Source organism: Barbatula barbatula (genome assembly GCF_947034865.1).
Source record: "Barbatula barbatula genome assembly, chromosome: 11".
NCBI classification, from domain to species: Eukaryota; Metazoa; Chordata; class Actinopteri; order Cypriniformes; family Nemacheilidae; genus Barbatula; species Barbatula barbatula.
In genome coordinates, this window is record NC_136774.1 from 21134042 (window position 1) to 21206130 (window position 72089).

Below are 72089 nucleotides of genomic sequence, written 5' to 3' on the forward strand. Positions count from 1 at the left end.
TACAATACGAACTCTTCCAAGGCGGTCTCGAGGAACTTAAAGGACAAAAAGCATTCAAATAGGCAAATAAATTGACATTTCAGGAACATGTTGTGGAATTGAAATGGTGAGTGAGGCCTTTAAATATTGTTTTGAAGTCAAAAAGGTTGAGATGTAAGATTGAATTGTATTACAAAACCATTTTCGTGATTACAAGCAGAGCACAATAGAAAAGGAGGCGAATAAACGTTTCATTTCACACAGACCCCTAACAAGACTACAGAAAGTACTCTGAATTTTATTTATGCCAGAGCAATCAGAGTTACGACCGGTCACCAAGAAAACGGACAACAATTCTCAGAGGCATAAACCGTCACCCGGTCGTTCGCGATGCCACGGAGGCATGCGACGACATCGGCCTGTTTGTTTAACCGACAGGCACAAACACAAAGCACACACACGATCTTCCATAACAGCGGCGATAATGCTGTTTACACCATCTCTCACCGAACGGACGGAGACAATCGCAATTATCTGGATATATCTGAAGTGTGCGCGGTGACAGCCCTATGCGTTATAAATAGCCCTGTTGTAGCTGGGAAGGAGAGAGCGAGCGCGACTGAACGCATGCCATAACAACGCTATGATGTCTTCTTGCGGAGACCTGCACCCCTGGCCCCGCCCCCCACCTTCTTTAGCTGGGTAATGAAATATGTCTGCTGTGATGTATGGCTGCTGGAGAGCTCCAAATCGAAAATTGAATCACACTAACTTAATTTGCGGTCGGGGCAATCAAATTACTTGTTTTGGCCAGAGTATTTCAACCCGTGCCGGCTATGAATTCATCTTGGTGAGAGGCCTGTCAGAGAGAGGCATGTTTTGCGGGTACCACCACTGTAGGGAGAGCTGTGGGGTCCAGGGGGCAGGAGGGATGCTGGCTACCACCGTGCACAGGTTATCATCCGACACGCAGCGGAGCGTTCGTGGGAGTTTCGCTGCTTGTGTTGCAAAACTCTACTGGGAACAATAGACCAGAAATTGCTGTTAGTTACTGTAATTCTATAGGTTGTGTTTATCTTACAGAGCCCTTGAAAGGGGTTTGGGCACTTGAGCACTTGAAACTGTATGAATGGCAATTCATTAGATAGGAGCTTTTCACATTTAGAGAAACTTCAGTTTAGATAATACAAGGTAAGTGTCTCGTTGTGTCAAGGTAACTTGAACTGACTTAAATAAAGTCATACGAGTTTGTCAGTTTTACATTTTCAACACATTTTAAAGAATATTCTGGTCATTCCTTCAGCGGTACAGAATAAGGATTGGGGCTGTCAAACTCCAAAATAACAAGAAACACCATAAAAGTTTTAGCAGTCCATTTCATAAAGAGATCGGGTGGGACGTGTCGGTTTTTCAAACAAAGCTTTTGTGTGCTTTCAGAAAACTTGTAATGTAGCACAGTCATAAATATTGACTACTTTTATGTTTTCTTTGTGATTTTTCAACCCTTGACAGTCCTGTCCTCATTCGCTTTCATTATATAGGCTAGAAACAAGCAGACTGAAAATTCACCCGTTGTGTTCTCTAGAACAAATAAAGTCCTACGAGTTGGTAACAACACAAGTCTGAGTAAACGTATAGGTTTATTTTGGGGTGAACAGTTCCTTTAAAGCACAACCATCACCTCCACAAACTTTCAAAATGGTTCTTCAAAGAATTGTTGCTGAACGGCATCTTCAGAGCGCAGATGGCAAGAACGACACGGCCACTTGTTTGCGCTCCCCGCTGACGCCTGCGCTGTTCGAAGAAAGAAAATCAATCACCGTGACAGACTCATCCACCTCACAAACACTCCAACACTCTCTCACCTGTCACATCATTTATCCCAACACAACTGACACAGCCGAATGCGCTGCATTCCAGTTTCATCGTCTCAGTTCTTCTCCCTTCAAACCATTTATCAGCAGTTTAAGGGTTTCTGAAGGAAAAAAAGAGAATATTTGAAACGCGCCGCGTTTGAAATTCAAGCGAGTCAGACTGGGCTTATAAGAAGAGAGAGAAAGAAATTATAGGCAAATGCAAATATATTCTCTCCCCATTCAATAGCTTGTTTAAATATGCATTACCTACATCATAAAGCATGTTAAGCGCCTTTCACACACCATAGGATCAAAATGTAGATTTACCTTGGTTAGATATGATAAAACTACAATATATTAGCTGTTTATGAATGGAAATGTTTGACGCCATCATGTTAAAATGATCAGTCTATCCAAAAATGAAAACTTTCATTATTCGCTGACTTTGATGTTTTTCTTTACTGATATTACTCTGCTTGGTCTGTGCAGTTCTGGGTTTGAGCCTTTGAAACATGGGTAGCTTGAAGTTGTAAATAGTAAAGCTGTTACAATATACAAACAAAAAGTAGTAAAAACTGTAAAGACTGGTCGAGAAGAATTTTCTTAAATCTTAAAGATACTGGTTCCAGATTTTAAATCCGTTATAAATATAATTTCGGTGTTTTTTTGTTCAAACGTTTGTGTCGTGTTAAACAAAGTACAAAACATTCTTGTTTGTTTACTTGCATTGTTTACGTCATCCTAAGTGGTCTATATGCCTAATCTTGGTGCACTAACCAAACTAGTTACTTACTGAAAACAATTATTTTTGATATATCTCATGCACAACATGTCAAACCTGCGACGCACTTTGGATGCCCCATACCAACTGTAACTCAAATTGTATTTACACATTTATACCATAGTGTGTTTAAGTACTTGATTCTGATTGGCTGGAATATGTGCATTAAAACTGTTTAAGCCCCGATTCACATTTTGCATTGTTTCCAATGCGGTTTTAGAAGAAAAATGTGAATCGGGTCTAATGAAGTAAGTTTTATCATTATTTGAAATGAACTGACAAAAATCACTGTCATTTCTCCTGTCTGATTACAAATAACACAGTAAACATCAATAACCGCTTTAACTTGGCAAATGGTTATGGTATAAGAAGTATAATCCACGGCTAGCCGTGCATTTAGGGATTTGAATGCACTACACAGACGCAACCCAAAGTTCCTGGCCTACACGTTGTGCATTAAAATCCTTTAATGCACGGTTAGCCGTAAATTATCCCTTAATTGTTACTAAATGCTTTTATCCCAGGCGTCTTGCATTTGGTATACATTTCTAACCAGTGTTTGTATTCTCTGGAAACTGAACCCATGATCTCTGTGTCTCAGATGCTAAAGTCGTGTTATTTATACGCAGATTGTTGAGAACGGGTTGGTTCTACCAAGGAGGCCAACTTGCTCATTATTACACTGTCTAGGTCTCCCAAGTTTGGCATTATCAGACTTGGTTGTTGTTGTTTTTTATAAAGTTGCTTGGCTATTATGTGCAAACTATCACATCTTTGGAGGTGTCTGCAACATATGCTGATTACAAACTATGAGAAGTGTGTGGGAGGGTAAGGGTAGGAGATAAGTGTGAAAAATCACAGTCCATCTGTGAGAAAACAAAGGGAAAAAAAGCGTGAAAACGTGGATGAGAATCCATATAACGCATGCCGAATAATTCTGGAAGATTTACGTTCGTGCATTTGCCGGGCATGTTAAAGTACATTTAATCAATTGGTTTCTGCATCGTTTAAGATCGAACCCATGAACATGCAAAGTGATATCTACAGTTATTTTTCTGTGATGTATTGGGCATGTTTAACACAAACACACACCATAGCAAAATATTCAGGTGCATAAATTATTATAATTATTAGAATACTGTACATTTAACTGCATATCCTTACAGACATTCAACATTAACTTTCAACCAGGTAAGACAATTGACATTGACTTTTAGACCCTATGTACAGGCAATGTAAAGAACACAGGACATTATTCTCTAATGTCTCTTAATGTCCTTGCACCGTCAGCCATGTTCAGCGACTATTCAAAGGCAACAACCAGACCATTATCCATCCATCTGCAGATAAGAGAGAAACAGGGCAGGAGACACAGGTGGAGGGAAAGAGAGGCAGAAAGCGAGACAGGGAGAGCGTGGGCTGAACTGTCACTCACTGATTAGCTACTAGATGGGAACAGCAAGGAAATGAGGATGTAGAGAGAGTGTAGAGAACTATCAATGACCTTTCAGTTTTAGCTTTTACTCTTACCCACAGAGAAAGAGAGAGAGAGAGAGAGAGAGAGAGAGAGAGAGAGCACTCCATCCATTATTGAATTCCTGAATAATGGCACTCCGGAGGAGGTACAAAGTAACAGATCTGAAAGTAGCCGTAGACACACACTCTCTCTCTCTTTCTCATGCCCCTGGCGCACTTCTTTTCCCAGCCTTTCAGCACACTTGAGACAGAGACGCTGGCAACACCTAATCTCACAAAATCAGTCACTTCGTTCATTACCGCAATGACCCGAATGCTGTTGCAGGTTTTTGGGTGGCGGTTCTTGAGCACTTTCCGTGTCCCACTATGATCGATATTTCAGTTGCAGATGGGTCCATGAAGTGCCCTCCCGCTGATAAATATGTGCATGGAAGAGTCATTACATCGTCTCCAGCTCCTCCATCACAGCTGATGGATGAGAGCTCCAGTGCAGGTTGAGGGACCGTGGAGCGTGTGGATGCAGGAGAGGTAATATTTAGACAGATCACAACGGTCCACCTGCAAATTGGAGTGTGGATGAGAGCAAACCAGCTGGAAAGACAGAAATGGAGAATGACAGTGGAAAGAAAGCTTGAGGCTAGAATTAGCAAAGTTAGCAAAGCGGGCGGAAGAATTTAGTTGCTGTTTGCATTAAGTGGACAAACTCGATATCTGAAGTAGAGCAGCAGGGAAGTCCACACTGAATCTGTGCCTGCATGTTTCTGCAGTATTCAGGCGCCAGTTATTTACAGAACTATATATTACTCTTCTTTCTGTTTTTCTCAATTAAAAAGTGCTTTCGGCTATCAGTATAACATGAGCATTGATATAGTTTATCCAAAATCGGTGCAGAAAATGTGAAGAAAGTCTGATCATATTCCCTGACACCTACGTGACAAAAAATGTTGGGTCAATTGTTGGGTTTTTAACCCATAAACCATAAAATTAGTGGAAAAAGAATGGTGGGTTATAGAGTATGGACAAGCCCATTTAAACCAAACAAATTGCTTTAAATTTAATTTGAAAAAATTCCATATTTGACCCACACATTGGTCGAACGACCAAACATAGGTAGCCAACAACCCATCGTTCTTTTTAAAGTGCAATAATGTAGAGCAAAAAATGATTTCCATTTTGTCTTGTTTTCTATATTATAAATATATATTTTGTCTTTTGTTTACATAATGTTATTACACTCTAAAATATGTTGGGTTATTTTGACCCAACAATGGGTTAAATAAACCCATAGAAAATGTTTATATTTAATCAAACAATGGGTTTATAGAACCCAGCATATTTGGTAGAAACAACCCAACTGTTGTGTTTGTCCATTTTTACCCAATGCTGGGTTGAAATAACTCATCAATTTTGGAGTGGATATAATAGCCATTTTATGGAATAACCAATAAGACACTGTGTCTTTATGTTTTAAGTTCACACTGAAAAACATTAATTTCTCATTTAGTATTATTGTCTTGTTTCCAGCACAAATATAAAAAAATTCTGAAATCAAGACTCTTGACAGGCAAAATGACTTAAGTGTTGTTTCGTGGGAAAAATGTAGTTTATGCTTAAAACAAGAGGGGCTAATGGGGCAAGAAACAAAAAATAAATACATTTCTTAAACAGTTATTTTTGTGACCCACTGGCAGATATATTTCTAGTTTTTTTCATTTCACATCAGACTATAAATAATACTATCAAGAGTCTGGCTATGTTGCTTCTTAATGAAATGCTTGATTTAATGAAACAAATATAACAAGACAAAAACACTAAATAAAATGTCTAATACCTGTAAACATCTAAGACACAAATTACATTTAAAAACAAATGTATGTTTTTCCGGTGGCTATCATATTCACTCACTGCTATGTAAACTAAGGGTAATAGTTGGTCTCTGTGGGATCTATGCAGTGGTATAAACAGTAACTGGGTGAACAGGAGTTTTACATTTGCATAGCGGTCACCAAGGAGTTTGAAGATACCTTGAGAGAGCTCTCCATTAGCTTTAGCACTCATCTTAATGGCAGGCACGAGCAGTCCCGGATGAAAGCAACCTGAATATGTGCACCTGTGACCAGCTGATCCGTTATTGTTAGACTGTAAACACCAACTTTTAGAATAATGAATAACATTACCTGTTGGAAAAATTGTGGTTATTATTAATCAATACTTTATTGAGATAATTGATTGAACACCCATGGTCAAATATAGCCGGTTCCGCCATTAAATAAAAGCAACAAGCCATTTACAGCTGTGTTACGATGATTTTACCATGGTTAAGGGGGTTAAGCGTTTCCCGTCACGCCTAACAATGGCCCTTCACCGTGGCTTATTGCGTTATTCTGCCATTCGGTTGTGTGTGGTTATGTTCTTGCCCTGCTAGCGATGACATCCAAAGGCCAACCATTCCTCCAAATCAAAATGACTCTTTTAAAAATCTTCCCTCATCATTTCTCACGTCAACAGCGGACCCCCAAAACTCTTTTCCTGTCAGACGTCAGATCCCTAACCTCTACTGTACTCCCTCTCTCTCAGTAGACCTTGTTGCCTCTGCTGACTACTTGTCACCTAATATCAGGATGTCGACGAAATCACCCTTTTGTCCTTTTTTTCCAGTTTTTACTCCACAGAGGACAGGACGGATAAATATAACGCGGCACTAAATCCTAATTCCACAATTAGCGATTATGACATCCCGAACTCTCCAAAATTCGCAGGATCCAGGCCCGTCAACACCGCGGTCAAATTGAATAATAAATGTTAAACGGCGGTTTGGTCGCAGTCACTCAACAGTCAACAGACTGTGGCTGTGGGCAGCGAGACGATGAGGTCATTAACCCTGCCATTTGCTTAACAAGCGCTAATTACAGCTGACATTTCCACAGGGCGCTTCCCAACGTCAGCTGCCCGAATTAACCGAGAGGACACGGTCATCCTTCACACGCACAAACATTTGTGTTTCTATCACAGTGCGGACTTTCTATTGTTTTATACTTCGCTAATGATCTATCTTCTAACCTCAAATCTAACCCTAACACCATCCTTTTTGCATTTCTAGGCTTTTAATTAAGACGTTTATTAATGTGTTTTTCTGGTTGGAGCTCCAACAATTTACATGATTTTAGGTTTTAGTGACCTTGAGAGGACGTTATAGGTCCCCACACACAGAACAATTCAAGTAAAAGTACCAGTAACAGTAACAGTACCAACTGTTTAATAGAATCCAAAATCAAATATACAGCAAAGAGCTAATATTTACTTTTTTTGATAAGGCTAAAAGCAGTGTGGACTACAAAAGCACTCATTAAGCAGAATCCACCGTAATGACAAGAGGATTTTGGCATTTTTTTGCAGAGAGAAAAATAACACAAGCGTCGGGGCGCACCGTGAAGCTGTTACAGAGGCTTATTTGCATTGCGAACAGTGAACACAATCAGAACGCTATGAGCTGAATAAAGCACAGCACTGTTCCTTCACACAACACGTCTACATTACCATAAAACAGCACACGCCCAAAAATATCATTCCGATGAAACACGCCACGTAGAATGACTAATACAGAGAGAAGCACCATTTCTATTTGCAGACCAAAGGCAAATATTTGATCCTAGAATTACGAGTACACTTTGAAAAAGAAATCGAAAAAGAAAGGAAGTCTATCTTCTAAACACAGTCCTGATGGACGAAACGGATAAACGAAACAAGTAATAACGCCAAGCGGGAAGCCAGAAATGGAGAAACAGAAAATCCCAGGACAAAGACAAATAACTTAAGACACAGAGGACACGTCTATAAATAGACATGCCGCTGTACCGGCAGGCCACATACTTCTCCTTTTTCTTTCTTAAAAAAAGGCAACACAATAAACAAATTAAAAGAAAAGTACAGTATCCAGTCCATCAACCACACAGGTCTTGTTCTCTGTATTAAAACCAAATAAGCAGAATCAAAGCAAAAACTAAACAAATGTAACAATTCATGAATAGCAAATACGATTTTGGCTTCTTGTCGAGAAGCCAAAAGCTTCCTTAGTGTAACACTAAATGTTTTGATCCATAAGCACATAAAAGTGGTTTAATGTGCTTAAACAAAAAAAGGTATAAATGCACATCCATGAAAAAAGGCAACATGTATAATACAATCAAGATGTGTTCGAGAAATCCAGAGTTTTCTTTTACGGTACTATTGGGATTCATGATTAAAGACGTCAACATAAAATAGCGTTTGCAATAATATTAAATTGTCGTAACTAAAAATATGAAAAGACGGCGCAAATGGGCATGATTTCATCCATTAGGACTGAACTGTAAAAAGGAGCTTTTACATACCACAATGAAGCCAGGCCGAATGAGAATTTACTGAGGGTAACAAAACTACATCGCTTTTAAACAGCCACATCCAAGTTCAGGAGGCTTTTTAACCTGGACGTGAGGCTACAGAGATCGACCGGATTGTTTAACATCATTGCTCGAAATTTTGTGACTTAAATTAAAACTGCAATTAAATGGCATCAGTAATTGGATGAATGATTGACAACTGCCCAATTCTTTTTTGAAAATGTTAAAGCTACACTCCGTAACTCTTTTTGATAATTGGGCAAGTACCTACCTTACCACGATTCACAGTGGTAAGCTTATTATAATCATTTGAGATACCGGTTGTTCTTTAACACATGTAAAGTATCTAAAGAAAACTGTAATTTTATGTTTCAAACAGAGATGGTGATAAAGAGGTAAAGTTACAGAATTCAGCTTTAACATTTTTTTTGTTGTTCATTATTTTCACATGTGACACCTGGCTGACACCATCTAAAAAGTAAGTCCGTTTCAAACTTTGAAGAAAAGTTTGTTGAATTTAACACGTGAGCAGAATTGGGCAACAGATCTGCCCTCTTCAAAACATTCAACATATTAAAGGTGACCAAAATTATGAATATGCCTTTAATATGGACTCCATAATAAACCTACTCAGAGTCGTATCTTAACCCGCACCTTCATTCAACACGTACCACATTGCAGGGTGGTAAACTACGACCCTTTCATGAATAATGACTGCCCCATCTCTTCGGCGGAGTCAGCGTTTTTGACCTTCTAAAATAAGTCGCTCCTTCATTAGCGCACTTTAAAAGGGGTGACGAGAAAACTAATTATCATCTCTGGAGTGAATTTCAGCTCATTAAAGTCTGCAAAGACATATTCTATAAGACAAACTGAAAGAGGAAAAAAACTAGCGCAGCACTGTAAATGCTTCATCAAAAATAGATTGTAACAGCGAGACTGTATAGTGCAGGTGGTCTCAAATATCACTGACAGAGCGAGCTGACAAATGTACATTATTCAAGCGTTTCACATCAGCATGTTCACAAAACCCACCCCGGCACTGAGCATTCGGCATCACTTCTGAAACCTCTCTCGAATCAATACAATTCATTCGCTTCGATAATAAGAGCAGAAAGACACACATTTCATTTATTATTCAGATTATCCATGCAGGCTTTTGGTCCTCGATGATTGCCACGTTTTTCGACACGATCACAGATTTTTTATGAAACGGTTTTCATTTAAAAAAGTCAGAGCAGAAACCGCAGCAATTTATAAAGATCCAACTTCCACGGTCTGAAAAGGAATGATGCCGTAATTGAAGATTCAGATTAACTTTAACAATTAATCGCCAATCAAAATGTATCAGCCGGAGTTAATAAATGTACCAGGAGGTGAAACGAGGGTTCAAAGATAATCAAATCATCTGCATCTGATTAGCATAAACATCTGCATAAATATGTTGCCCTGGGAGACCGAACGGATGGGTTGCTTTTCACAGTGATCTTAGACTAGATTTACTGTTTCCATAACAGTACTTAAGATTATGATTTGGGTTTGGGCCAAGACTAGCTGCTCAGAGTGTGGAATGAAGATACCTGACAAACACGGTGCAGTACCAGACCGCTCAGTGCCTATAGCTAAAAACAAAACCCAGTTTAGATTGACAGTTCACCCTAAAATAAAAACGATTTTTCCATTTACTCATGTCATTCCAAACCTCTATGACTTTCTTTTGATGTTTTGATGAACGTTAATAACCAAACAACATTGGCCTCCATTGACTTCCATTGTATGGATACAAAAGAACTACCCTAGTAGGACAAATTTCTTCGTTCTGTTATACACAAAATCAAACAGTTCTGGGGCACTTTTGACTGCCATTCCTACAATAGTAGTCAATGGTGGCCAAGAACTGTTTGGTTACAATGTATACAGATATTACAGTATTACAGTATACAGTATTTGGAACAACTCGAGGGTGAGTAAATGATGACAGAACTTGTATTCTTGGGTGAACTGTTTCTTTAAGTCAGTAGGTCGCACTGTCCAGTCTATTATAAGCACAATAATTAATTCTTTATAAACCATATTTCACCACAGTTTGATTCAGCAGTCTGTGCTGAAACATTGTACCTCAGTAGTCATCCAGCTAATGGTAAAACACTAAAAAGCACCACTTTCTATGAAAGAATTGTGCAAGAGGTTCATATGCATACAATGCCACTTCAGAAAGAACTGGGCTCTTAGATTGTTCGAATTCACAGTCTTCAGAGTCTGATAAACATAAAAACACATCGCTCAGTCAGTTGTCTATCGATTCTTCAAATTGTTCTAAACGTCACGACCGACTGCGTCTTCAAAAAAATGGCTCTTGGAGGCTGCCATAGTTTCTTGTATTGCAGATCTTCAATAATAGCGTCTGCGAGTGATTACAGGCGGGAATCGACCCATGTACCTGCCCGTGGTACAATCAATGTCGCAATGAGCAAAGAGGCCAAGAGGATCACATTATGGTGTAATAACGCAAAACATGAGAACATTGGCTGAGATTCATAAAGGCGGGCTGGTTTCTGCACATCGGAGGGAAGAACTGGAGGAGGATGAGGAGAACCCCTTTGAAAAACCAACTAATGGTGCTTCGGAAGAATGGCACGTCTTTCTGTTTTAATGTTACGCATTCGTACGTCCGTTGTTTTAGAGCTTGGCATCATTTTGTCAGTTATCTTCTGAAATAATCTGCAGGCAAATGAAATTGTCAACCACGGAGATGGCTTGCTGGGAGTTTATCCAAAATATCTGGTTTGCGGTTATTTACTTTGTCTCATCCTTGATCATGAACTGTGACAGACGACGACACAAATTTGATGTCATGGGACAAAATTGGTGAGCTCTATCTTCACCGTGTCAAATTAAACGGAGCACAGAAAAAGCGTTTGGACAGATGCCATTGTTAAGTCGTGTCATTGTCTGGGTTTCCGGGGTCATGATGTTCAGCGTTGGGTTCTCATCTCTTGTAGTGCCTCGGAGCGTCGGCAAACATGTATTTGAGTCTGTAGGCCTCAGCCAGGAGCAAACCCACCTCCTCGTTGCCCCAGTGTATTGTGGGAAGGTTCTGCAGGAGCATTAGCAAGTTCTGTAAAGACAGAAGAAACACATTTCTCAAAATGATGTATTACTGGACAATCATGGCTCGTGGCTTTTACTTGGTCGATTTCTGTAGTTTCAGGTAGCTGTCGACCGCCTCAGAAATACTGTGTTTCTTGGCTATTATCTGTTCTTTGAAACACATTTTAGTGTTCGAAACTGTTCATGTAATCATGGCATGATTACAACGTTAGGATAATGTGATTCATGATTGGCACTACTCTGAGGTCGCTGCTGCTTTTAGTGTGTGGCATGCATGTGTATGCGTGTGTGTCCGCCGCTCACAGCTGCGGAAAGTGCACAGTACAAAAAGTATTGTAATCAGCTTCACTCTGAATCTCGGGTTCTTTGGTCATCAAATTTAGCTCAGTACCAACGTCCGAAAATCTGTATTTTGTGAGGGAATAAATGTGGAATCTAGGAGTCTTTTTGAATCGGCAGCCGGTAACATGCACACGCACACTCTAACGTGACGCAACGAAGCTTTGAAATTGCAACTCGCAATGATCTGACCAACAGCATTATTCAAATTTAGAATCGACAAACTTTGTTGCCGTTTGTCATTGTGATGTAAGATGTAAACACTGGTCCAGAAGAACTTACAGTGTCCTTTTTTATTATTTTGAAATCTAGCACATATAGGCGGAATTTTGATCAAACGTTTGCGTATTAAGATCTTCTGGACCAGCATCGTGTTGTCTACAGCCTTCATAGATCGACCACATATTCTTTCATGACTTCACAGCATGTCAACATTTTAGGATAACAGTTTCGAATATATAGATATATATATATATATATATATAAATTTAATCCAATGAACAAAGAGAAAGATATTTGGAACAATGTTAGCAATTTTTGTTTTTGTTCTGTTTCACAGATCATGGGTAAATGATGACAGAAGAAAAATTGTTGAAGAACCCTGACATAAATGTTAAGATATGATGAAATACGATGATGTTTTAATAAGATGTATTTATAAAAAACAACAGTGAAAACCAGGCAAAATATCAAATCAAAACATCAAATGTCAAAATATCTGTGTATATAAGTGATGCTTACTGTAAAAATAGTAATTGCAATGGTGTTATTCATTTTTTTTTATATTTGATATGTATATCTTAATTTGGTCTCAATTTATCTCAATATATTCAGATACACATGCATTTATTAGTATAAAGGCATCTTGGGAAATAAACCAATAACCTTCAGAAAGATCACGCTGTGCTCGATCAGTCGAGCTCTGGAAAGCCTTGAGATTAATCACAATTAATTACGTATATAGACAGCCCCAGTATAAACACTGGTGCTCCAACAATTGTCCATCAAACCCTTCCCCGCACAACGAGGCGAATTATAAATGAATGTCGAGAGGCGGAGCGGAGCCGCTGAGAGCGAGAACGGGCTGTATAACAGTACGTTCTCATTTCATGGCCGCTGAGGTGTGGTGTATGCGCTGGCCTGTGAAATTTAGTTACAGCAGAGGCTGCTCCACTGGAGGGGCAATTACTCCGATCGTCTTTGAGTAAGTGACGGCCGGGCTACTTTCCAGTGATGCGTGCATGTGTGGGAAGCGTCCAACACACGGTCACACGGAGCGCGCACACATTTATTTGCACGGAGGGCAGCCATGCGCAAAATGCGTGAGATTGTATGTGTACCTGAAAGTCACCCGTGGAGAGGATCTCCTTGCGCCATTTGATGAGGAAGGCGGCGCAGACGTACAGGTGGAAATGGGAAAAGCCCTCTGACTCCGCCTACAAATGAAGAATACACAGAACATTTTGTGAACGATTTTATTCAAAGTACAGAAGCAACCTGGGGTAAAGTGCTTCGCTGAGGGGCAAAAAAGCTGATCGCTTGCCCCTCACAACAAGCAAGCTTCCAATGAAGAGCCCTGAGCTCAAAGAGACAGTTCACCCTCCAGATAAATACATATATAGTATGTACAATATACAGCAGGTATTTTAAGCAATAAAACTGCTTAGTATCACTGCTACCTCCACATAAAACAACTGCAAACTCCTTTAGCCGGAAATAAACAACACTGTTTACTTCCATCATGAGTAATAAGGGTTTTAAGGCGGCACATTTTATTCCTTAAATTATTCAGCTAGCTCAGACTTGAACGCCTACACGGGGAGGTCCTAATGTAGTTTTCCCATCTCCGTAATTTATAGGATTGGGAAATAGGTCACGTTAGTAATTCCCAACGTGTCTTAATAAGACACCACCCATTCTGTCTCTGCGCTCTCTTACCTCTACTCTTCTCCTGAAAATCTCTTACTTGTGTTGTGTACAGTGTGGTACATCTAGTCACTTGAGAGGCAGCGAGTGGTTATAAATAGCATTGTTTACTTTGTTTCTGTGGTCCCTCTTAAAGCAGAAAGAGAAGGGGAAAAGAAAGGAGGAAAAGAGGAGAAAAAAGGGGAAAGCGAGGGGCCAAAAAAAAAAGTTAGATTGCGTCAAGATTAAGAACCAGGGGCCACTTCAGTCTTGGGGTCTCAAATTATGATACAGGTGTATGTTTCTTGCCTGTGCGGCAGATATTGTGTCTGAGCAACAGAAAATGTACGCGAGCATCTGACAGCCGCATTCAGACATTGCCCACCGTGCATCCGAGCAAATGGATCGTATGGCAGGTGAAGAATAACTCTCAATGTAATAAACTCGAAAGTTCTGTTATGACTGATTAGGGATGGATTAAGGGTAAAATAATAACCTTAGATAGTTCACTACGGCCCCGTTTTAGGCAAACATCACAGACAGCCGCGAGTTAATCGCAGAGTTTCAGGTGGGCTGAGAGGAAAGAGGGGGCTAGAATCGCCTACGGCTAAAGGAGTGGGAAAGTGTGAAAATAAAAAGAAAGAGAGAGGGGGTTTTTGGACATGGTGGCATGATAATAATACGGTTGTGAAAAACGACAGATTTTTAAAGTCGACTGGTCTGTGGGTTACGTGAACAACCTTGAGGAACCCGTGTATTAGGTTAGTGTAGGGTCATGGACGCCAGATTCCATATAGAACATACAGTTAACCCAAAAAGAAAATCATTATATTTTATCATATCTTAACCTTTATGTCAGGGTTCTTCAACATTTTTTCTTTAAAGGAATCGTTTTGTCATCATTTACTCATCCTCGTGTAATTTCACACCTCGTATAAATGACTTTGTTCCAATGAAAGCAGAGAAAGATATTTGGAAGAATGTTTGCAGTTTTCAGTTCCGGGACATACCATAGTATCCAAGGTGCCCGAGAACTCTATGTTTTCTTAAATTCTTCAAAATATCCCCTGATGTGTGGAACAGAACCAAAAAGAAATCGACTACAGTAGTGGATGATGTCCCAGAAATGAAAATTGCTAACATTCTTCCAAATATCTTTCTCTTTGTTCATTGGAAGGACATGAGGGTGAGTAAACGATGACAGATTTAAAAAATTTGGATGAACCAACCCTCTAAGGGCCAGAATCTAAAAGTATAACTAAGATGTGAGCCAGTTATTATAACCATATCATTACTCCTTCTATTATTTTGTATTTCTGTTACTTACAGCATCTTATTATTTTTATGCTGTTTTTCTGTTGCCATTTCATGATTTCTATTTAAAAGGGGTATTGTCTTTTAGTTGTTTTTTATATTCCTTATGCGTTTGTTTCCCCAAAATGAAATTGCTGTTAATTTACTCTCCCCCAGTAAATCCAATATGTGGGTGGCATTGCTTTTTCAATAAGATATTTATGAAGATATTTTGTTGAATTAATGATAGTCAACACAAAAGTAATCCCTGCCCCTTGTGACGTTAAATTAACGTCTTATAAAACTAATACATTTATCTGTGCAAGAAACGGAATGCTGTTACATTTACATTTAGCAGACGGTTTTATCCAAAGGGAAACAGTGGAAGCAACTGGAACAACATAAGGAACACAAAAAGCAGAAGTGCGATAAAACTGGTCTCATATAGCCTACCACAGTATACAGTGCTAAGTGTTTTTCTTCATTACATTTTTTTAAAGAAAGAGTAGAAAAGAGAAAGAAGTCAGAACTAATCTGTCAGGTGCTGACGGAAGAGATGCGTTTTCAGCCGATTTATTAAAGATGGCTACAGAATCTGCTGATCTTGTAGCAGCAGGCAGATCATTCCAGAAATGTGGAACCGATCGAGAGAAGGTACCTGAGAGCGATCTTTTTCCTTTTGGGGACGGTACCACAAGACGTTGTTGGTTTTTAGAGCGCAGGAATCTGGCGGGTACATACAGTACTTCTGCATTAGCACATGAAGATAAGGGCGTGCCGAACCAGTAGTGGTCTTGTAGGCCAGGAGCAGAGTTTTGAATTTGATGCGAGTGATTATAGGGCGTCAGTGTAACTTAATGAAGTTAACATTCAGGTCCAATCGAAAGAAAAAAAGAAGGGCATATCCTTTGCAGTGCGAGTTCTGGAGAGAGCTGGACTGTTTCTTGTAAATAAGGCCGTATTTTCATTTGAATGCAGTAATAAGGACAACGCAGTTGTTCTCCGAGACAACCATTCACGTGGTGTACCCTTCCTGCAGGTACTTTCAAGGGCATTTGGAACGCGACCTATCGTGTGCGCAAACCGATTGGCTGTGGCGTGCCAGCTGTAATGTTGTAAATAAGTCCTTGGACAGAATGATCAAATCACTTTATAAGACATCATATCGCCATGAGTCGCAGGAATTACCTTTGTATTGAATGAAACAGTGTTTTGGACTTTCAAAAATGCGGCGTCTTAGGATGTGCATTTCTTAAAGCACACCGTTCTTAAAGTCTCTGCACTTATTTGAAATGTTAAGGCGAGCCAGGTAATGAGTTCCACAAAAGACAAGTCATAAACAAATTTTGACCACACCACCTCATAACCTCACATTGTAAATATTATAATACCAATAATATTCTATTATTTGCCATGATAATTTATATAACTTTAACAAAAACAATCAATATGGTCATTACTGTAAGTACCATGTTTTTTTTTACAATACCATCACTGCACCCTATTTGTAGGAAATAAGTTAAGGAGTTAAAGAGAGACTGAACAAGACAGAAAGAAGGGGATTAAGAGGAGTGAATCCTAAACAACAAAAGCATCAGAAGAAAGAAGTGTCAATGATTAAGTCCGTCATGTCATGAAGTTATTCACAGCCAAGATTTTCTCCCATCACCTCTCGCTGGAGCCCATCTCACTAATGGAGAGGACGTGAGATGCAGATGCTTATGAACATCAGCCAGACATTAACATGACTTTCCTTTTTGTTTTCCCGGCTCTTGCTCGCTCTCTTTCTTCATTTCATTCACCCTCGCCGCTCTCTCTCTGGCCCCAGCTCTTTGTGTGCCTCTAATTGATCTTGAGGGCTGAGTCTTTGTGCCAAACGTGCAATTACAGCGGGGACCAGATAAAAGCACTACATCACAAATCGAGGTTCTTTTCTTTGGCTTTAGCCTCATATGAGTGGACAAACTGATCATCTCTTTGTGTTTTTTGGTCGATGCACGCCGCCTCGCACCGGACCTGCAACTTGTGCGGTCGCTGGATAACTCTAATGACTGTGTTCGTTAACAATCGTTCTCAAAGATATTATTCATAAAACCCAAGTGTCAGCGTAACTATGATGGCTTAATGCAAAAATATATATTATTGGTCTGCGGGATTGTTCAAGGCATGCTATTTTCCTAATGTAATCGTTTTTTCTGCTTCAGAAACGACTTTCCTTTTCTGCAAACGTCATCATCTGAGCGGGTGCGAGGTGGGTTAGAAATCAGGGCGGGTTAGATGTTAAAATACATAGTTTAACCTTCAGAACGCACGTGTCAGGCCATAGTTTCTGCCTCAGAGCTAGACTGGCCTCATTCACACCCTGCCCTTCTCTACCTCAGCAAAGTGGACAAACGCAGCAGTTACTGTCCGACCCAACCCTGACCCCGCTGTGAAGAGGCCTTGGGAAATAAACGCACAAAAAAGAATTGTGACCAAGGAAGAGATCTCCGTTTTGATCGGATAACTTCTCTATACCAGCGTAGCTGTCAGGGTGAGCCAAGATGTTGACACATACAGTCTCAGACAGTACTGAAGTAGTTTACTCTTAAGAGAAGATTTTACTCCACTACATTTCAAAAAATATGTGTCAGGTTTTTTTTAAAACATCCATACTTAAAGGAAAAGTTCACCTCAAAATCTAAATTGTGTTGTTTTACTCACTCTCATGACGTTCAACATGTTTTAAGACCTCCCGGCGTCTTCGAAAAACAAATGAAGATATTTTAGGTGACATCCGAGAGATTTCCAGGCAACAAGGTTAAAGTTGTTGTCAAGGTCCAGAAAAGTACAAAAGACATCGTTATATTGGTCCATCAACTCATAGTGGCTCCATTGAGGTTTTTGATGCGACGAGAATACTTTGTGCGGAAAACAAATGGTGCGCGTTCATGAGAGCACTTCGACGCATCTGCATCTACTTCCTTTGGCGGGGACGTTAGATGTCATCGTGCATTTAAATCTTACAAATAATGCAGCATGGGCACACATCTCTTAAAACGTAGATGCGGATTCATTCACGGAGTAATTACTTAGCAGCTAACACATTTTTAATAACGTTTGGTGGTGACGAGAAATATCGAGCGACCAGTCTGTTCATAGCATCATGTTAGCTTTTTTTACTTCTGCCGATTGTATTTCGGCTTCAAAAGAAACAAATGTTGTGTTCATTTGTAAAGATTATGTGGATAGACAAAACGTGTTAACATCATAATGCTTGTTAATCACAGAGCTTATTTTTTTGCGATATTCCAAAAGTCTTTCGGACAAAATATGAAGCGCTTAAAATTCTACACTATTTTTAGTTCGCTAAAGAAAAACATCTCTTGTCAATCCATGTCAACTCTTGTGTGCAAAAGGTCAGATTAACTTGCATCCAGTGAAGCACACAAGATGTTCTCTGAAACATTCTCAAATCACGCCCGATAACATGGATCATCAGGTTTTGCAGTCCACGCCAGCTTGACTGAATGATGTCATTAAAGCCAAAGGCGAACATTCAAGTATACACTGAGATTACTATGAATACCAAATACTAAACAATTCTGAAATCAATAATCATTTGACAGTTTTGCGATCTGATAATTTCTCAAATAAAAAACATGATTTAAACCTTTGTACATGGGAAAATACAAAATCATATTTGGACTCTATTATCATATAATATTATTCTGAATCACGAGTCATTTTTGCAGCATAGATTCAGTAAATGGTCTGGCAACCTGAATATTATAGTATGTCTACACAGTACATCCGACTCGGCAAGAAAACATTGTTTTCCATAATGTGTCCCCTTTAAGGTTGCTTAAGGGAAAATGTCCACCGCCAGCGTCCGAGAGGAACAGCTCGCTGACTCATAACAAACAGAGGACAATTAAGTGCGTGTAAATGTTCCCCTCTCAACGTTTCCTCTCTCATCACCTGACAACCAAACCCCTTTATCTAATAAAACCTAACTTGTGGGAACAGATGCATGTCAAAACGGCGAGCGAGAGAGATGGAGCGACAGATAGAGAGAGGCAGATATAAAGGACAAAGAAATGAGCAAGGAGAGATATCAAAGGACGCTTCAGACATCGAGAGGACACGCGCACAGAACATCAGATGAGAAGATTCACACCTCAAAAGAATATTAATGAATGACAGAATACGACCAGTTCAGATCATATTCTGCAATTTTAACACAAAAAAAGATTTGCATACAGTCTACAAGGACGTGTTACCCATGACTTCTGAAGTGAAGTTTAAAAAAACAACATTGAGAGCAGATTGTATGGTTTTCTTTAGAGCCTTTAACTAAAGTGACATGGAGGTGAAAACAGAGATTAAAGGTTAAGGGTTTAGAATCAAGGATCACTGATAAATCAATAACGTTTCTTAATAATCAATTACTGTACACTTATAATATATAATAATAATATAATAATTACACCCAGTGCATTACACATTTATTTTAGCCTTTAACTTCATCTCTGCTGGTGACAAGATTTTTCATCTTTTGACACAGCGCTTCTCGCCATCCCAAATTTTTCTGGTTTTCCATGTTGTAGTGAGGTAGGCGGGATGAGAGCCGGGGTTCGAGGCCGATGCGTGTGTGATAACAGGCGTCAGCTGTACGCGCACCGGTCTCATATCACAGAGGAGATCGGGAGCATAAGAGAACGAGCGACCGGACCGTCAGTGAGAGAGGACCAGGCCTGGCTTTTAGTTACAGTTTGTGTGTGTCGCCGGCAGACGTCCGTGAGGGGGCCGCCGGCTGTCTATTTACGTTTTATATTTATTATTGATTAAAATTTGTTTTATGTTCTCCTGTTCCCGCCTCCTTCCTTCCTTTATCTGTGTTACACATGTGTTCACTGTTATATGGTAGAGGGCGCTGTTGTGCGTCATCTGACATACGGAAGCTACGAATGCAAAAACAAATACTTTGTTTTGACCTTCATTCTAGCAAAATCTGGAATAAAAACTTATTTTCAGCCTTTTGTTCAAAAAACATTGAAGCGTTGATTAAAAAATTAAAAAACCTAGAAAAAATGTTTTGGCTTCATTCTTTCTTTTAAATTAATTTTGAATATTCATAAAACTAATTATTCTGGGGACAAGAAAGTTTTGTGAATATAATAAAAGATGCTGGCCCTAATAAATCAAAATGTCCAAATTCCAATTGTTTAAAAGTGGGGGAAAAATGAAATGCCTGAATGAAATGTGAAACTTAGAAATGTATAAATGTATTTTTACATGTTATATCACGCATGAAACTGACACATCTGAACAAGATTATTTCATTCCAACTTTCATGCCAATAAATTAAACATAAATAAATTTTGTATTAAAATATTGTTCATCCATCAAGTTGTGTTCTGTTGAACACAAAAGAAGACAGCACAGTTCTAGGGCACTTTTGAATTCCATTGTAATTTTTGCAACTATGGTAGTCAAAGTTGGCCAAGATCTGTGAGGTTACAAGCATTCTTCCAGATATCTTTCTCTGCGTTCATCAAAACAAAGACATTTATACAAATTTGGAGCCACTCGAGAGTGAGTAAATAAAGACAGAATATTAATTTTGGGCTGAACGGTCCCTTTTAGTAAAAATCTGAATTACTGCAAAAATACACCGAGAGGGAATGGGTTAACAAAAATATTACAATCCTGACAGCAGCAGTGACGGTATTCCAACTGACACTCTTAACATTCCTCAATGACATAACTACGATTCAAATTTAAGATATCTAAATGTATTTTCAAATGTTACATCAAATATTTATACCCAAAGTAATTATAACAGGAGAAACTGATGCAGATGACCTTCATAAGACCCATCACAACTGCATCCTTGATCAAAGCACTTAACCCAAGTTGCTTTGAATAAAATCATCAGATTAATGACAATTTTGACATAGAAGTACATGCGAAGGCATTTCTCAAAGTGTGACCATGTTTTCTGACACAACAGTACCTGGTAGGTGTCCCAAAGTCTAATGGTACATCGCAAGGGCAGTTCTCTCATCAGTAGATTATTCATCCAGCGGAAAGCAAACTGCAGGTACTCCACCTCACACTTCTGAAAGTGCACATGGACATCCTCTGTGGACACGGAGAAAAAAGAAACAGGTGGGATTATAGCCATCGGGTGGTCGTTTCTACAAAGCGCAGTACTGGGAAAAGTCTATTGTAACCCGCCGATGAACCTCATTGTTCAGAGAAGCACTCCGGCCCGGAACTAAAACCCTTCAGCTTTTTGTTGAGCTCTCTCCACACCTGTTTCACTGAATTAACATTATAGACCCCCAACATGTGTGTAATTATATTCGATTGAATTGGGAGAGAAAGAGAGTTGGAGTTCATTGAGAGAGGGATTTCTGATAAGCTCTCGTTCGGCCTTTGAACAGAATAAGAATGGCTTTCCAAAGCCGGTGCCTTGACTAGACTACAGATAGACATTGTGGGACAAAATGTGACAGCTCTCCAAAAGCACAGAGAAATAAAGTTGGGCGTGACGATTATTTTAAAATAAGGAATTATTATTATCTGAATGGGGTGCAGATTTAACATAAGCATTGTTTATTTTTGTTCACAAATTTTATATTTGATAACATTAGTAAATCCGTAAGCTAACATGAACAAAGAATAAGCAATATCTTTGATAATGCCAATACAACTGATTCTGTTTAAAATGATGTAAAAACTTATAAATCAAAAAATAATGTTTTCAATAAATGCAGAAATTACAATGAACTAAGATGATAGATGCTGTAGAAGTATTGCAGTATAGCTAATGCATTAACCAGTGTTAACATAATTTCAATATAATGAATAAAAAGCCCAGGTTATACAGAATCTCATGTCATTAAATTCATTTAAATTAAGGAAAATGTCAATTTAAATGTAAAAATAAATATAGATTTAAAAGGTATAACCAACTTGTCAACTAGTTGTCCCCCTTGAACAATCCATGAAAACACTTTAAGCATCCAGCATCCAGACAAACAAAAATCATTATAACTGATACTAACTAAGATACCGATGATGAATCTTCAGAATTAATGCATTAATGGTGCACTCGTAAAAAAGTAAACCAACGCTAAACAAATTATTTTATACTTTATACTGTTAAATTGAATGCATGAATCTATTTAAATACACAGCTTGACATGCTGTCAAGCACATTCAAGGCGAGCACATTAAGAGTTGCTAAATATACATACTAATGTGTGATAAATGACATGTTGGAGACCATGGGCATACGTGAAAACGGTTAATATTGGAACTGTTATATTAATTATAGTCATATCTGAACAACAACAGACTTCATTTATCAAGATGAATTTAATAAATGTCCCGTTTCTAAAAGAAAATGAAAGTGTCCAGAAACAAAAACACATTTGGAAGAGCTTGTTTTGGTGCTCTCCCTCGCCAGTGTACATCTATCACTCTCTTGCCCTCTGAAACCGCAATTTGTTTCCCCTGGGCTCCAGCCACTTCATTCCTCTTTCCTCTCCACTCGCTTCCATTCGCCTTCACACCCTAATCGCAGGGGCTTATGGGGAATTGATTTCTCTCCTGTGCTGCCCGGTGAGACTGTGGGGTCTGATATTGCTCACGGTGTTAGCGGATACTGATGGATGGAAAAGAGGCACTCTGTGGCTTTTACCGAGAGCTTCGGTGTGGGCTGTTCAGCTTATCACACCAAACACTCAGAACGGGGAGGAGACGTACAGATGGCACTATAACACTCACGGAAAAACAGGAGGACTGTGGCATAACGCAAATGTGTGATTGCAAGAAGAGAAATTGCCAAAATAAGGCATTTTTTCCCCAAAGTGATAAGATGTTCGCTTGAAAACAATTCCTTTGTGTTTTAAGCTACAATTAACAGTTTGGAACAGCTAGTTCACCCGTTAAATTTTTTCACGGCTAAGCGTTAAACAAATGGGAATATTGAACTGAATACTCATTTTGATGTTTTGCTCTGTCAGTCTTGACATGTTTGTAATGAAGCATCTGAGGATGTGAACAAAGCGGACCTGTTGCAAAACGTAGAAAAGTAGCACACGGTCGGCCCCGGTGTACTTGATGTCTGCTTTTGAGCTATTTATAGAAACATGTCAAAAGTTATGTGCTGCTCAGTATAACAGTGATGACAACAACAGACAAAAACAACAACAAAAACCTACCATTAAAAAAATAAACTGCTAAGTTGGCTATTATGGCTTTGTTCAAATGCCAAAAAAGCTAATTAAACCAGGCCTCCTAAACATTTCCAGAAACTTCCAGTTCACCCAAAACTTAAACTACCATCATTTATCCCTCTTTCTGATAAACTGAATGATTTATTCATACGGACGTTCTTTCTGATCTAGGTCCGCAAAAGAATCATTCTAAATATTCATGCTGTGACGTGAGCTATATGATAACGGTTTTTATTTTGGGTTGAACGGCTCCTTTAACTCCCCCGTGTGAGCAAACGAAACTGATGAATGATGGTGTTTGCGAACATGATCTTCCTCACCATCTATTCTGCTGACAAGCTCCTCCAGCGCCTTCACTTTAATCTGAATCCCGGGCTGGGCGAACGTGTAGTTGTCCTGATTGAAAAAAAACAAAGGTGATATTCAGAACACAGAACAATTCTTCTGTCACTCTTTAATGCCCCGACACGTTTCATGACTTTAACGCTTCGCTCAACATGAGCATTTTAACACGCCGCTTTGACCTCCACGTGAAAAAGTGTTGCAGTTAGAGTCACGCTACAGTGATTTTATGAGGCTGCTAGGTTGCAAGAATACATAAAGCGTACAGAATGCAAAAATACACATTATGTGTGCGTATTATACATACAGATAAACATACAAACCAAATGCATATGTATAGAGAGAGGTAAAGACATAAAAGGAGATCTAGAAATTGAGTTTAAAGACAGTATATGAAGAGTTTATCTGCAAAATAAAACGAAAACATGCTTTTTATTATGTTATCATGTTTTTAGCAGAGTTTTCTGGGTTACTTTTATAACCCAACTGCATTTTAATTGATATTTTTTAAAACCTATTTTTGGAAGCTAATACCCTCTGAATTACCAGGGGCGCTGCATTTATGGCTATTTCATAATAACATATAATTCTGTCCCGCTTCCGCTGTGCGGCATCAAGGGCCACTGGCCGTGTGCTGTGCTGCGATTTGTGTTTTTGCCCCGGGGGACGAACGCGAGCGAAGACACATTCTGTGTTCTGATCCGCACGTGCGTTCTGCCCTTCAGCCGGTTCCGCTCAGCCAATAGGAACGACACAGCACGGCCCATGGGACAACCTGATGCCGGCCTGTATCTGACCTTTGCTCCCGCCTGCAGATGAATGCCTCGACACGCTTGTCTCAATCTAACTGGGGGCCGTCCTCGAGGGAACGCCAGCTGAAGATCTGCATCCCCTAGCATAAACGTCCCATCTCTCTCGTCGGAGCAGGCAATTGTATTCTCAAGGGTTTAGGTGCATAAAAGCCAACCTGTGTTGATATTTCTTTTGCATTGTACTTAACTCTGTAACTGTGCAAAGGACAAAAGGACATAATGACCATTAGAGTGTTGTACATGGACTCAAAGAGAGATACTGACTCTGTTTTTGTCGTAACCATATTTTTGCATGAGGGTACCTCCCTCCGAGATAACTGGTTTTAGATCAAGGCCACAATGATTATAATGTCATGTCCAATGATTTAGGACCAATTCATGATGGCTTTGGAGATGACCAAGCGAATATTGAATAACTGCACCGTTTATTTCACGGTGGAAATGAAACCTTAGGTGGCACAATTAATAATGAATTAATTTCATTCTGTCAACCGCTCCACTAGATGCATTTTTTATTTTATTCTTTCCACCAAGCAAACACACAAGAATTATAGGCTGGATAAATGATACATTTATTTTACGCAAAAAATGTTTTAGGCATCTTGGCGTGCATGAGACGAGCTTTTCAAACAGTATTGAAGGAATTTACATCTATGCTGGACTCTTTCTGGCTGCTTTTTATTCATTGTTTGGTCCAGTTAATGCATTTCAAACATATTTTGCTTTTAAATAAAACTAGTTTTCTAATGAAAGATAACAATGTGTTGGCACAACTGTATTTTTTCTACAAAGGTAATTTCGAACATCGAAACTTACACCTTTAGATGAAAAGATTTTGTCAAGCGATCCTAAGCTTGTGACCAGTAGTATATTTACTGCTAAGTCCCCTTGGATAAAGGGGTAAATACAAAAAAGGAAGAGACCATTGCAAATGTTCATTTAAACAGCATTTCTAGATGTATTGTGTCTAGTGTCAGTTTCATTTCAACAAAATCAAACCTCGGGAGTGAGAAAGGCATCCAAAAGACTGAAAGACTGACAGTATGACAAGACACATAAAACTGATAAATATCTAGGTTATCAAATAATTATTTGTTTAACTTTTACACGTACACATATTACTGTATTGCTTAAAAGTGAATATGACTTTGTTTTCTTCGTAGTATTTGAGGTCTGAAAAAATAACGAGCATCTTTTCTGTTATTTTGACCTGTTTCTGCAGTTTTCATTTTCTGCACATAAAGGCAAATAGAAACAATATTTTCATATGAAATTTGGGAGAAATATTGTTATTTGATGGGATTCGACTGTTATTCCCTTTGACAGTCTCAATTACTTTACATTATGTGTTACACTTTAAGAACTAATGACATCTGCTTGTTCTGTTCAGTTTAGCCTAAGGGGGGTTATCGCTGCGCTCCCTGCTCTTATTCTGCATGGATGGGCAGGACGTTTTTTCCCAGAACCAAACCATACGGCCAATCTAAAATGTGTGTTGATTGTCGATCATTTTTGATGGTAGTGAACCTGACAGAACAGTGTTTAATGAAAGCGTGGTGAAAGACAAACACACACCTGAATCCCGTCCAGCAATTTGCTCATGCACCAAAAGCTGTCTGCTTCGATGTTTCGTTGCGTATCCAGGGGTAAGCTCGCCATTTCAAAATTTTCAACATCCTCCTCTAAGAAAAAGAACACACACAAAAACACAAAACATTACGTGGTTAGTCAATTCATGTTAACACCAACACGAAGCAAAACCTGACTCGCTGAACCGCAAATTATTAGTTTTGTCATGTTACGGTTCCCACTTCTACACACATGCCGCTTGTGCACTCAGGGCGCTGCTGTTGTGACTTGCATCGTTTGCGCGGACGCCACCAAGCCATTAGATCATTAGCCAGCAAACTGCGTTCTTTATTCAACACATTCATCAACTCCGTCCCCCGATTCTGTCTTCCTCCGCAGGCTTTCCCCTCGCAGCTATGACCTTTCGCCACTCTTTAAGCAGTATGTGCTAAATGATGCTGATACACATATTATGCCCCAGAGAGCCGGACCTGGCAGCAAAAGACTTCCGTGTGCCACTCATCACATGACTAATGCACTGCTCACTCTCTAAATCTCTCTACCTCTTTTCATAATAAGGAGGGAGGGAGGTTTGAAGGGGAGACAAGGAGCAATTTTGAAGAAGCATTGAAGAAAACGAAAGGGAGAGAGAGGCGTGTTTGCATTCAGCTTGCGCACTGCCGAAGCAATTCAGTCAATCACGCAACTGTTATTGCAGAACACGAGAGCTTGAACTGGAGATAAGAAGAAGGTCACGTGCAAGGTTGAAGATGCAATGAAGAAAACATGCTCGAGATCAACCGTAGATGCTCAACTGAAATCTGCCAATCCCCCATGTTTAAAAAGGTCATCTGATTTTAAATCAGATTCCCGCTGCATTACGAAGGTAAGACTTTAACAACAAAATAAAAGTCACTCCTGTGTTTAACTGGCAAATCTTGATGTTAGAATTTAGATAAACCTTTCACCTTAAAAATGTCACTTTAACCATAGAAAAAAACATAATGGCATATGCATCATTTCGTGAACTAAACAGTTCCCCCAAAAATCTAAGTTCTTTCATCATGTATTCATCCTCATGTCCTTTTTGGGTGAACTGTCCCGTCAATGTGGAAATATAAAAACGATTATTGTGTCAATTTTGAGATATGGTAGAGTTTGATATTTCACCAGAGGCCAGCGGACTCAGAGGGCAGAGGAACGACTGAGCACCTTTCTGCTCAAATTCTCTGAGAGCAAACTGTCAGCAAACCTCTGCATTGCAGCAGGAGGAACAGCTGAAGTGGGCCGGGTGAGAGCCAGGGTGGGATTCAATGGAAAAAAAAGGGATTGAGAACGACAGGAAAGGGCTGGCAGAAAGAAAAACTGGAAAAGGGAAGTAAATAGACTTCTTTGACCACAAATGAAGCGTGCGGTGCCCTGCCGGTCATGGGCCGGGCCATATGTCACTGGCCACAGCGCTGGAGACTTTCCTGATCCATTTAGCTCTCCACATTTCCACATCACTCTAAAGCTTTAGACACACACAGACACACACACACGGCTGCTGTGTAAAGCTGCATTAGAGTATGCAGGGAAAATCCTGTTTGTGCCACCAAAAGAGGCTTTGGTGCCCTGTTTTCTCACCCGTTAGGTAAAGGTGTTATTGTGGCATGGCGACGAGAGCCTTGTACTTGATTTCTGAATGGTCTCTCAGGTCACTTCTCGGTCACCATCTATTGAGCATTTAATGAACCGTATTATACAGCTTTCTATTCAGACTGGACCAGACACTTGTGAACCCGAACATTTTACAGTTTGCCATTTAAATCCGAACCTTGTGAAACACAAAATTAGAAACTCTGAAGGATGCACTGGCTGATATTTCCTGACATAAAAGTCCTTCGATGTGGCTTGAACTGTCAAAAAATCCTTTCAAGTGTGATTTTTTTATGAATCTGATTAATATAATCTGATATAATGATATGTACAGTGCTTAACAAATGTTTTACGGCGCCTACTTGTCATAATAAAGAGAAAACACAAATGATTTAGGAATCTGTCAAAAACGTTTTGTCATTTATTAGGAAAATAACAAACAGAATAGTAACTAAATATTCTATTGACGTTTTTCTACCCGAATTTGAGGCAGCACATTCAGATTCTCTCAGAAGTCAGAAATTAACCAAGCGTGACTTTCAACCATTAACACTTATTTTTCTATTAAGAACTGCAAGTAAATAACTGCAAATTTCTGCCTTGTAAAAGAGAACATTCCTATAACAAACATTTTTGGATTTTAAATACTACCTAATCAATTTGCTTAACACTGTATATATTCAAAAATATATCATTTAAATATTCTGTATTTACAGTCTAGTCTAGTCAATGAAAAACAGAAAACGGCAGAGTAAAAATTGGCAAAAAACGCTCCGATCACACAGGGCATCAGTGTTAACGCTTGACGGATGCCGTGTCTGAAGCGTGGCTGACAAGATCCTCCTAGTGACAACAGCCAGTTAAATTGTTCTCCGGTCTGGCATGAACGCAATTGGCTAGTGCCTGCACTAGGTTATTTGCAGAAAAGTGATCTGATTGGCTGACACCTACTTGGCGCTTGAAAAGTTGAGAAATGTTTAACTTCTTGCCGCAAGCAACACAAGTGAAGCGACGCTGACGGACCCACAATTCAGTTCGGCAACGTCAAGTCAATGAGAAGCGTTGGCGCTAGAGCAACTCAGGCAGCTATCTATTATATTCTATTCTATTCACAAAACCAGTCTGGATTATTTTCTAATGTATCAATCTAATCCAGTTACCCAATTTAAAACTCAATCTGGTCGCAATGTCTTCGCTTAAAGCACACAAGTCCTATGGATCACTTTGATTGAACTTTTATGGTGCTTTTTCCGCTTGACTATTGCAAAGGAAAAACGACCAGCGCAGTGGGTCGTTGACCAAAGGAATATCACTTTTGGGTGACCTATTCTTTCAATATGCCAAGTTTCTTGGCAACAGTAAACAGCCTACAGTTACTTGGTGGAAAATATATTACGATTATTGTTAATAAATTCGATCATCAACTGAACATTGTTGTTTTTTACAGGAATATGATAAAACGCATCAAACAACAAGCCACCATGCATTACTGACTTTACCCCTAACGGTTATAAAAAACAACGGTTGATATGTGGCCCACTGCTCAAATTGAACGACACTATCCACCAACAAACTTGTCCCAGAAAAACAATCAATCTAACACTAAAACCCAGACCTAACTGCGCAAATAACGGCCCATAACCGAGGGAGGCAATACATAAAAAGGTGAGAATATCGCACATCCTCTACAGCCATAAAAATGGATGTATGTGTGTGTGACAGAGAGAGAGTGAGAAAGACTGAGAGAGAGAGCGGGCATTGATGCTTTACAGAGCAGATTTCCCCGCTGTCCTCTTTGCTGTCAGGGTAAATGTGATGATTTACCCTTTGAGAATATCCTCTCTCTCTCGCCCAGTCTCTCTCTCCACTTCAAATCCTTCGGTGCATCAATACCAACACTTTAAACCGAAGGGCGCTGTGACTCTCCTACCTGCTGGCTACTCTTTAAAACACTACTCGCTGATATTGAGCTAAGTGTGAAGCGCCAATACTCTTGTCCACGCTCCCTCTCCCTCTCTCTCGATCTATCTGAGGACGTCTCTGCAGAAAGCTAAAAAATGCTCAGAGGAGCCCTAGAAAACCACTGAGGCGTGCCGTCCACGAAAAAAAGCGAAGGGCGGAGTGGACGTTGGCGACTTTTAAGATCAACCGAGGCAGCTGACGCCTGACGTTTCCGACGGCGGGCGTGAAATGCGCGGCTGGGAGGGTGCCACGCGGGTGTCGACCTCCCTCTTTTATCTCCTGTTGACAGCATGTTGGGATCATGGGGTTCGTTCAGACGCATCGATTGGCGGGTCGAGCCCCCCACCGTGAGCTCAGCACCCTCGCTGGCTTCGGTAAACACTCAAATCCAGAAGATCAATGCGGCTCATTCAACCTGCGGCATTGATAAGCAAACGCACGCCGAATCCCGAACGGGCGCTCATTCACAAATAAATTAGAAACAGAAAGGGCCGACCGAACGAGCCGAGAGCTCGGGTATGAAAAATCAGCTTTTCGGTAAATGAGCTTTGTGAAGAAAAGAGGGATGAGGGGAGAGAGAGAACTGTGGGCGAGCGAGCGGCGGCAAAAGAGAAATCGATTGGTGATCCAGGTAATCTGTGGGTATGTCCTGGTGTCATTGCGGTAGCAGCACAGCGGCGAGATCAATGAGCCTGCTGTTGTTCTTCTGTAATCCTTAACTATCCATAAGTAATTAACCTTCAGATGAGACGACAGGAAATAAATACGGAAGGGAGGGGCAGAGTGCTGCTGGAGAGAGAATAACAATGAGAAGCACACAGTCTATTTTCTCCCTGACTATCTGTCTGTCTACTTGTCTGCCTCTCTTTCTCTCCCTCTATATTGCTCTCCCTTTCTGTCCATCTCTCTCCCTGTCTATCTTTCTTTCCCTAACTGTCTTACTCTTCGTGGTCATCCCTCTCGTTCTGTCTCTCTCTCCTTCTACGCATTTGTCTGTCATCACTCTCGGTCTCTCTATAACTCTCTTTCTCTTCCTGTGTACGCCTCTGTTTGTCTTTCTCCAACTGTCTTTTTCATGTCCATCTTTTCTTCTGTATGCATCTGTCTGTCTGTCATCTCCTTCTGTCTGTCTCTCCCACAGTTGCCCGTCTCATCCAGTGTTGGGTAAGTTACTCTGAAACGGTAATTATTTACTAGTTACTAATTACATATTCAATAGTGTAATTGGATTACTGTACAAATTACTCCATTAATTACTTATTACTTTGTAAATCCTACTGTATATGAACCTTTATTAGTTAAGGGATTCCAAGGATAGACATGAAATGGCTCTTTTAATTTAACCAAATAAATAATATAAAACTACATGAAGTAGTATTATGAACTGACCAAAGTATTAAAAAATGTGAGAATTATACATTAATATGATGAATTTTGATGTCAATTCCACTTTTCCACACAGATATATTACACACAGCATTAAGTTGAATTACTTCAGAAGTAACTGATTAAATTACAGAAAAAACAAGAGTAATCCACAATGGTCTCTCTTCCTGTCTATCTTTCCTTCTTTCTCCCTCCGTCAGTCTGTCTGCCATCCCTCTCTGTCCCTTTCTCACCCCGCCCTTTCCTCCGGTCTCTCTTTTTCTGTCCATCTTTCTTTCTGGATGCATATGTCTGTCTGTCTCTTTCCCTCCTCATCTGTCTTTCTCTCCGTCTGCCTTCCCTAACCGTCTTTCTCTTCAAGTCCATCATCTCTTTCTGTCTCTCTCACTCCCCCAATTATCTATTATTCTGTCCGTCTCTGCCCGCCATCCCTCTCAAAAAAAGGTGCTAAGTTGAGGATAAAATATAGAGTAAAGTATAAAAATATATACATAATTGGTTCATATATCTGCATTTGCTCAGTTTCTGAAAACATTTTGTAAAAGTGTTTCTCTCTCGCCTCTTTAAATTGATCACAATGAAGGAGAAAGTGTCACATTGGGCACAGACTCGTTCTTCCTTTGGAAGCCATGTTTGTCTGTGTTTGCCAGACTTTGATCACAGAGTCTGTATTTGGTCAGGAACCGTCTCTGTTTTACATCTCGAACAGCATAGAGATAATCTGCCACATTGTATTTTCTGTTTAGGGTCCGATAACATTCTAGTTCACCAAAGCAATAAATTTAACTAAGCCCCTGCGAAGCAATGGGTTACAGTGCATTTTATAACCTAACCTATTGCCTAAAACCCCCCGAGCTGTTATAAAATGCACTGTAACCCACTGCTTCGCAGGGCTCATTGTATTTTTCAAATGGGTATTCGATATGCACAGCAAGGTTTCATTAAATAAAGTAAATAGAGTGATATTAAGGCTATGTAATGCGGTCAGCCGTTATAAATATCATATGATTTACTTTATTTTATGAAACCTTGCTACGCATATGGAAAGCAATAAGCCCCGCAAGCAGTGGGATACTGCTTTACTTTACTTTCTTTGGTAATTTGGTTTATTCTGATTTGGGTTTGTGCAGTAGTGCTGGTCTGAAGTTTTAGCGCCAGCTGGCAGATGGGACCGGCTTTGGGTCTCAGCTCTTGGGTTTTAAGTGCTTCATATTGAAGTGTGTTAGGAGGACTTGAATTAAGGTGTGTCGAGAATTTGGGAAATTTCTTTTGGATGTGTATTATCAGGGGGTATCGACCTAATTACTAACATACCTACTGTAAAATATTTTCATAACTATATAATATTTGATCAATATTGTATTCTGTAGTTATTCTAACTGTATATCCTGCACTTGCTAATTGCACTTCTGGTTAGACCTAGACTACATTTCGTTACACTGTACTTGTATATGTGTAATGACAATAAAGTTGAATCTAATCTAATCTAATTCAGGAAGATGTTCACCATTGAGGGATTCTATGGGGTGTTTTTCCCATTTGGAGTAATCTGACAGACACTGTGGACCCCAGACCTCACAGCCATATAGAGCTATGGGCATCATAACACTATCAAAGATTTAACACAGACAGTAAAATATTTGGGTAAATTTGGGTAATATCTGTTTGGGTAAATTTGCCCAATATAGTGCCCAATTTTGACAGTCTTCCTGTAGCAGGTGTAGGTGTTATTGTAGACCTACTGCGGTATTAGACAGCAGCACCAGATCATCAGCATACAGAAGACATTTCACCTCGGGGTTGTTTGATTCGAGACTGGCTGTTGCAGATTTCTAACTCATTAATATATAAGTAAACAGGTTTAGACTCAAGTTGCATTCTTGTAGTTATTGCGGTCCAATTTATCTCCACTTTTGTACAGTGGCCCCCTGCATTGCTGTAAGACTGTGCTTCAACATTTCTATTCTGATGTTGTCTAAAGAGAGTTGTCTCTCTACAACTGTCTTTCTCTTCCTGTCTAAGCCTCTGTCTGTCTTTGCCCAAAGTCTTTTTCATGTCCATTTTTTCTTTTGTAAGCATCTGTCTGTCGGTCATCTCCCTCTGTCTGTCTCTGCCCCCCATCCCTCTTATTCTCTCTCTCTCTCTATCTATATTGCTCTCCTGTACCTGTCACTCATCTGTCTGTCTCTCTCCCCGATAATCTTTCCCTCTATATTTTCTTCTATCTTTCCCCCTCCCTCTGTCTGTCTGTCTGTCTATCTGCCATACCTCTCTCTCTGTTTCTCACCCAACTCGTCCCTTCCCTGTCTACATCTGTCTATATTTCCCCAACTGTCTCTTTCTGCATGAATCTGTCTGTCTCCCTGCCCTTCTGTCTTTCTCTCCCCGTCACTCTTTCTCTTCATGTCTATCATCTCTTTCTGTCTGCATCTGAGGGTCTTAATGCACACCCTCCAGCCAATCAGAATCCAGTATTCAAACAGACCATGGTATAAGCATTCCTACTGTCTGTCTTTCCCTAACAGTCTTTCTCTTTATGGCCATCTTTTGTCTGCCATCTCTTTCTGTCTGTCTGTCTGTCCCTCCCCTGATTATCTTTTATTTTGTCTGTCTATGCCTGTCATCCCTCTGATTCACTCTCTCTGTCTTTTTATATTGCTCTACCTGTCTGCTCTTCGGTCTTTCTCTCCATGCCTACCTCTCATACTGACTCTCTTCTACATGTATATTGCTTTCTTCCCTCCTGTCTGCCTTTCCCTAACTGTCTTTCAATTCATGTCCATCTTTTTATCTGTATGTATCTGTCTCTCTTTCTATATTGCTCTACCTGTCTCCCCTTCTGTCTGTCTCTCTCACCAACTGTTTTTCTCTCCCTGTCTATCTTTCCTCCTCCCTGTCTTTTGCCAACTTTTTCTTTCATTGACTACTTTTCCATCTGTCTGCCATCCCTCCAATTCTGTCTCTTTCTTCTCCTATATTACGTTTGCTTTCTCTTGCTTTTTTTCTGTCTTTCTCTCCCTGTTTTTCTTTTCTTCTACGTACATCTGTCGGTCTCTCCCATTCCACAACTGTCTTTCTCTCTCTGTATATCTTTCCTCTTGTCTGTCTCTGTAGATCTGTCCTTCCTCTCTGACTGCCCAATTGTCTTCCTCTCTTATCTATATAATCCTTCTATCTGACTGTCATGCCTCTCTGTCTTTCTCTTCCCCAACTGTCTTTCTCTCCGGCCTATCTATATGTCTGTCCATCTCACTTGCTGTTTTTCTGCCTATTGTCTCTCTCTGGCTGGTCTCTTTTTCATTTTATCTGTCACTCTCCCTGTCAGCGTTCCACCTTACCTTCCATTTGCCATAACATTTTCTTTTTTTAGATCGCTTTCATCACGCCAGTCTCTCTTTGTCCATCTGGTCTTCGCAGTTTCATGTTAAACATAATTAATATTCTCACATGTGTGCATCTGGCATTTTTGTCTAAAGGTTCATTTCACCTGACAGAATATTGTCAAGTTTGTTTACATTCATCCAACCATTTTCACTCCCGTCTGTCAGTCAAACGCCTGTCTGTCTACACATCTCAGACTTTGACAAATCACAGGCATCAAAGCAATATTAACAGAGCAAACGTTCAGCATCAAGTGGGCAGACAGAGTCACGTCTGCGGCACAGACGGCAGCCGGGACACTTACTTACCGACAAATTCAGAAAGGAAAACCACGAAAAAGGGTGTAACCAGGTCATTAATGCCCTGCACGTATCCGCTAGCCGGGTGACGGATGGCCCAGATGAACAGAATCCTTTCAAACACCTGAAAAACAAAGAACAATCCTACTTAACAACACGAAATGATTAATCCGTGGTAAGAACGGTAATTACTGTCAAGACTTGTAGAAGTTCATTGTTGCATAATTTACACTCTTGACAAAGCAACAGGTCCACTCAATCAGATATCTGCATCTTCAAACCCAGCTGCATCTCAAGTGCTCCGCTCTTCCCAGGGTCGTGCGTCATTCTCAACTGAATAGAGAATGACTCGTAAATTCCCAGTTCAATTCCTGAATTTTAGTTGAATTTGAATTGAAGATCATAATGCAAATTTGAATTTAAGGAATTAGAACTAAAATTACATTTACATTTCATTTGCATTTATACATTTGGCAGATGCGCTTATCCAAAGCGACTTACATTGCATTATACTATACATTTGTTTCGAAGTATGTGCGATCCATGGGATCGAACCCATTACCTTGGCGTTGATAGCGCCATGCTCTAACCACTGAGCCACAGGATAGCCTGTAGGTCAATAAATTTCCTTACAAAAAAAACGAGGCAAAGCTGATGCAAGTAATAACCATTCATAACTAGGGATGCACCGATATGTCAATTTTGCATATAACCGATAATTATTTTTACATTGAAAGCCGAAAATCGATATATTGGCCGATATACAGTATCAGTAAGACTGAACCATATGCAAAAAGTGGACAACTGCTTTTATTGAAAAACATTCACTGCAAAAAACAAAGTTTCCCCCTGAAAATCACATACCAAGCCTACTTTACACTAGTTAACGATTCTCTAACCTTCAAACTTTTCTGTTATATTTTTTATTTAATAAACAAATGATAGATTATAGAAACAATATGCTTTGTTTCTATAATTTACACATTCATAAATAATGTATCTACATACTGTACCTACATCAACAGCATTTGGCTAACAGCATTCAGTGAATGATCACGGCAGAAAGACTGTTCTGTATTTGAACTGTGAGCAATGTACAGCTGAACAAGTTTAACCGGAGGAAATGATGAATGATTATATATCGGCCTAAATTGTATTAACGGCCTATACCGTAAACATTAAAAATGACCATTTATCGGCCGATATCGATATGGACAATCATTTATCGTGAATCCCCATTCATAACCAGTCTGACGGTCATGCGTACCCAGCTTAAGAGAAAAGTTAGTTGTGAAATCAGTTCAGAAAAAAGATTCTTCATTTCAAAAACAAAAAGGCATTAGTCAAACTGATGTAATGTATATTTTACGTTTTGTCACCAAACTAATTTAATTTCTCTATTGCGTGACTGGGTTTTCTTCTAAATTAAATAAATTCCTCTTTCTGTCATTCAGATTCAAATCCATTAAGACAAACAACTCTAGCTCAATGTTTAAACAAAGTCTGGTTCTTTGCTTTCTACCCTGGTTACAAGCATCTGCTTCTTAAAAACACCACAGCACCCCCTGCTGGTTTGCCTGCCGCGACACAAAGCTCAATACCACCGACACAAATGAAAAATCTATCAACAATAGCAAAGTCAGCTTTGTGAGCGCATGAGGCGTGCGTTGCTTGTTGCCTGAGATCAGCCCTTTTGTGTGCCGCTTTTTGTAGGCGTCTGATACAGACTCGGGTGTTGATGCAGGAAAAGATTATCACCCACCTCCTGCACCAGAGGCTGCTGGAACAAAGGAACCAAAGGGTTAGTCCTCGGGATATCGATGTGAATCTGCAAAAAACACACACAGGTAAACTCCAACACACACCAAAACAAACCAGTTACCGAGTCAGTGTGTCAGAAACACAAGTGACCCGGCTGAAAATAAGAAAGTAAAATCAATATCCCCAAAAGCACTAAAATGAATTACACATGCCATTTTCCTACAAGTAAATGGAAGAAAACCATCAGGGTAGAAACAGCACACGGCATCGATCTGCTTCGTAACGAGCTGCACGTGAAACCTGATTGAACTCTTTATGAAAATGCAAAATGCCACGTTCGGCTGGCGACCATCTGGCTCTTCGCATTTCCTCTCCGGCTACTCGCAGCATATCCGTTTAAAATGGCTCGGCAGTAATGCAGGTCACCGGACGGCCACCCGAGTGTACTTCACTTGTATTCACTGCTGTTCTCTGGCCTCTCCTGACTGTGACGCACTAAAAGGTCATTTAATGTTTCTCTCCAGACAGCCAGGGGCCAGTCTAACAGCTCCGTACGACCATATAAATCCTTTTAAAGGTCTGTGTCCGATTTGGTACCGCAGTAGATGAAACCAGAGTCTTGGAGCCAGCGGGCCCTGAGATGAGAGGAATCTGGGAATAGCAATCGACTACCAGTCCTGCACCATTAAGCTGAGTTTTACAGCCTATAAGCATATTGATCTCAACTCACAACATCTGGATGCGTTTCCACAGCTGTCTGTAGCTTTCTGGCAGGTGTAACTCAAAGATGGTGGATTGTGGAATGGAGTGGGGTGTTTCCTAGTCCTGTGGTTCTCAAACAGCCAGCCCCAAGGTGGATATAGGAGGCCACGGATTTTTAGAAATTGATAATTTTATGCAGTCAAACATCAGAGAAATAAGAGCACCAACCAAAAGAACTGATGCTTCAGCAATGTATATCTGAATAATAATTGAAATAAAATTCAAAGTTTAAGATTATAAGTCTTTATTTAGGGGGGCCGCAAAGCGATGCACTCTACACAAAGGGGCCTTGCAACGAAAAAGTTTGAGAACATCCGGCCTTTGGGATTGATGGACAAAAGTGTTGGAACCACCCCTTCGAATGAACGGATTTGACTACTTCAGTACAAATTATAAAGGGATAGTTCACCCAAAAAAATCAAATTCTGTCACCATTTACTCATCCTCTTGTCATTTCAAACCTGCTTGAGTGTCTTTCTTCTGCAGAACTTCAAAGAAGATATTTTGAAGAATATTGTTAAGTGGCACCCATTCACTTGCATTGGTTTTGTGTCCATACAATAGAAGATTCAGTTACCAACTTTCTTAAAATATCTTCTTTTGTAAATGATGACAGAATTTTCATTTTTTGGCCGAACCATCCCTTTAAAGCTACAGCACATAATGATATTCTAGAGAATCGTGTGCTTTTTAATTGAATAGCTACAGTTTTGGAAGAGCCCTTTCCTATTCCAACATGACAATTCCTCCTGTGCAGGAAGCAAGATTAAAATAGGAATGCAAATCTAAAAGTGAAGAATCAAATACTGGATTTGAAAACCCTTCAAATGAAAAGCTTTCCGATTAAACTGATAACCTTGAGAATAATAAAGAGCCATTGCCATGTATGGAAGCAGGCACTTGCATAACTGTCATCAAGGCTCAATAACTTATCAAAATACTCATTTTATTATAAGGCATTAAAACAGAAGCTAGAAAAAGAAAGATTGGTAATGGATGCTGCGCTTTTGGAAGACTCATCTCATCGCGTTAGACGGGGAAGTGTGTTTTTAATCACAGCGAGGTTTTCTCTACTCATGATCATTTCAGCTCCCTGAGGCCATCGGTTTGTAAAACTATTAGAAATGCAGGAATCATTCTGAGAAAATATAAACACACTCTTAGTCAAAATAAAGATCACTAAATGCACTTCATTCTGACAAATATATGATGGCCGGGTAGGATAAATGACAGGCCCTGACGGACATGTTCTGTTGTAAAGTGGGCCACTGGGTGGTAGAAATATCCTGTCAGCTGTCAGAATAGGTCAGATGATTAAGTACTGCATCGCACCATGCAGATGGATATGCATTTATATTCCTTGCATGGTTCATTGTTACTGCTAAAGCAAATGCACAGATTCAAAACAGGACTTTTATGATCTTACAGGCACAGGTGACATTTACAATTTTTTAAGTGTCTAGTCCCGTTAACCCCCGCAAGTGTTTACTCATGAGTGACCATCATTGTGTCTTTGAGTAAGACACATTACCTCAGTTTGATCCAGAGAGAATATTCCAGTAATGAAGAAAACAGTCTGCAAAATGATAGCAGGGATATACTAAAGCTCCCGAAACTCTCAGTTGAGTAAAACGTTGTGTGTATTTGGTTGAGACATTGAGACAGTGTTTCTGTTGGTGCAAACCAGGGCTAAAATTTTTTTTTCATTTTGGTCCGGACCAAAACAACCAAGAGAACCGAACTACAAATGTAAACACACCCTTACATAATAAACGCAACACCAAAGCAATGGCACAAGTTAATATTCATCATACCAAACCTGTATTGTTTACAATAAATATTTATTTAATTCAGACTCAAGTACAAAGCTGCATTACCAGTCAAAGCGATCATTATCAATAATGCATTAAGGTAACCAGTTTAAATGCACAGAGTTTAGGTATAGCGGTGTATTAGCAGCTTGTTTGTCCACTAAATTTCCCATCTAGGATCAATAGTGCGTATCTAGCTATCTATCTACAAGACAGCAGGATATCCAGTGTTTGCTTTATCCTTCATGAATTAGACTAATTTAATTAAAAGCGGGTGATAAATATGACTTTTAAATGTAACAAAGTAAGATTCAACCAACACAAATCTATAGTCTGCCCAGTATTTATTAATGTGGTAACTCAGGGTTGCCTGGGGCCGTGTCTTACTGCGGTTACTCAGGAACAAGTCTTAAATAGATGGCTTAGCTATTGCCATTAAATCTGGTCCGCTTTGCTGCTTATTCTGGTCTAAGAACCACCAATTAATACAGAACAAGGTCATCCGACTAGCTATAGTTTTGTTAAACAACATGCATCAGACAGCCTTGGTTCAGCCTTTACCTGTCGATACGTGTCTTTGTGGTTCTCGTCTGTTCTAGAGTTGTAATACTGCTCGATAAAGCCAAAATACTCCTCCCTCTTCCTCTGGAGAACCAGATCCCTGCGTTCCTTGTTGGCCGGAAGGTATCCCTGAGAAAAAGAACAGAGAGGGAGGAAATAAGATGGGAGATTTTTTTATGCCCACTTTCACCATGTTTTCCATTCTTGCCCTGTAACCAAAACATTGCTTATAAATAATGCAAACCGAAAGATATTAAAGCATTATGTAAATTCTGTCCAATCGTGAAATATTCACCCTTGGATACATGAAAAGCAATAGGTTGGCTAATTTCAATACAATGACCATCTGGATGGCGTACTTACCTACATTTTGAAAGTGCATTTATCAGAACATGACCTCACGTGAGGATATTGCTTTGTTGTGATGCTTATACAATGAAAAATGTAAAAAGCCTCTAACAAGAGATGTTAAAAATACAATTACATATCTGCAATTTTGTTAGAAGATGCTCTCGCATGATGAATTGCAAACTACATTACCGGCAACTCGATTTTTACGTATCTAGAGATTTGTGAAGCGCAAACACAGTTCGATACTTTTGTTTTGGGGTTTGTTCAAATCCCAAACTCAACATTATTAATGATGATTTCCTCAGGACTGATTCACTAGTAAACGCACAATAAGCTAAACTTCATAAATCCACGACAGAAATATTAAACCTCTAATCATGTGGCTAGTAAACTAACACAGATGACATTGTCTAAATGCATAGTTAATATCTACAGAATAGTCTCTTAAGAGAAGGCATCAAGCGTTTTTGTCGAGCAGACGTGGGGGAAGCTGTCCGTTAGACACTTGTCAGGCCTCTCCATCATGTTTCCAAATAAAGTGTTTTTAAAGCGTCTGCCCCCTGTTGTCTTTCAACTGGTTTTAACGAGCACACACACACAGAGTCGCCAACTGCTGGAAATACATAAATAATACGTATATTCAGAATCCGACTCTCAAGCACGTCTGTTGCTTCAGGGGAGAAATAAATGCGTATGCGCTCAGTCCATCCGCTCTTCCGGATCTGTCGCATCAGCAGCCCTCCTAACTATTATAACGCAATTAAATGTAACACTGGAATTTAAATGATCTTCATATGAGTTTCAAGAGTTCGCATTCATTACCACAATATATTTTTGCATTGCATTTGCATCTACGGCCAGCTCATATTAGGTTCCTGTATGCAACAATGCGTCATATGCAAACACAAATGTGCGGTTCCACACACGTGACAATAAAAAAACACAAGCCTTCCAGAACTCTACGCCCCCCCAAAACTACAAAATAAAACACATGCACGCTCAGAAACGCTTCACATTAGGATTCTTTCAGCGTGCATCTAACTCGGTAACCTTATAAATAAAACAATGATTCTGTATAAACCTACGCAAACATCGCATGAAGCAGGAAATGCTTGAAGGAGTCGGGTTGAGGTGGGGATCTGCTTGTACAGCTTAGGCTGGAGGTGTGTGTTATTGACTGTGTAAGCATGTGCCAGAAAGTCAAATGAGTCTTCTAAAGCGCTCTCCGAGCATCCTCGTGCAAGCAGTCATAAGGCAGCGACCCACTCGAGCCCTTCTATGATGGTGTTGGCAATTCCGCTGACATATATTGCTTGCCAAGGGAAATAATGCGATACAAATCAATACCGCACATTAAACTGAGAATGCCAAAGAAGTTTTATACTCTCTGATAGTCTATGCAGAATGAAAACGAACGGTTATAGCAGACGTCTTGTGCTCCATGTAAACAGTAAATGTGCAATAAAAATGTGTTTTTGTAAATAGAATAGTTGGTTATCAAATAATAACAGCTACTGTAAATCACTACTATGAACAGACATTTAGTTTGTTGAATATCTAAATAATTATTTTGAGCATTTGAGAACACCAACACAAAAGGTGCTAGCATTTAGCTCATACGTTAATGAGAAACTTCACCCCATAATAAAAATGATGTCATCATTTATTCACCCATGTCGTTCAAAACCTGTCTATGAATCTTTCTTCTCTAGAGCACAGAATAAGATATTTTAAGAATTGTCACAGTGGTTTTGTGTCAATACGATGTACATCAACGGGGACAAATGTTGGTTAAGAATTGAGCTGGTAAATAATGAATACGTTATCATTTTTGGGTGAACTATTCTTTTAATTCTCCATTCATCTCACTTTCCTTTTCTGTATTTTCATTTCTGTCTTTGGTTCAAAGTGGCAATTGAAAAACGAAAAGTACAGGTATCTACTCACTGATAACAGTCTCCAGGTGACCGGCCGAACTTCACGTGGGATACCTGACCAACTATGCTTTCGTAACTCTTCTGTACAAATAAATAAAAAGAACAGACATACACATTACTAAAGCATTAACAATACACATAACGCACACATTTAATTTACATTTGGTTAAAATTACATTAACACTTAAGAGCATTAACAATTAATCTGTATGCCGTGATAGATCATCATGTGAGATGCACATCGAATAAACAGTCAATCTTTCAACGCAGGACAGGCAACACTCTAATTTACAGCTCCACCCATATAGTCAATAAACAATTATTTTTAATTAACAACAACGCAATCACACACGTTCACAGCTATGCCACCGTGATCTCCAGTAACTCCAGTACGACGGTCTGGTACATGACCCGGGCATCGATTAAAAAAAGTATTGCTAAACAAGACAAGTGATCGAACAATGCAATGGGACGTCAGAAAAAATATGTAAGAAAAAGTTTTACAATATGTTGAATAACTACTGAATTTACGACAAATTCTCTGGCTTACTTTTATAGATTTTATTAAGGGATAGTTCAACCAAAACTGAAAATTCTGTCTCAACCTCAAACCTATATATATTTCTTTGTTCTGTTCAACACGAAGATAGATTTGAGAAAAATGTTAGCAACTGAGATATCTGAGGCACGATTGACTACCCTAGTAGGAAAAATGTACATGGTTGTCAAAGGTGCCATAGAACTGTTTTTCTAAATTCATCAAAATATCTTCTTATGTGTTCAGTAAAAATATACAAAAAGTTTTCGACCGTGGAAGTCAATGGTGCCCCAGAAATCTCAGTTGCTAGCATTCTTCCAAATATCTTTCTCTGTGTTCAACCAAACAAAGAAATGTACAAAATGTACACAGATTTGGAACAAACATTTTCATTTTTGGGTGAACTATCCCTATAACTGGTTGTTTTTACCTTGTTGTTGTTGTGCTGAAATTTACAGTCCCATTGGGGTCATCGCGATTATTGAGCGTTAAATCCAGATCTACGAAAACTCAAAGGCTCGCTAATAAACATCTGGCGAGATTGCTCCTGGGTCATTTTGAGTTACAGCAAACACGAATGCGATATGAAAACGCTCCTGAAATACTAATGGTTTTGGACACCTGCCAAGCGTAATACGATAGCGAAATGATGAAAGATCTGAGAAGCCATTATGAACCCTGGATTCTGCGTGAGCAACCCCCTCCAACTATATAACGAGAACATTTTTCATAAGGCGCTGAGAAAGAAGTGCATAAGCATGATTTTTCTCCAATGACTGATGATCTTCATTCCCCTGTGATTTGGGCCTGTCAATCAGGATGCTCGGGGCGTACGGAGGCTGAAACTTTGTTAAAAAGCACGGAAGACTGAGTTTCTTTTATGCCATCATTATGGTATCTGCGGCACAAATGAGCAAAGGCACTTGTTTTTTCGCTCCGTCGGCTTGCAGGTGCGCTTGAAGATACGATCGGTTGGAGAGCGTGAAGCGAACAGAAGGGCCTCTCAGCGTGAATTCAGGAAGACTGGGATAACACCACGGACGAGACTCATCTATCCTACCATCCGACACAATTCTACCTGGCAAAGAGTTTCGGCTGGAGGCGGGGAAACAGGCGGGAAAGCGATGGTACGACAAATGAAGGACTTTTATATTTTACGAACAACCAGGGGATTAGAAACGCCCTGAAAAGTGGGGAAAGAGAAAGTCTAATCAGTTTAACAATTTCTATTTCTACATTTCGGTGTCCAAAAAGGAGTCACGATGGCCAATCTAAAAACGAGAAATTTCCAAGTGTCTAGTTTAAAAGACACACCATTGCATTTTATTTTTAATGCTTAAACAAATTCAGCAGAGGTTATAGATTTTATGAACCTACCCAGGTCTGTGTTGGGGCTGCCAAGCAGCTGTCTAAATTTATCCAATCGAGTTTTCTCCCTCACTGTCATGGGCGGAGCTCCAGAGGCATTTTGGTCTGAAATGCGGGCAACCAGCGGTATAATGGGCCGTAGGGGAAGTGACTGCTGTTTCTGAAGGGTACAACGTGCTGTGTGGGATGAAGAACAAAACAAAAAGACACAAATACTGAGCGTTATATATTTTTATTGATTCCCCTCTGAACACATTTGTCCTTATGATTATGCATGCATGATAGAATGATTGTTTTAGAAAAAGCAGCTACCTGCATTAACATTCAGCTGAGCATCACTACAGGACTTCACCACCCTGCCATTGACCGTACCGCTCTCAACATCCAGCTGATCTTCGTCAGGTTTTGTACTGATTGGCTCCTGCCTGTCCAGTGGGCGGGGCTGTGTATCTGTGTCCTCCAGGGCTTTGGAGAGTTTGAGGCTGGGAGTTTGAGGCGTGGATCGTGATTGGACAGGGGAGGATGAGGTCTGTTTGAGGTCAAATATACCATCATCCTCTTCATCATCAATGTCCCACGCGTCATTGGTACTGCGTGCAAATTCATGGAACGATGAGGCCTTTTTGGATTTGGTGTTGACGGTGCTGACTTTTGGAGTGTCTTTTAATCTGAAAAAACAATTTTGCAAGACAAATAATTTGAAAACAGATGTACTGCACAGAAAGACACAAGCTGTGTCTCGATTTGAAGGGTGCATCCTCCGGAGGCGTATTATTTCTGGTTTTATTTCAGAAAAGCAACAGCTACAATTAAAGAAAAGAATGAAACTACAATGATTTGTTTATTAGTATATTACATCATAAGAGAAAAAAAAGTATCATATTTTTCAGTGGAAATGAGACAACCATGATGACGTCTGGGGTCAACAAATACGACCTCCGAAAGCCTTAAAATTGAGACGCAGCTATACAGTTCATGAAAATAACAAAGAGAACACAAATATATTTGATAAAATATATGATAAAAAGATGATGCACATCTTGCACACAAACATGTTTGTTTATAGATCCGTGAAAGGAAAAATGAAGAAAATAACCGGATGAAAAACTAAAGGGGGGATGCTTGACGTTACGGTTAGCAGGACTTACTGACGGTGTCTCCGTGGATCCAAAGGGGGGTGCTGTGCTCCATATACTGGCTGTAGGCTAAGAGAAATAAAATCTTTCATGGACTATAAACAGAGTGAATAAAACAGAGCTGGGTGACAGACACGGTGTATTTAATTGGATTTTATTCTAATTATTTATCTATTACTATTGTTCTTTTTTTAATTAAAATGTATCTGACGCTGCTTTACAACAATGAAATTGTGAAAAGCACTATATGAATAAAATTGACTTGACTTGACCCCTGTAGCTTTTATTATGAGTGTATTATGACTAGCGTCATCAAAATTAATACGTAGCACAATTGCAATACCTACAAATATCAACAAAGCATTTATTTTATACATTTTAGCTTCTTTTAACTAATCTAGATTTAAAGTTCTGCAATACTCTTCTAAATCAACAAACCCAAATTCCCATGTTTCCCGGTCACTTGTTGTCTGATTTTCTATTGGTTTGATTCTATTTTGGACTTGGGCCAACAAATCAATAAATAATTAATGCAAATCCGTAAAGTTATTTAAAATGAAAAGCATAAATATTTTTTGATAAAGCAATCTGGGGACATTCAAAGCACAACAATGAGTTTAAAACGGCGCTTGAAGTCTCATAACAGCTAATCAAAAAAAATTAATTAAAAGAGCAAATCAAAAAACAGGAAAAGGATGTGAAATTGGTCCAATGACAAAAGCATATCAAACTCAGTGCGACACGAACAATGCGGCTTAATTTTAAAATGTCAAAATTATTAGGAACAAAGTACATTGTGATTGTCTAATGCGTCACTCAGCTCCAATCAGAAACAGGGAAAGCCAAGAGGTCGAAGACACACACAGAGTTTAAAGTGGCAGTACGTAAGTTATTTTGAGTAAAAATGTGCTAAAACCAATTATTGCGCAAGTACATGAAATAACGGTGTTTAAAACTGTGTCACTACCCTTGCGGGATTCACCACAGAAAGCTTGTAATAGCGGTATTTAATTTGACTTGTCGGGTCGTCTTTCCCGGAGATTCTTATTTGGTGTCTTTCGTTTATGCCTCATTTCGTCACATTCCAACACAGAACGAAGAGGATCCACTGCTAGCCAGCACGTGGATGCTATGAGTGACAGATTTTTCTTTCTTTCTTTAGAAAGTGACAGATTTAAAACGGATGCAGACTTGACTTTATTTCTTCTGAAGAGGTAAGACATTTCAATATTTCAATAGATAACACAAAAACTGTAGCTCCCTTGTTGTGTTAATACAGACAGGGACAGTTTCATCTGTTGTAATGTCTCTCTTTGTTGTTCATTATGATAAATGTAATTTAAGCCCTATTCCCACAGGATCTGTATTTTATGTGGCGTGAATTAGCACGGATTAGTAAAGCCTGTGATTTTACTCAAATTTAGGGACTTATATCCCGGATATGATGGCAAGGCTTTGCATATAGTATATGTAGTTGTATGATATGTACAATGATTTATGACCGTACTTGTCAGCATTTAAGACCCACGTTCGGGGATCTTCTTTCCAGTTCGCATTACGGGAGTTTCCATGAGAGATAACAAAACTGGAGACTCCGGGCCAAAACGGCAGGTATGGAAATGACCCAGCATCCGAAATCAAAGTACTCCTACACAGCCTCCATTTGCGCTATTTGGTTCTGTTAATGTTCTTATTTGTTTCGTGTTATATCATCTGCCATGTTTATTATGCGCTACTGATGTTCAGTGAAGATTCTCACTGGTGCACTGTCACAGGCCACGACTCAAAACATCAGACTCATCCGCGCAGTTGAGCAGGGCCAAATCCCAACTAGCGTTAAGAAAAAACCTCCGCACATCACCTGCAGTAGCAATTACAAACTGAGATGGCGACAAAGGGCCAATCCTACGTAGTGCCGCTTTAAGGCAATTCTTGAACAGTAACAGCAGAAAATACATCTCCTATTAAAGAGCTACATTACTACAAGACAAACACAATAATACAAATATAAAATAAAAGAGGCAGATTTAAGTTATCGTATAATCATGGAATAAGTCCAAACATTGCCGTGCTAAGCAGTACGTACTTAGTCGGTACTGCCACGTTGTTGAAAGGAAAATTAACAGTTTGGTTTTTACAAGGCCATTTTACTGTACATAACCACTGAAACCATCACAATAGTAAATGTATTATGTGCAAATGGAGCCGCGAGATAATTGGCAAAAGAATGCACAATGCATTTAAAACACGCCTCATCAATTTTCATGCAGCTAGTTTGAATAAAAGGTAAATTACTTCAAGATTTGTGAGCAAGCAGAATGCATTTGCATTAAATATTGGGTTGAGCGAGGAGGAGCATATTTGAGTAAGTGAGGAGTTTCCCAGAGGGCACTGTTATCTTATGTAGTGTTCCTTCCTCTAGTCGACACACACAGGGCTTTATCACACTACCCATGTAAATGCTAAAACGGTAAAAAACAAAACACAGGCAGAATACAAAAAAGACTTCTCTTCAAAACATTATAGTACAGACACGCTCTATTGTGGCTCATACTGTTTGCCAAAGCACAAGCTAAAGTTGCTGAGAGGCATCTAGTATCAATTTTGCATGCTCTGTCCTTTCTGTTGACTGAGATAATAGGGGGGAAGTGGCCACACCCCATATGCACTCATGCTACGCTCACTAAGTCATCCAAGTGCAACTGATCCAGCCGAACAACAATTCAAATGCTCAATTCACAACCACGCCCTAACAAGGCTGCTTCTGCCCGGCCTGCTTATCTTCCTTCATCTTAAAGGGAAATGCCATCCGTTTTCCAACATAACCACTCTCGTTGTGCTCCATTCATAATAGCTGTCCAGACATCGTGGGGAGTACTGTGAAATGGATTGTGATGTCGTGATCGTGAAACCAAATCATTCGTTTAAAAGTACACTTTTGAGAACAAATATTTACTGTTTTGGTTAATATATTTTGTACGCCACTGCAGTGTGTGGGACTTAATCTCTCCTTTCAACAACAAATAAAAAACATTAAAATATTGGTGACACTATCTGGAGGCGTATTTAAGCATATGTCGAATAATCTGAGAACCATATGTGCTCCAGGATAAGATTAGTATGATAAAGCACATCCAAAAACAAACTACTTTATTGAATCAATATCTTGAGACACGTGGATACAGTCGACAAGAGACTTACTAGCATATGTAAGTAAATCCTTCTATCATTGAACCCTAAACTGTCTCTAGAACTCAAAACAAGACCTTGATTGTGAATGACTAATGTCAAGGTCAACTGAATAAGATACTCAGAAGCTATCGAGATATCATATGATCAGGAAGTTTCTGTACTGAACTTAAATACCAAACACCGTACAATTGTTATCATTTAGATAGAGAGTTTGGTTCAAAAATGAGATAACTGTTCAAAAATCATGTTTTGTTATTGTGCATTCCAAGTAATATCAATCAAACTGCATTTAGTGTGTTTAATAAATGTTTAATGTTTAATTTAACTAACTAACTAACACAATAAAACACAAGGAAAACATTATAACCTTATGATAAACATGATTTCATTTTGGAACCAAAATCTTCATGTATGAACATCGAGTCAGACTGAACCCAGTCTCGGTGCTGAAATACATATACATATATACATATATATATATACACACATATATATATATATATATATATATATATATATATATATATATATATATATAAAGTGCCACCATGAAAGAAAATACACTTAAAATAAAAACTACTGTTTTTTAAAAGTTAATTTCCAAAACTTGCTGTAAACATTTGGTTTAAGAGATGATAGCAAAAAACTGATAGTGTGCAAGTTCCTCTTAATGACGATTATGTAACCGCCAATGTAATATCCAAACTGACAAGTCATCACAAGCGCTTAGATAGAAATCATTATCTCTCACTCATACATAGAAACGGTTGAACAGATTCTCATAAAAATCCAAACAACCTGCAAAGTCAACAGTCTGAAGTCTGTCCAATCAAAACAAAGGTCCTTCAGCACACATAATAATTTAAACTTGCAGATAAAGCAAAAGCTAAAAGCCTATGAACTGTGTGTTTTGACAATAACGTTGCAAACATCAATTCATAACCACGATTCATGCCACAGTTTTACTTCAGTGACAATTATTATTGTTAGTTTTGATGGTGCTGTTTACCATGGTACATTTAAGAAGAGTAAACATAAACACGACGTCTTGGAAGCCATCACATGGCAACAAGTTTATGTCATAATACCATATTTCTCTTATGCCCCAAATAATGTGACTTTTGCGCATTAAAGGCGAACAGGCTCAGAAATGCAGTCTAGTTAGTCAGCTCACTAGATTTTGAAACACAGCCACAGGGTTCAGTAAACAAAAGCAATGTGGTCAGAGCTAAAACTCAATATGTAGTCAAATATAAACATTAGAGTATGCAGTTACGTGACTGTAGAGAGGGAAAGGGTAATTCAATTCACCTTCCGGGAACCTTTGCGTTTCTTCTCCAGAAATGAACTCTGTTGTCGGTGGCCATGGCAGTTAGACGCCCGATTCCCGTCTCTCTCAAACCGCCATAAAACCCGACAACACGCCGATCGCCCACAATGTACAACGATTGGTTGCGAATGTACAACAGTGAAAACGGCGCTATTTGTTTTGTCAACGAATGTGTAACTTTGTTTCGATTAGTTAATGCTCGTATTTTGTCAACATAGAATAAGCATTCGGCTGTTCTGGATGGACGCCGCCATCTTTGTGGCGCTTGAGGTCGCGCTGTGATTGGCTGAGGTGAACAGGTGCATTGAATCGAACCAATGGGATTAAAGCTTTATTGAACGGCGTCGTGTAATTTCGTCGTGACAGTTCTCGCGAGTATTTCCTGGGTTTTATTTACGGTGTTACTTTTGTGCAACTCTGTTGTTTGCTAAACGCCTAAACGTAAATGTACATGTTACAGTAAACTGTGGTAACTCGTTGCTGAAAGAGAGAGAGAGAGAGAGAGAGAGAGAGAGAGAGAGAGAGAGAGAGAGAGAGAGAGAGAGAGAGAGAGAGAGAGAGAAAGAGAAAGAGAGAAAGAAAGAAAGAAAGGAATTAATATAGAAAGAAAGAATGAAAGAAAGAAAGAAAGAAAGAAAGGAATCAATAAAGAAATGAATAAAGGACTTAATAAAGAAAGAAAGGAATAAATGAATAAAGAAAGAAAGAAAGAAAGAGAGAAAGAAAGAAAGAAAGAAAGAAAGGAATAAAGAAAGGAATTAATAAAGAAAGAAAGGAATAAAGAAAGAAAGAAAGAAAGAAAGAAAGGAATAGAGAGAGAGAGAGAGAGAGAGAGAGAGAGAGAGAGAGAGAGAGAGAGAGAGAGAGAGAGAAAGAAAGAAAGAAAGAAAGAAAGAAAGAAAGGAATAAAGAAAGGAAGGAATTAATAAAGAAAGAAAGGAATAAAGAAAGAAAGAAAGAAAGAAAGGAATAGAGAGAGAGAGAGAGAGAGAGAGAGAGAGAGAGAGAAAGAGAGAAAGAGAGAAAGAAAGAAAGAAAGAAAGAAAGGACTCAATAAAAAAAGAAAGAAAGAAAGAAAGAAAGGACTCAATAACAAAAAAAAAAGAAAGAAAGAAAGGAATAATAGGACTCAATAAAAAAAGAAAGAAAGAAAGAAAGGAATAAAGGACTCAATAAAAAAAGAAAGAAAGGAATAAAGAAAGAAAGAAAGAAAGAAAGGACTCAATAAAAAAAGAAAGAAAGGAATAAAGGACTCAATAAAAAAAGAAAGAAAGGAATAAAGAAATAAAGAAAGAAAGAAACAGGACTATGGCACGCTGAAGTGTTATGTGTTACCATTAATATGAACACAAATACGACACTTCATGTCACAACAAATGTATATGATCAATTTCACAATAGATCATTTGTGCATGATATGAGGGGTTTTGTTATGAGATGATCTTCACTGCCAGCTAAAAAACTGAATAAATGTATTATTGTTATATAAAATAAAATAAACCTTAAAGAAGCTTCAGAATATTTATTCAAACTTTGTTTTAATCTTAAAACATTGGTAAATTGTGTTAAACCGGGGACACTGTATTTCTTCGCTTTCTTACAGCGGGCTATTCCTCAATTGCAACACTAGATGGCATTAGCCACAAATAAAACCAGAGACCCGCCACATTCGATGGTGAGGTATTTGTGAAAACAATAAAGAATGGAAAAGTGACTGCTACCTAAATATATTAGCTTGTAATGTTTACTTCAATATTTTTTATTTATTTTAACCCTTGTTACAATTGTTTGTTTTATTTGTAGTTTTTTATGTTTGAGGTTGCATAGACCCCAATGCTGTACAAATAACAGTTAAACACAACCAATAAGTCTCAAATTCCTTCAATATGAACCTATAAACTAAATAAAACCCATTAAACAAACTAAATCTTCATCTTTACATTACAATTATTTGTTTTATACACAAACAGAAGTAATTTCATATTTATTCGACATTAATATATTAAAAGTAGATGATTGATGCATGCACTAGTAACATAACGTTATATTATACAAATAAATATGCTATAAAAAACAATATGTGAACAAATCAACACAGATGCCCAGGGCAAAATAGGTTAAATATCCTCAGCGGAAAGTTGGAAATAAGTCTGGAAATAAAGCAGTCATGATTCCTAGAACATGTTGACTCAAATAGCTCTGCTATTGTTACTCTGGAGGGCCTTAGCCTCTGCCATAGGGAAGAGCTTTCTCGACATTCATATTGTAACGCTACCACTCTCATCAGAGTTCATTGGAGTTCATTGCATATTGCCACTAATGTGATGTTGACCTTCAACAATCAGCAATCCATTTACAATGTCTTAAAGAGCTGATACAGAAACTTTGAGGATTTGTCATGTTTGTGTCAATAGTGCACACGGGAAGGAGTGTTGTGTGTGTGAATGAGTTCACTCCGCTCCTGTGTTTGTAAGACCCTTCTGGCTGAAGTGTCCCCCCCATCACCAAACTCCCCCTTCCGACGCATGAAACAAACAGATAAAAGGTCACGCTGCCTGCGTCCTTCAGGAAGGTCTGGCATCTCTGGAATTCTGCTTTCCTACATGCACCGGTCAGGTCTCTGTATGCGGTCAGCAGCTTGCATGAAAGACAATATCCTGCTACAACAACATGAATGTCATGCTGCTCCAGAGGGGAAAAACACTGCATTAGCACTTTAAAGGCCACACAAAGAAAACGTATTGCTCAGAGAGAAAGAGCTCAGACTACACAGAGGTCTTTATTGTGTTTAATTGAGATAAACAATGTGCTGATATTTAGAAAAAACGACAATGGTTGACATTCATTATAGACTTAAAATATACATGCTGTATGTGACATCAATTTGTAAAACATCTCTTGGTTCATGTGGTCTTGGACATTTTTGATGAGCTCATACTCTCGTAATGTAATAAGCAACTGTTTAAATCTCTTTTAAATGTTATGTGACATTACTGGGCTTTTTGTGTCTGTGCCGCCAGTAAAACCTCCAATTGCTCCACATTTAATCTCATTGCTGCATAGGAAAAATGAGGACTGGCAAAACATGACATTATCATTTTTCCTATATTTATATTCACACTGGGAAGCAGTGGAAAATAACTGCAGACTAAATGAAATTCTTGAGTCTCAGTATGTTCTTTTACGCAGTCCCTGATACTCACAAAGAACTGAGGATGGAGTGTGTAAAATCTGATTATATCAGGTCTGGAACACTCTGTGTTACTATCTCAATTTAAATATCTGAACCCCAGCAGATTCTTTCACTTTAATGACTGATGTCTTAAAGTCTGACACATCACGGCTATGAAAAGTGTGAACTTAATAGCTCCTTGCCAACAACAGTTTCTGTCTAAACCAAACCACCCACAGAGTTAGTCACAGACTCCGTCCGGCTCAAAGTCTCTGTGTGTGTGAGAGAGACACACAGATTTAAGACTGAATGGCAGAGAGTTATACAACAGGCCCGGTTGAGCCTGGCACCGCCGACGAATGGTAGGTCAGTGGTGAAGGGCAGGAAGTGGATCATGAAAGGAAGGGAGCAGATCACAGCCACGGTGCAGTAACTGGAAAAGCTGAGGAACTGAGAAAAACACGAGTCGACCCCCTTGACCTCCTCAAACACGTTCTGTATTTAGAGCAGTCATATGAGCGAGGGAATATTTCACTACACCGGTCTTTAGACAGTAAGAAGATTAAATGGAGACTTGCGTAAATCTCCTGCTTTAAAAAAAGGCAATCAGGCCAGAGGTAGGTGGAAGTTAGGGAAGCAAAAAACATATTTTGCTGTGTATGGCTGTTTCAAAAGTAAATAGAAAATCTGTTCGACATATGCTTTAAATATCATTAAATATAAATACTATCAATTATTTAAATATAATTAAATCAAATAATATTTTTAAAACATTTGTCGCGTGTCATGACATGTCCTCAGTTGCTTCATCCAACTTTGAGGATTTCGGAATGTATTAACACAATAGGAGGATTTTGCGACTGACGTCTATAATTGTCAGAGAATTGCCACGGCTACTGAACGTGGGACGCACCTTCATTTAGAATTCAGATCTTGTTTCTGTACGTGAGTCATGTGCCGGCTGAGAAACTGCTAGAAAAGTTTTAAATTTTAAAGGTCCAGTGTATGTAATTTAGCTGCATGTAGCGTTGAGGTTGCATCCAATGGCTCACACCACCCCTCCCTTTCGAAGCACTACGCTGGCTGACACGGGAACAATATGTCGTTACTTTTTCGTTTCTTTGCCGAAGGAGATAACGTATTTACGAAACGCGTTCTGTGGAGCAGTTTGTCCATTTAGGGCTACTGTAGAAACAACATGGCGAATTCCATGTAAGGGGACCCGTTGTGTATGTAGATTTTAAGATAATAAAAATATAAACATTAAAAAAGTCTTTATACAAAAATATAAACATTAAAAAAGTCTTTATCCAACTCTGAAGACATACTAAGATTTATTCATTTGGCTTTTATCCAAAGCGACTTACTAATAGGGGAGCATATAAACATTTTGTCAACACGCTTAACAGTACTGTTAGTTATGTTATATTGCATTTTCAGTCAAAAATTTGACCTTTTATATAAACGTAAACATTTTTTCCATCGGTTGCATTAAATATTAACAAGGTCTATACCTCTTGCGGAAGGCCCGTGACTGTGACCAAAGGTCTCACTTTTTACTTTTATAGACGATTACATTTTATTGTGCTGTTTATGACATTATGATCACAACCGCTTCCTCTCACTTGCTGTCCACGTGTTTTGTGTTCTGGTTGAAGAGTGACCACCATTCAGTGACACACGCTTGCCTCGTGTGATGCGATGGTGTCTCAAGAGGCAGAAGTTTTGCCAATGAGGATGAACAGGAACCTCCCCAACAATGTGTTCTCTATGACTAATAGTAAGTTAGCAAGTAAAGGAAATGCGGTGTTCTTATGGCAGGATATGGCAGATTTGAGATGTTACAAAATCAGCGGTATAGTAAAGTTCACAACATTTCATCACGTGCCGTTCTGATCCGAGTGTTTACTGAAGGATTTTGTCATCCGGAAAACCCACATGGCCTACATGTCCAATGACCCTAGAATGTACGCTAGGTTGCCACACATACGTACTATGATATTGCAATAAACATGAAAGAACAAAGCATGTGGTAACTAAACACATAACACTAGAACTTTCGCAGAACTAGTTTTAATTTTAAGAGTCATTTTGTGCCATTTCTTTGAACCAACATGTGCCGGTTGAGTTTAGTGGATATACACAGGTGTCCTGGCAGAACAGCTACAGGTGTAGTTTATCACATTAACTATGTGACAGCCATCCACAATGAGGGTTATTGAGCATTATACACATTGCTTTATTTGAAACCTAACAAATGCCTCTTCGCCGTAATCTGATAATGTATTGAATAGTGTTCTTTATTTTCTTTAACAAAACATGCTCTGATTTTATTTAATGCCAAGTCATTGTGTTCAATTACTCTCTCAGTCATTTGTACTCTCTCACCTGCGGTATTACTTTCATGCACCAGTGTTCATTCAGTACATGAACCGCAAAAACATAAAACGTCTTTCCAAGAAATGTTTGTGTCATCTTGTACCCACAACAGTGAATGGCCGCTCATGCATCGTAAAGCAGAAATTAAACCCATGTCCTCTGAAAAGGCAGCTTTGACTATGTGTTTCGTTGAATTGACATTTTTGGTGGATTTGTGTTCAAGAGGCCACCCATCACGCAGAAGCGCAGCAGAAAAGAGGAAGAAAGTGCAAGTATTCACTTGTCCATATCTGAAGTTAGGCAGGGGAATGAGGAAGTGATGCACGACTTTACGGGAAACCTGATAGGAGGGGCTGATGGGAAGGCATGGTATGTAGGAGGTCAGATGTGTAAAGAGATCCGTTCTGTTTGTAAACTCTTGTTGTGAAACCTCTGTTGAACATTTTTGACATGTTTGAAATTCTAAAGCCCTACACGAAAAACTTTTAGGGCATTGAGAAAGTCACATGCACTAAACTGACAATAATGTCTGATAACTGGTTGAGCAACAAATATGTTGACTGAGCGATCAGTTAAAACTATTGCAATTAATATTGCAATAATTTTTTCTTGATATCAATTTGTTGCTTTAGTCTCTCAGATATTTCTCCTGTGAAAAAGAGACCGAAATCTCACAAATGTCTAGAGTTTGAGAAGAGATCTCAACAGTGTCACAAACTGAGCTCCGATTTGCCAAGGCTGCCATGAAACTCAATATTACTGAGAACCAAATATGAACTTATACTTTTTACCATTACAATCTGTTTAACAATGGTCTCATTTGTTTCTATTTTTATTTCTCCTACGCAATTGTAAGAGAAACTTCTTACATAATCAAATCTGAGCTAGACAAACTGAACAGGAACATTTTCCTCCACCCTCAATTGGCATGAATGGTTAAAGAAAACAAATGTAAAGAAGCATCTAAGAGCATACTTGTCTAAATTCGTTTCAATGCACCCATGAACATATCTTCACTAAACAGCGATCCCACCCACCACAAGTCATTCTCCACCATGGGAACTGACTCCAGTGGAGTTCTCAAGTCACTCAAACTCCCATAAGTAATACTGTTTGGGAAGAGGACACACAGGACGGAGCGCAAAACTCAGGCTCGTCCCATCCCTCATATTTGTCCGAACTTGACTTAGCTATTTACCGAAGCATGAATCACAAGAGTTTCGTCAACAGCGGCGTGTTTGCCGTGGCAGGTCGGGATATCGATTCCTTTGATTGTGCAGCAGGAATGCTGCGGAGGCGGGCACGCCCTCTGCCCTCGCAAAACTGTGTATGCTCTCCGCCGGTGACCTTTAGCCTGATCTGTGATCAGTGCGCTGAGCACTTCATTACTGAGAGCGAGTCGCGGTAAAAAGAATGCTGGGTAGCAAAAGATGCCGTTCGCAGAGGCATGGGAGAAAGAGCTTTAACAGGTACCAACAGACTGTGATTGGAAAAAGAACCAGTTTCACTCCTAGCAACACATTCCACACCGAGCGGCTCCGAAGAGTCCTGGAAACACAGGAAGAGCAGCCTGGAAGCAAACACTGATCTCGCTCCCACAGTCCTTTTCATTCAAAGACACACTGTGCATGTAAATGTGTTCCCAGAGGAAGCTTTTATTGCTCAATGGTCGCTCTTTCATAACAACTCTCAGATTTGTTTCATTTAAGTCACTTCTCATGCTTAGGAGAAATAGAAACAGAAACAAACAATTTTAAAACAGGAAGACTATGGAGGCACAACTTAAATGTAGACGGTAGGGATAAAATTATTGAGATTTGGGTCAATTTGATTAGAATTGTTTGAGTTTATATTGGAATCTTTAATAATATTGACCTTCGATTGTGGACTTGACAAATCTGAGCTCAGTTTGTGACATCGTTGAGATCTCTTCTGATACTCCATCGGAGACGTTTGTGAGACACAGGAGACTCCACCCAAAAATGAAAATTCTGTCATGAATCACTCACCAAACATGTATAAATTCATTTGTTCGGTTGAACACAAAGAGAGATATCTTGGAATAATATAAGCAACCAACAGTTCTGAAGCACCATTGACTGCCATAGGAAAAAAAGGTTGTCAAAAGTTTCCTACATTCCTCAAAATATCTTCTTTTGTGTTCAACAGAACCCAACGTATAAAAATAAAAAGTCCCACTATGGCAGTCAATGGTGCTTGAGAACTGTTGGTTGGTTGCCAACATTATTCCAAAAATATCCCTCTTTGTGTTCAACCGAACAAATAAATGTCTGGAACAACTAGCGGGTGACAGTATTGTATCCTCTACGCAAGTTTTCATTTGCTTTCCCTTTTATCTAATTTATGTAAAAACAATTGATTACGTGTTTTTTAAACATTTCTCAACATAAAATAGATCATAACATCCTTTTTTAAAAGGCCTATTCGTGTTTCATTGTCATTTGTCATTTATCATGTCATTGTGAAAAATGGGAAATTGTTTTACTTTCATATGAGCAATGATAATAACAAAGCCTGCTTTTGTTAACTCAGCGGAGTATGTTGCTTTACTTTTGTGCACACAATAATGCGTGATGATTTTTCAGTTGAATATTGGATTTACAGATGCAGCTGAGCATGTGAGTGAGCAGCCAATCACACGCGACCGCACACACATGCATGTGAAGCGCACAGGATATAATCAGTGCGAGGTCACGGTGAACCTTACCCAAATCATTGTGCCCGTTGTGGCAGAAACTCAATGGCACTAATTATACAGGTGTACCCAACAGACACACCTGCTGACTGAAAACTGTTTCAAAATGTAAGTTTCTCACCCTCAGTTTCCTTTGCAGTAGTTTCAATTTTGTTGAAATTGTCCATCTGGGTGTGCGTATGCGTGTGTGTGAGTGCGTGCATGTGCGTGCGCATGTGCGCGTGTGTGTGTGTGTGTGTGTTGATTACTTAACAGATCCGGTTCTTTAATAGGTAGGCGAGTGCACATTGAGCCAGCTTACCATTTCCCAGCAGTGTGAAAGAAGAGAGAGAGAGAGAGAGAGAGAGAGAGAGAGAGAGAGAGAGAGAGGAGAGAGAGAGAGAGAGAGAGAGAGAGAGAGAGAGAGAGAGAGAGAGAGAGAGAGAGAGAGAGAGAGAGAGAGAGAGAGAGAGAGAGAGAGAGAGAGAATGGAAAATCAACTAGAACTCTTAACCCAAGCAGAGGAAATTCAGGGTCAATTGAGTTAATATGTTAGATCATGCGGGTAGCTGCTTTTTCCATTTGTTATGCAATGAATGATATTTACACTTGGGATTTAGTGCAATTAATACGCAATAAATAAAGTATGTTAAATCACGCGCACGGTCTGACAAATGTGCACCAACAATTAGAAAACAGTGTTGTGATTGTAAAATGGATTGCTGTGAACTTTTGGCTCAATTGGACGTCTATTAAAGGCACACTCATGAAAATTCTGTCATCATTTATTCACCCTCAAGTTTTTCCGAATCTGTATAAATGTATTTGTTCTGTAGTCTAAAGAAAATATATTAGGAAAAATGTTAGCAACGTACATTTCTGGGGCACCGTTGACTGCCATTAAAATATGTTCTACTATAGTAGTCAAAGGTGTCCCAGATATGTCTGTTGCTAACATTTTCCACATTTACATTTAGTCATTTAGCAGACGCTTTTATCCAAAGCGACTTACAAAGAGTTCGGGGAGCAATAAGTGACATGTCATAAAAGAGCAATACAACGATAGCTGCTAATACAAAGTTACTAGTTTCAACAAAAGCTAGACCAATACCTGTTGAGAGAAGAGAGCGGGTCATTTTTATTCTTTATTTTTTTTTCATTTGTCTGTAAAGTATTCACAGAAGAGGTGTGTTTTAAGTAGTTTTTTGAAGGTTGTGAGCGATGTGGTTGACCTGACAGCGTTAGGAAGAATGTTCCACCAGGAAGGAGTTATGAAGGAGAACGAGCGGGAAAGCGATTTAATGTCCTTATGAGAAGGGCACCAAATATCTTTCTTTGTGTTCAACAGAACAAAGAAATTCAAGGAGATTTGGAACAACTTGGTGAGGAGTAATTCATGACAGAATTAGCATCCCTTTAAATGCTTTCATTCAACGCCATCCTTCAATTCGGTCCATTTTTTAACAAGGAATCTCATCTCAATCTAACAATATAATAATTTCATTGTCAAAGCACAAAACACACCGTTTAATAATAGGACAAAGGTCGCAAAGTGCAGCTCAAGCAACGCTATTAATAGTACACTACGGGTCAACCAGAAACACGGGTAATGGCCATGTTGACATGACTGATATCACATTGTGTTCGTATAGTGACATGCACTGTAAATGCGTTTCTGTGTTTACAGCTTCAACACGCTTGCATTTGTAAATAGTCTGAACATTCGTTTGGAAACTTGCGCGTGTTTGTACTGTTTTGTGGTGATTATGCAACAGGGGCCAAAGTGATTTAGCAGCCAAATGTTCTCTATAGCAGGAGAGAATCACTCATATATTCCAAGCATGCAAATACTTACCAGCTATTTGACTCTCATTTTAAAATGCTTCGCTTTGCATTATGGGAGAGATGGCGTCCATTGACTAGTCTTTCCATTGATGGGACTTCCAAACTTGGAGATTTGTTTTTCTAATGAGGTGTTTCTGTAGCTCATTGTTAACAGTGCAAGGGTTTGATTTCCAGAAACAATATACATGTATATTGTAAAAAATTGTATGTTTGCCAAATTAATATATATAAACTTGTTAACAGTCCATGGAAGCCCAAACATGTTCATAATCCTGTGAACAATTCATTATACAAATGAATGTTTTTGGCTGTCGCTTAGGCTTTACAGAGAATCATTGAAGAACTTTTATTTTTAGTGCACGTCCCAGTTGCATCGACTGATCCTAAGACTCTGCCAGTTTATTTCTCAAAGCTCAAAACAGGATGTGTAAATGAATCAGACTTTGTTTCAAACACCTCTTGAAAGGCTTAGTTACAAACCCTGTGAATGCCACTAAGTTCCGAACCAATAATCGCCCTCTGATACGGAGGACCTGAGGTCATATGCATTGTAATTCATTTAGAAAATAAACGCTGAGAAGGTTTTGTGAGAGGATTAATGAAAGGCTTAACAGGAACGTTCCCTGGCGGCGTTGTGTTTGTCCTTATAGAAGGGGCAGCGGTTATGGGTCTGGTGGGGAATCAGGTCAGCACGCCCCATCCTGAGGCCCTGCTGTCCTGGGTCATTCTGTACATCGGAGGACTGACCATTCTTACAAATGAGCAAAAAGCTTATAACTGTTTCTTCATTCACGGTGTATACCTTTTAAATCAAACCTACCACAGACATTGAAATGCTTCTAGTGTGACTTAAATGTTTAATAGCCATATTCCTGTTTAAAAACTACATTAGCCATAATCATGCAATTTTTACAAATAAACAAATGCAGCAAAATATAATTTTGTAACCATGGTTAAAGTTTGAATTGTTGTAGTTTAAACATTCAGTATTGTCTATGGCTGTGTCTCAATCAGCTGTCTAGCTCAGACTATCGCGTACATGGGTTCGGGCACTGGCTCACTTCACATTGGGACACTGTTCACTTATTTCTCTTGTGATGTGCGTTGTGATAATTCACATTTTTTAATAATACATATGAGAAACACTTCAATTATTACAAATCTGTGCCCAAATTTGATCTAATATTATATTCAACTGTTAAGTAGATTATGTCCCCTGCCTGTCTAGCAATGTTTGTTTATATAATAAACATAAAATAAACGTTTGTCTTTCGAAAGTTCTGTCGCGTTTCATTAAGTTTATTGAGTTGGCTCATGCAATTTCGGTTAAAGGGCTTCCAAAAATGTCATGTGATTTCCAGGAAGGTAACAAAGTGAGCAACAATGCTCCCTGACTTTGCATTGTGGGATTTTTTTGGGAACGGGTGTAAACAGTGCACTGGAATGATTTTGCGAATGACGGTCCTTAAAATGGCAAACTCCCTGATTGATGCCCTGACTGCTGAACAAGGGAGCTGTTTGAGACGCGCCCTATAAAACACTGATAAAGTTCAAAGTTATCAGGCATTTCTTGTTCAGAGTCCACCTTCAAGAAACCCGGGACCCCTGTGGTCATAACCCCAGATTAATGATACACCATCAACATAAAACGATAACAATGTGATTAAAATTAAGATTGCATCTGTATTAGCTGTAAAATCCCTTAAACGGTCTAATTCTGCATCGACATCTGTTGTCAGTTTAAGCCTTTTATAAGGGAAATTTTGTGTGTGACTGTCGGAGATTCATACCAAAAACACCAGGGTGAATGTTAAAAAAATATTTATTGACAATTGTGTAAAAAAATAGCTTTCTAAACAATTGATATTGCTAAACCAAAAAATACAACATCCAGGTTGCAGTCATGCCTACTAAAGGTGAAGGAAACACAATTAAACCACTCGCTCCTCAAACATTCACGAGGTAATTTCCTCCAACATATGCACAGCAGACAGTTTAAATGAGGTGACGAACGCGACAACACCAGACTGGTATCGTTTACCAACAGTAGACATTCAGTACACCATGCATCGAGAAACAGAAGTGCTTTCGAGGATTATTTACAACATATGTACATCTTTCTCAAAAAGAAAAGGCCTTAAATATGGTAAAAATACATTAAATAATTTGTGGGCCCTTCTGTGGTGGAATGAGAAAAACTTCTACAACAAAGTATCTATAAATAAATAAATAAATTCCACTTGGATATTTCATTTTAAGACTCAAATAAATAGAATTTACACATAAGCCTAGTCTTTGAAATAGAGTCATCGGACCAAGCCGTTACATATTTACATTATAACCAAAAAATGAAATTGTAGTCTTTATTATAGTTGCATTGCTTTGTGCATCTGTGACAGTAAGTGTTGTTGAGGGTTACTCACTACAGAGAAAAGGAACTCAGAGGGTTAATTTATACAGTGAGGTAAGACTTTTCAATCTGCAGAGGTTTCGTGAGGTCGATTTGGTTATCCTATCGGAGTAAGCCCAACAGTTACCTGCACGAAGCAAGTAAAGTGGAAGCAAGAATGTTATAAAGACATCTGGGTAAGGAGTTGAGTGTTACAGTGGCTATTACTCAATTCAAGTATTTCCACAAAACAAAACAGAAACAACCCTTGATCTTGCACAGAAGGCACTAAAATGATTAAGCTGACTGATCTGCTTCTGTAGCCGCCCCTCCAGCAGATTGGCTAGCCCTCAAAACAAGCACAACTCATCTTGGTCCGCCCCGCTTCTCACCACCGGTCGAGGTCAAACTACCCGTGTCTGACTTCAACGTTGTCATTTGCTGCCAACAAGACAGATTTTGGGGACCCTGAACCACAGGTTAGCAGCAGACAAGACCCAACAGATCACTCCAAACGGTGGGCCTCTTACTGTCATGGCCTAGCCTAGAACGGCTCCCTCCCGCCCAGCAGCAATGCTCAAAACAAAAAGAAAAACATGTTTTTTTTGCACTGCTCGATCCAGAGATCCCCTGGGTGGCTTTCTATTGTAATGGAAAGTCTCATGTGCGTTCAGAGTCATTTGCACACAGTGACTGTTGTGAAAGCAGCAGGCTGATGCTCATGGCAGATGCTGTGGAGCCTGATCTCCGTGCCATCCGTAGATGGCGCTGTGTTCTGCATCCACGGGTGGTTGATGATGTCCTCGAAAGACGGCCGCTCTGCAGGGCGGAGGGCCAAGCACCACTTGATAAGCTGCTGGCACTCTGTAAATGACAGGATGAGAGATTACGGCACTGCAATAAAGATATGAAATCCTTGAAAACGGATGTCACGTGACCAGCCGGTCTTACCTGAGGATATTCTCCGCCTGAACAGAACCTGGCCACGTACAATCTCTTCGTCTTGCTCGAACGGGATATCCCCACAGACCATGTCGTACAGCAGAATGCCCAGAGACCACACTGTGGCAGATCTACCGTGGTAGCGATGGAATTTAATCCACTCTGGTGGGCTGTAAACACGAGTACCTGAAAAAATAAGAGAGAAACATGAATAAATGTTTTTTTAATCACAAAACCGGGGTAAATATGAACAGTTTGGTTCCGAAATCCGATAAGTGTTAAAAATTATGTTTTTTTTTTTCATATCGTACGTTCCAATTAATATCAATCAAACTGCAGCTGGTTTGTTTTTATTTAAGCCACAATAATAAACTTCTCATTTTGAAACCAAACTCTTCATATAGATATTAATTTAAAAGCCTGAGAGAATGGACTATGAAAACAAACATTGTAGTAAAAAGGTGCGGCAAAAAAAGGGTGGGTTTGTTTGAACAGCATTACTACGGTCATGCGCGCAGGGGTGTAGGCGTGCGCATGTGTGGAAACCGGTTGCCATGTGACTCGTGTTTACAAACTTTGAGTTGTAGCAATTCCGTTTCCCACCGGCGGGGGCGACAAAACCACAACTCAGATCAACGCAGACAGATATATCTGGCGTTTTTAGCTTGACGTGTGACAAACGATAAATAAAATATTATTACTATGTTTATCAAGCAACCAATGATCGGATTTAAAAACAAAATGTATCTGATAAACTGGGATTCAGTCCAACGTCGTAATATTGGTTATTCCCTAGAAAGCGTCACGACTTTCACCGACATGCGTTTTTTCCCATGACCGCGGGAACCCAAACGTCAAGGTCATGCAAACATCCCTTACCGTCGAAATCGGTGTAAACTGTGTCTTTCAGCAAAGCCCCGGATCCGAAGTCGATCAGCTTCAGATCGCCGGTCCGTAAATCGATCAGAATGTTCTCATCTTTGATGTCGCGGTGCACGACGCCGTTGGCGTGGCAGTGACGCACCGCTTCCAGAACCTGGCGGAAAAAGTTCCTCGCCACCTCGTCGGGCAACGCGCCTTTCTCCGTGATGAAATCAAACAAGTCTTTCACGACCTCCGGTCTCTCCATGACGATGATGAAACTGTCCGGTCGTTCGTACCAGTCCAGCATCTTGATCACGCCGCGGAATCCGGTGCAGACTTTCTTCAACAGTACGATCTCCATAGGGACACGGGCGCCATTGGGCTGCAAACGGGGAACAATGTTTAATCGACAACGCCTTAGATATTTAGAATACGACGTTTGAAACGCAACCCCGTTTTGATTACTCACCAGTTCTCCCCATTCGGTCACGCGATCTTTTGCGACGTGCTTAACGGCGACCTGCAAAGTGTAAATAGAACATTAGTGAAAGCCGATCCGATGTATTAATTCACATTTTCTACGTTGTGTCGTATAGCAACGACTCAAAAGAAGCACGACACGTGCGGAAAAACATTCCCAAAGGGTCGATCCATGCAAATTAGGTGGAGAATGGAAACCTACCGGCGCGCCGTCGGCGACTCTCAACCCCGCGTACACCGTCCCGAAACCACCACTTCCGAGCACGGAGCCGACCTGATAAACCTTCTCGAAGGGCTCCTTCTCCTTCACTGTAGATAAAAGAGACGAGACAGCCATAAGAATACAAATAAAGCACAAAATGAATTAACGTGGAAATCTGACGCACGACTGGCGCTATTCCCAGCAGTCCTGCTGACGCGAGCCAGCGCGAGACCACAACACACACAAACACACGAGAGCGGACGTCCTCTAACCTTGAAGCTGGATCTTCGCCGGCACGTCTACGGTGGAAATGTGGGCGAACGTGTTCAATTTCGACAGAAGCATCTTCTTATAATCCAAAATGGCGATTATTCCAATGTTGGCGGTCGGAATCCGTCGTGTGTAAAGATGCGGGCAAGGTCTGTGTCAGGGATCCACGTTGCTGGGTCGGCTGTAGAAATCCTGTCTCATGGAGGCTACGCGCTTCGATTTCTGATGCGAACCGCAAACGACCGCACCAGGTCTATATTCCAGTGTGGAATATACGATGCGCGTCAAAACAAAAACAAACGACTTCGATCGATTTTAATATAAATATTTACTAAACGATAAGCGTCGAACGCAAACACCCGGCTTTCTAAATCGCGGAGGAGGGGCGAGCGCGTATATATACCCGGTAGTAAAAAGGAGGGGCTGCTCGGTTTACGTCAGCGACGGCCACGCCCGTAAACATGAATCAGCCAATGAGTAATACGCCTGCCTCTGCAGAAAAGGTCAATCAAATATGAAAATAAAGAAAACGTAGCAGAGCTAGACGACGTGGCGGGAATCAAAACGCGCCAAATAGTCAGTTTTGAGGGCGTGGAGCAGGGAGACGGAGTGAATCATGTCGTTTAAACAAAAGCCTCGGCCACATCTGTGGAGCGTTACTTTATAAAAATATGCATGTACAAAAAAAATATCACGAATTAATTTGCTTGCTTTATTTGGATTCACGTAAGCATATTTTAAAACGTCAAATTATTGTTGCATTAGTTTGTATATTTCAACGTTCCCTCCCCTGATCTTTTCCCACGCAAAGAATGCACTTCACACCACGGAGGGACAATGCACGTTAAAACACGCGCGTAAAATAACAGGCATAACTCGCATTAAATGCGTACAAAAAGAATCATGCACGTGAAAAGCTAAACATACTAGTGTTTTGCATTAAGTTCTGCACGTGCGACTATTTGCTTTGTAGGCTAGGCGTGCGCATGCGTCAAGTCTCTTCGGTTTGTTGCGCTGTGAAGTAGGTCGACAAACGTATAGCCTATGAACCGCGTGCACTCCATTACCTCATTAATCTCAAATTAGCGCGCAAAGTTTTTCTTCCCCATAGGCGGGCGGCAGCTTTTATTTAGATAGGGAACAATGCCGGTCGTTATGGAAATGAGGCGCATACCAGGAATTCTTTCAGATTGGGTGGCCGTTTTGAAACTCGGCTGCAGGATGTGGGAAACTGGAGATAAAAGACTTTCAGAGCCACCCCCACCTCTCTTGTCCTCTCTTTCCCGCGCAGATTATTGCCTCAATGGCACTTTGCTCTCCCTGTCCTGTGCGTTTCCACGCCCTATAGTTTTGCGTCCAAACATAAACAAAAGGCGTAAGAATAGCCTGATTTTGTAATAAATGTAATAATGACTTACTTAAAACCCATGTTTGGAATAGCATACAAACATTTTACTTTGACTTTTGCCAAAATACACCGGCAATGCAATGTAATCACATTCTGTTTTGAGTATGGTGATATTTACCACGATTTAATGTACCCGAGCTAGACATTCACATGAAGAATGTGACATGGTGAGGTCACATGACTGCAATGTAACACACTACTATTTGAAACGTTGTGTATGTTTTGTTTCAAATACAAAAAAATATAGTAAGATAGTATATATATATATATATATATATATAAGATAGTATACGCTAATATAGTGCGCAGTAAGCCAAATCCAAGTTGCATTCTGAAAATGGCCGATGAGTCGTTAATCTGAGTGATTCATACATTTCTTTCTTTATCCCGAATCCTGTTTTAATCTGTTCAATCGTTGCGTTCCCTTTCCATTTTGAACTATTTGTAGCCGGAGAGCAGAAAGAAAACAGTTCCAGAAACAATTTAGAAAGTAACCGTACAATATTAACACAATGACCATCACTCACATCAGCATTCGTTTTTTTATGAATGTCGTGATAATGTGCATTTCTCCGTGCGTGCATTAAGTCGTGTACATTATCCTCTGACAATCCACCGGTAGCCCCCATCGGGACTTACTGGGGCTGATTTAACGGAGGTTGTTTAACCACTGTACCCACTATAATGAATCACCCTATGCACTCCAGTGCTGCGGACCGAGCTTTGGTAAGCACGAGAGAAGCCCTGAAATAGAGACACAGTGGGGGTCTATGTAATATAAAGCTGTATGAGGGTACGACAGCACTGACGTCTATGGCTGCCTGATCAGCATAGGAGAGAGTGACAGCCGCCCGGTGCCCCGGCTCATCTGACACGGACCACGCTCTGCTCTTTTATTAGACGACTCGGGTGCCAGTTTGAAACTTCAGACCGCATTCCACACGTGTCATTATGTTTGCGCGACCCCCCACTCCACCTCCCTGATTGGGAGGAGGGGAACCATGGGAAAAGCCACGAGTGGACATCAAAGCCTTGGGTGATGTGAGAAAGGCTACTGAAGAGCAAGGGGGCATGGGGTCAACCTTCGGGGCGGGGTCAAAGGTCACGGACATACCTGTTCAGCATTCCACGGCCCTCCTTCAGGAAATGACCCTCGCTTGTCTCAATTTGTGGGGCCTCCTGCGAGTACGGCCTCGCTTACAGATCACAGCAAGTTAAAGGAGGAAATTATTCCTTCTGTCAGGGCGGGACTGTCAGAGGGCAGGATGGGTAATTAAATAAGATGTCTCCGCTGTTTGTTTGCTGGGTCCAGGTTTGATCCTGGGCAAATAACCTCTGTTACCAGCAGCTGAATCGTTGGTTGGTTAGATTTCATTTATATGTAATCGTATTATTTTTATTTTATTTATTTATTTTAGTATTATTTTCCAGTGTTCTCAAAGAAAAATGAAATGTAATATCTCACTTTTTTTTCCAAGACAGCAATGAGATTAAATGTGAATGTTTGCCTATGGATTTTCAAATTGACTTTTACATGCGTAGTTTCACCAATTAAAAAAAGAAGAGTCAGTAATCTCAAACAACCTCTGCTAAATGTGAATATAAAATGTGCATGATTTTACGATAATCGTGATATTAATAATTGTGATAACTGATATTGTGTGAATAATTTAGCACCAGTATCTGGTTGATACTCCATTATGGTTGAACCCAACGAACCCATTAACATTTGGTCTTAAGAGCCAGAATGGTTACAAATTCTCTCTCTCTCTCTCTCTCTCTCTCTCTCTCTCTCCCGACAGTCACATTTTTAATTTGACTCATTGGTCAATAAAATAACACAAAATATATCATGATTTTGACTGATAGCATCATTTATTTAATTTCAATAGATATCGTGATATTAACATGATAATCTTTCAGGAGTGATAATCATGTAGATGTAATACTGTGGCAGCCCTAAACCGAACCATAACACAGAAAAGCTGTTGTTGTTAAGGTCAGAAATGTCACTGCTTTGGTTTCCTATCAGCATTAACACACACACACTTGATGGTCGGCTGGCTTTTCTGGCCCCCCTTCCACTTCACAGCAGATCTGCTGATATCCATTGACTACTGTAATGCTTTAAGTGGTTGCAAAGCAGAAAATTGTCCTCTGGAATGCGAGTCAGTGCAGAACGGCCAAGAATTCGCAGAAGCAGGTGTCATTCGTCTTCTCAGACAGAAGAAAAATATCAAAGTGTGTTTGTCTGTGTACATTACTAGCCGGTCACCATAAACACATTGTTCTAATTCCTCCCTATCATCCTCCAACAAAATAAATAAAGTATCCATCTGATGTATCATCATCATCACATGTGTTTTTCTACTCTGTTTTCAGTATGATTCATTACCTCATTCTGTTTTCGTGTTTGTCTCATTTTTACACGAGGGGATTTTCCAAGTCATATCCTCGTGATGACTGCCGGACCACCGGATCAAAAGGCCGTCATAGTTCTGGTAAAACCCCACACAGGCCGGGGGAGCGCTGAGAGCTTCCTGCTCATTTACGTCACGAATCAATCCAACTGTCTGACTACCCTGCCAAGCGACGGCCAATCCCGTTGTTTGGCAACAGGAAGCTTGCTGACCTCACCGTAGAGAATCACTGTTATGTTGACATTCAGTTTCTGCTCCAATATGAAAAACAGTTGTAGAGTTTGAGCCACATTCATGTTTTCCTACTTTTACCCTCGTTCAATGTTTCCAATTTAGGTGTTTTGGAGCTTCTGAATGTTTTGACAAATAGCTTTTTAATTGTTTAACATTTTGACCTTTCACTCAAAAACTGCTGGGCTGTGTCAATCTGTGGATGGTTAAAATATATACAAATCCAACTATTGGTTCAATTAACCTATAGGAAATATTTGACCCAACCATGGTTTGAAACCACCAACATCGGGTTCATTTAAACCCGACAGCTTGGTTTATCCATATTATTTACAACCGCAAGTTGAAACAACAGCATTTATGTGTATTGTAGATTTAAAAAATGGACCCAACAGTTTGGGTATAAATTATCCAATGCTGGTTGTTTCAACCCAAAACGCTTTTTTAACCCATTGCTGGGTCAAACATAAACCTTTTCTGGGTTAATTTAACTCAACAGTTCTGTTTGTCTATTTTTGACCCAACACTGTAAAAAGAACCCAACATTTTTTAGAGGCAAGGGTCTCATGTCTGTGTCAAACGCATTTGTTTAAATTCAATAAGTTAAACGTGAGCGTATTGTCCGTGCTGTAAAGAGGATTTCTTTAAAGACTCAAGAGAGAGGTTCACAGTGCATGCTGTTTAAAAATGTTGGGTTATTTCAACCCATCGTTGAGTCAAAAATGGACAAACCCAACTGTTGGGTCATAAATTAACTTATGCTGGTAATGTTGGGTTGTTTTAACCCATCATTGGGTCAAACATAAAAATTCTCTTGGTTTATTAAACCCAACTTTTGGGTTTGCACATTTTTGACCCAATGATGGGTTGAAATAACCTAAAATCTTTTAGTGTACACACCCATAAAAACAACAAAAAAATATGTAAAAAACATGTGATAACCATCTCACACATTAACTAGTCAGTTATAACTCTTTACAGAGTTTATTAAGGTCGTTCAACTAACTACAGCTTTACATTTACATTTAGTCATTTAGCAGACGCTTTTATCCAAAGCGACTTACAGATGAGGAAACATTGGAATTAATTATAACAACATAGGCATCAAAACTAGTCCATTAAAGCCTAGCACAGTATACAAACCCTATTGCTTTACAGGGTTACATTTGATAGAATGGACATGTATGTACTAAAAACAAAGTTACATTTTAATGTATTTTCATTCAAGTACATGCTGCGTACACGCACATCATCATTCCTGCACAACTATTTTCCTAGCAAACGGAGAGCTCCACATTTTACGCCTGACGGAGCGTTTGCAGTTCTCGCATGTTCCTTATAAGGAGGGTGTGATATGTGTACACAGTCAAATACGTATGGTTAAAAAAAAGGTGTGCATCAATCAAAAGGCGTTTCCCTAACATGGCTAAAGTTCCTTGAAGTAAAATCACTGATAGGATAAAGTTACACCCAGCAGTCAAATATACATCAGCTAAAGAGACGTCACTGAGGGAGCTGTGTGTTTAGGGCTTAAGGAAACTCTGCAAAGCATCATTATTGATCCGGGAGGGAAGATGCAGCCCTTGGTGCTGGAGACACACACCATACAAATCTTTTATTCAAAGCTACGAGCCTTCATGATGGATGATTGATCCGTCTTCACAGATGTGGGGTGGTTTGGAGCATTGGAGACGTTTGCAGTATTGATTTGCACTGGCTTGGGTCATATGCTTTGGTTTTATTTTCCTTTGGGAATCTCATTTTGCTTGGAGCTGTGTTGACCTTGATACCATTTCCTGTTGGATACGAGTGAATTGAAAGGAAGGATATACCGCGGTTAATGAAGTGTAAAAACTTGAATGCTGGCGAGGGGTCAAAAGACTACAGGCCTGTTGACACCAACAAACGAAAAAGCAAAATGAACAGCAAACAAAGGATTATTCGTATCAAGAGCAAAAAACTCCCCCCCCCACACATTCATCCATCGATATTTTAATCCAAGATTTTATCAGCCCGACAAGATCAAAAGTACTTGCTTTTATGAAGGAATAAGTTCTTATTTGATATATTTACTCTTGGTGAGATCGGGCCTTAAGACACGAGCGCTATCAGATGAACAGCAGTCAACAATAGTCACCATTGCCAAATTACTTTAATAGTATCAGGCGTGCACGTGCACGGCATCTCTCATGGTTCAGATCTAGTCATGTGGTGATTAAGAGTAAAATGTCATGTGACACAGATGCTAATACTCACTGTCGCGCTGAGGTTTATTACGGGGTCATTCAGATGAGCCAGTCACGGGCCCACATGCGTCTCATGCTCACATGTCTGCTCGACACGCTGCAGGCTTGACACCGGAGAGATGAATTTCGAACTATGTGCCTCTGTTCCAAACTCGCCTATGAGAGAGTTTCAGCACATTAACAGATTAGTAGATGCACATTGTGAACACCGATGTACGAATATGAATAACAGATTAGTTTCTACAGACAAATATTTGAACAGTTATTTTCGCTAATGTCAACCTGATCTCACAGGAATACGTAACTTATGTGTACGAAGAATCATACTAGAGTGTATGAATAAGAACCTACAAATTCATACGAATTCGTAACCTCGTAAAATTGTGATTCCCATGAGATGTGTTGCATTTTACATCTTATTTAAGTATTCTATGCCATAGAATGCAATGTCTTCTATTGTATTTTAACATACCTGAATTCATTTTTTATGTATTTCCAATAAAGATGTTTGCACTAATGCAATTACAGTTATGCGTTTGGCAGATGCCTTCATCCAAAGCAACATACAGTAAATTGCATTATACTATATATTTATATGTGTGCAATACCTGGAATCGACCCACGACCTTGGCGTTACTAGCACTGAGCTACAGGAAAGCTAAGGCAAAAGTCTGAAAAGCCTTGAAGAAAAATAAATATGTATTGAATACAGGTTTTGTTAATGTTTCATGGTATCTCTCCTGAAACTGTAGTGGAGACACATTGAAATTGAATGTTAAGAAATACAACTCTAATAGATTTATGTTATAAAATCTTGAATTTTTAGAGAAACATCCTAGCTAGAGATTTAATATTTGTTTTAGGAAAAATGTGATGTTATGATCTTTCTCTCAGCAGACAAATCTGATAATCATGAGAAGCAAACATTAATTTCCCTTCCTGAATCCCATTGTTGTCCAGAAAGAGCATTTGAGACTTTTTCCAATTTCTATGTCTCAACATCGTTTCTAAATCCATGTCCGTTTATACTTGAAACAAACCGCCAAAACACTCTTCTAAC

At 39.5% G+C, this 72089-nt stretch overlaps 2 protein-coding genes across 2 annotated transcripts; both read right to left on the bottom strand.

Moving 5' to 3' along the window:
• Positions 1 to 9588: 9588 nt before the first annotated feature.
• Positions 9589 to 49764, bottom strand: tbc1d22b (TBC1 domain family, member 22B). The gene is made up of 12 exons (XM_079467656.1): positions 49468 to 49764; positions 44141 to 44496; positions 43838 to 44005; positions 41933 to 42003; positions 39635 to 39763; positions 36502 to 36567; positions 34749 to 34863; positions 26080 to 26186; positions 23671 to 23746; positions 21118 to 21245; positions 13262 to 13357; positions 9589 to 11589 (listed from the first exon to the last, which is right to left on the bottom strand). The coding sequence occupies exons 1-12, from the start codon at positions 49521 to 49523 to the stop codon at positions 11461 to 11463; spliced, it is 1497 nt and encodes a 498-aa protein (XP_079323782.1). The 5' UTR covers positions 49524 to 49764; the 3' UTR covers positions 9589 to 11460.
• An 11617-nt stretch (positions 49765 to 61381) lies between these two features.
• pim1 (Pim-1 proto-oncogene, serine/threonine kinase) lies at positions 61382 to 65936 on the bottom strand. Its single transcript, XM_079468299.1, has 6 exons — positions 64727 to 65936; positions 64455 to 64561; positions 64242 to 64292; positions 63788 to 64154; positions 62918 to 63094; positions 61382 to 62830 (listed from the first exon to the last, which is right to left on the bottom strand). The coding sequence occupies exons 1-6, from the start codon at positions 64797 to 64799 to the stop codon at positions 62643 to 62645; spliced, it is 963 nt and encodes a 320-aa protein (XP_079324425.1). The 5' UTR covers positions 64800 to 65936; the 3' UTR covers positions 61382 to 62642.
• Between the last annotated feature and the right edge of the window lie 6153 nt (positions 65937 to 72089).

Coding starts and splice junctions, on each gene's coding strand:
- tbc1d22b (XM_079467656.1), bottom strand. CDS start 49,523: ATGGCCACCGACAACAGAGTTCATTTCTGGAGAAGAAACGCAAAGGTT. Junction 13,358..21,117: donor GACTTTGGGACACCTACCAG/GTACTGTTGTGT, acceptor CTTCATTTGTAG/GCGGAGTCAGAGGGCTTTTC. Junction 11,590..13,261: donor TCTCCACGGGTGACTTTCAG/GTACACATACAA, acceptor CTGTCTTTACAG/AACTTGCTAATGCTCCTGCA.
- pim1 (XM_079468299.1), bottom strand. CDS start 64,799: ATGCTTCTGTCGAAATTGAACACGTTCGCCCACATTTCCACCGTAGAC. Junction 64,293..64,454: donor GAGTCGCCGACGGCGCGCCG/GTAGGTTTCCAT, acceptor TACACTTTGCAG/GTCGCCGTTAAGCACGTCGC. Junction 63,095..63,787: donor AGTTTACACCGATTTCGACG/GTAAGGGATGTT, acceptor TTATTTTTTCAG/GTACTCGTGTTTACAGCCCA.